This window comes from Ostrea edulis, chromosome 9 (assembly GCF_947568905.1).
Source record: "Ostrea edulis chromosome 9, xbOstEdul1.1, whole genome shotgun sequence".
In the NCBI taxonomy this organism is placed as follows: Eukaryota; Metazoa; Mollusca; class Bivalvia; order Ostreida; family Ostreidae; genus Ostrea; species Ostrea edulis.
In genome coordinates, this window is record NC_079172.1 from 47,961,185 (window position 1) to 48,027,160 (window position 65,976).

General features: G+C 35.9%; 2 protein-coding genes across 7 annotated transcripts; one reads left to right on the forward strand and one right to left on the reverse strand.

Annotated features, from left to right (window-relative positions):
• Positions 1-2,510: 2,510 nt before the first annotated feature.
• Positions 2,511-20,761, reverse strand: LOC125659590 (von Willebrand factor A domain-containing protein 8-like). The gene is made up of 5 exons (XM_048891311.2): positions 20,577-20,761; positions 10,306-10,558; positions 4,195-8,456; positions 3,982-4,108; positions 2,511-3,883 (listed from the first exon to the last, which is right to left on the reverse strand). The coding sequence occupies exons 1-5, from the start codon at positions 20,625-20,627 to the stop codon at positions 2,904-2,906; spliced, it is 5,673 nt and encodes a 1,890-aa protein (XP_048747268.2). The 5' UTR covers positions 20,628-20,761; the 3' UTR covers positions 2,511-2,903.
• Positions 20,762-31,570: 10,809 nt separating this feature from the next.
• LOC125659593 (monocarboxylate transporter 12-B-like) lies at positions 31,571-60,593 on the forward strand. 6 transcript variants are annotated; one of them, XM_048891320.2, is made up of 6 exons: positions 31,571-32,886; positions 55,134-55,322; positions 55,627-55,770; positions 56,278-56,424; positions 56,510-57,571; positions 60,410-60,593. In XM_048891320.2, the coding sequence occupies exons 2-6, from the start codon at positions 55,172-55,174 to the stop codon at positions 60,517-60,519; spliced, it is 1,614 nt and encodes a 537-aa protein (XP_048747277.2). In that variant the 5' UTR covers positions 31,571-32,886; positions 55,134-55,171; the 3' UTR covers positions 60,520-60,593. The 6 variants fall into 6 exon arrangements, with proteins under 6 accessions (XP_048747277.2, XP_056005416.1, XP_056005415.1 ...); XM_048891318.2 differs by lacking the exon at positions 31,571-32,886 and adding an exon at positions 41,375-41,497; XM_048891319.2 differs by lacking the exon at positions 31,571-32,886 and adding an exon at positions 50,202-50,337.
• Positions 60,594-65,976: the final 5,383 nt, after the last annotated feature.

A 65,976-nucleotide genomic window follows, 5' to 3' on the forward strand; every position in this document is an offset into this window, starting at 1 on the left:
ATTCGTTATTTCAAATCAAAATATATTTTTGATAGGTCCTAAATGGGCTTCCATATGAGATTGATCACTGTTCGTTATTCTCACCTTTTCATCAGTAACTAAATATGTAATCCTGGATAAATAAAGGCTTTATTATCATTATTATTATATATGTATACAGAGGACTATGTACGAATTTCAGAAGTAAAATTTAAGAATTTTTTTTTTTTATATCCAAAACACTCCTTTTTGAATAACTTTTGAAAATGGAACAATAATGTAAAATTTCATTATACATTGTTATATGCGTATCTCCCATAAAACAGTCCATAGTTTACTAAATCTAACAAAAGTTTCTAAATTTATTTTTCTCTCCGATACATGTATGTATCTGGATAAGGAATGTATTTGTTGTTTTACGTTCCACTGCAAAGTAATTAAGACGTCACCAGTTTAGGTTGAGGCGCTCAAGGCTGTAGCAGGTAGGATCTTTATAGTGCCAACGCTCATCGTGACCTGACCCGTAATAACACCCATCGTGACCTGATCCGTAATAACACCCACCGTGACCTGACCCATAATTCTGACCTTTATTTCCGTCCTACAGTCACTTAATTAATTAATGTGGAACTTGGCGCCGGGACAGAAAACCAAACCAGGACGTCCCGACTCCAGAGTGAACGCTCCAACCATGGTACAATTATCAGTGTTTGTATGAATTATGTTATATGTATATACAACAAAGGTTGTCAGAATGCACCAGAGCTCGCTACGCAGGCAACATTAATGGGAATCTCGCAGAGTCGACTTTTACAAGGTTTGATTAAATCAGAATGGAACCAGACGTAGTATTTTATTTATAAGTTATAATCGTGATTGAATGAGAATCATTCATACATTAGGACTTATTGAATTTGTCACGAGAATCATCGACATATATCCATGTTATTCTCCACTACATTCTGAGGAATGGACCTCCTATGTTATAAGATGGTCATTCATCCAGAAAATATAGGTCATAATCTGATGTAGCATCTCGAGTGGAACAATGAGTGGATGAAAATATCAATAGATGCATCCTACAAATTTTGAAAGTTTGTTATAGAAATGGAACTGTTACACTTATTATTACAGGCACGTATAATCGTTTTCAAAGTTTTTTGCCAGACATTCAAAGTTCTCATTCTTGGGTGGTTCCAATTTGATTAAAATCAGACCCTATACTCATCATTATATCGTTGGGGACACCAACGATATGATAATGAGTATGGGGTCTGATTTTAATCAGACTGGGGTGGTTCGAGTTTTCCAATTAAAAAAAGAATTCGTCAGACTTCATTTTCTTAATTCAAGGGGGAGGGGGAGTCTTTTACAATTATATCATTACATTCAAGCTTACATTCTACCTATTTGATTTGCATTACAAAATAACAATGATCTTTGCCCCCCCCCCCCCCCCCCCCCCCATAATAGAAAAGTAGGAGTGAGGTATCCCCCCCCCTCCCTTTTTTTTCAACATGCCTGTATTACAAACTTTTCATTGCCAATAAATATAAGATATTGACATTCCCAAGTGGATGTTAATCGCTGCGAGATGATTTCATTTAACTTTTTAGGTGGTTTAAACCATGAACTGTTAATAGCTTTGTGGGAAAAGAAATGCAACAACCTTTATCCTTTGTCTGTGTCGGGGACAGTAGCAGATGCACAGGGGGAACTTTTGTCATCTGCAACCCCCCCCCCCCTCCCACCTTTGGAGGGAAAAAGGTACCATTTTTGGTCACAAACCACTACCCCAAAATTTTTCTGGCTTCCAAGGGCTGACAATGACACAGAGTAGTCCAAAACAGAGCATGTTGTGTATGCAACAGGCGGGGAGAAAATGCAATGGTCAAGACCGGGATTCAAACCCAGGCCCCAAGAATCTCTAGTCAGGTGCTCTACCAACTGAACTATCTGACCATCAATGATCAAATCTGGCTGACTGTTACATTCCTCTCTCCTTGAGTGTCTTCATACTTGAAGACATCAACCCAGGATCTCGAATCCCAGTTTGGTCCGTTGCATTTTCTCCCTTCTGGTTACATTGGTGCTGTTGACTACACCTGGACTCGCAGGTGAAAATCCTGCCAGGGGCATAAAAATCTGGGTTGTGCATCTCCGAGGGCGAAGACATTTAAGAAGAGAGGAATGTAGAGATCGGCCGGGTTCGATCGCTGGTGGCCAGATAGTTAAGTTGGTAGAGCATCTGACTAGAGATTCAAGGTCCCCAAGTTCAAATCCCGGTCTGGACCACTGCTTTTTTTCCCTTCCTGTTGCATGTACATAACGTATAGCTTTTATTAGACACATCATTACCATGTTATTTTTAATTCACCCCTCTGCATTTTATCTTTCAAATCCTTTTTACCAATACTAAATCTGTATTTGCATTGCATAAGTAATTGCTATGAATTGTTTCCCATTCTACTAATCATTTACATCAAACAGTATATCTACTAAATCATGTCATCAATATAATAAAAAAAATGTTTTAGTTTGTAAAATTTATCACCATCAATACATACATCACTCAGCAAAGAGATACAATTAATACTTTCATATTTCTATGAGAAAGATATGTGGATAGGTCTATAATCTATATAGTGTATAAAATTTTACATATACATATATGTATATATACTGTAAAAATTATCAACCATTTTCTGGAAAACATATTCATTATCAACAATAAGGTTATTTACCTATTAATTTGACTCAACTTAATATTGATAATGTATTCAAATTATGGATGGAAATCTATTTCTGATTATCATCATATTGAACAATTCAACATAATTTTATACCCGAGCTCCTAGAATTATATATATATGTGTGTGTTAGTGTTATATTATATATATATATACACACTATGTACGGTCTTGTTATCTGCCAGACAGCATGGTAGATGTGAATATCTGTTGTAAAATCTGTGGTAAATTCTTGGTGTCCAGACAAATAAAGGCGTGGCCTGTCGGAAGTTGCTTGATCAGCTGACTGGCCTGATCTTCCAAGGAACCGATAAATACCACGTATGCATTCACTTTTTCGTTTTTCTTTAATATCTCCCCAAACTTTTTGGGAGAAATCCCATATCTGTCAAAATTGGCGTCACTTAGAACGAGAAGGAAATGTTCATCTGCTTCTTCTTGTGCCAGGTCATCTGAAGCGTGTTGTGTCGCCATTAAAGTTGTATCACCGCTGAGGCAGAACTGGGAGTGTGCATGCATGGTTTTAAGGACAACAAGACGTTCCTTATTATTAGCGGGGATTTTGTCCTTGCTTACCATGACCAACTTGTGATCCTCACCCGAATGTCCATAAATATCATACTTAAACTTTTCTTCATATTTTTCCAAAGCTTCCATCATCATTAATGTGGCCTCCATTTCTCGGTTCAGACGTCCGTCATACCCGTTAAATCGGTACATACTTCCTGAGACATCTACCAGTAAGCGGATCCTTTTTGGTTTCTCCTGGGGCGTACCCATTTCGGGTTCTTTCTCTCCTCGTCTTTTGTATATAGACTTTTCACCTGTAATTCCCTCAATCAATTTCGAATCATCCAAGTCACCGTATGCTTGGTTTTTGAGCCACTGCCTTTCCTTTCCTTTGGCTTGAAGACTGTCCAAAATCACCCTTAGTGAGGAGACTTGTCTTCTAACGTTCTTCGAGAAATCTTCATACACATCAGCATCATATTCACTCATTTCAATTTCTCGGAGTCTCTCTTTGAAAGCTTTTCTTGCCATATCCTGAGCAGCTTCCCTGACATGATCTGGAACAGAATCCTTTTCATGCTGGGGGACTTGATATACCTTATGTCCAGCGTCAAGTCGATATGGTCCACCAAAACCACCTAAACCTGTTTATCCGAGAAAAAATGCTATTATAAAAATAGTTTTTGCATAATATTACTATCAAACATTCAAATTACTAGTACAATGTAACCCCCGTTCTTACCTGCCGTATTGCTACCTCCAGTACCTCCTGCCCATGTGTTTCCGCCACGATGAGGAGCATTCTTCGGGTCAATTTTCCCGTGTTTTGGACCATCTGCTTTTCGACCACTCTCTCGATCTTTGGTAATCTAACAATTATACAGAAAAATGAGAATAATAATGAGGTAAAACACAAGACATTTTCAATGACTGTAAACAATTAGAAGATGTATACCTGAAGAGGTCTTCCATCATCCAACCCCATCATGTTTTTCCATTCCCCTAGTGACCGCTGTAGATTTACTACTGCTGTCTCCCACGTTCGGATGCAGCCTCCAACATCCACTGTAACCAATCCATCTTCGCTCATAGGAGCAACAAAGAGACTGGTGTCTGCAATGGACGACATCCAAGACAAGTATGGTGACTGTCGAGAAGCAGGAGGGACCGGGATATAACGTAGGGTATGGTTCACTGGGTCTATCACTTCCAGATATCCACTCACTTCTCGAGCTCGCTCTGAACTTGTCAAAGCGGATTCAGGGACCTTCCATGTTGGAAGTCCTTCCACTATTTGGCCTGATTCTGGAAGAGAGACTATATGAGAGCGTTTCGTGGGATTAACCTCTGGCTTGGCTATTGACGATCCGAACAAACCAAAGGCAGGAGTGCTGGTAGTTTCCTGAGGCTTTGATTTAGACTCGGGTAATGGTTCTCTCGGAGAGCTGTACACCTCCACATCTGTTGATTCTGGAAACCCGAGCATGACCGACATGTATGAATCACGAAACACAGATGTTCTGTTTGGTCCTACATTATCGGTAGACAGGGACGTCTTCAAGTGATTATCACTAAGCGGTACAGAGGAGAGCTCTCGTATAACTGCACTGTCACCATTCTCACTGACTGGATACAGAGAAAATGAATTGTCTTCTGCCATACGGACTAAGAACTTTTCATCTTTATCACTGCTTAGTAACCATTGATCTGCTCCAGTTTGATGTGCCTTGCTAATTACCAGAGGGACATCCACTGAGTGAGCATGTTTTCCTGTTACAGCCACAATATTATCACTACCTTCTTTGTAAAACAGAATAGTTCCTTTTGCGTCTGGGAGGGTACTGGGGCACATCCGATAAGGGTTAGGAGATGTGGAAGCAGCAGCAGGGAATCGTCTTTTCTCTATTGGCATCTCTGGGAGTGCATGTGAGGACAGTCTGCAAACTTCACCTGTATTAAAATTGACAACAAGGATAGAGTTCGTAACTTCTTCATGAAGGAATACGTTTGAGTCGAGAGGTTCCGCCAGCGGAGCGATTCGGACACGCGGACGATATGATCCTGTTGTTGATGGAAACATATCATAGAGATCAATGACCGAGCATGTCGACAGCTTTGGGATCATGGAAAATAATCCAATGGGGTTAGCCGTAACAATATGAACGATGTCAAACTTCCCTGCCGCCTGATTTGAGGCCTTTGTAACAGCTACATCACTGATTATGTTTGTCTCATGCATGGGAATCGTCCAGTATGATTCCTGTTCAGTAAAGAGTGATGCTCGAGCAGTGTTTTTGTCTAAGGCAAGCCTTTGAGGGAACACCTCTAATGGACCTTTGATGGTTATTGCACTTGTCTCCACAGGCAAACTCATCATCGAAGTTCTTCGTTTTGCTTCAGGCCTCTGAATTGACCAGTTACTGACCTTAGTGAATGAAGGAAGGGGAAATGCTTTGGCTAGATTGACCTCTGCACGGGATACACCATATGGTATACCGTGTTTATGCATGGTTTTAATTATAGTTTCTTGCAATTCCTTACTGTAGGCATCAAAATCGAACACATTCTTTACGACTGTTCTCAGACCATCACTTGGGTACATCTCCATGTGTCTGACGATGTTGACTACTTCTCTGGTTGAATAGGGATAGGATATCAAACCCTGGTCTGCCATGTTACGGAGTTCTCCAAAAGCACTCACCAATTTCTCCAACACAGCCTTTGGTACATTAGGACCATATTGTTGCAGCATGGACATCTCCGATTCCACATCAGGGTTTAGTATAGCATGGCAACTAAATATATCTCCCATGGCTCCGAAGAAGTCATTTCCAAGGAAAGGGAATCCAGGTCTGTTTGCCAGAACAATCATTCTAAAATCTGGATGGCCTACAATTGTGTTATCCAATGAGACATGTCCAGATTTATGTGATACAATTCTTCTCCCGTCTGCTAAATGCATTTCACCGGATTCGATTAGCGTCTTTAGGATGCATGTGACGTGAGTAGGCGCTTTATCTGCCTCATCGACTACTAACACATGACCCATTTTGACAGCCCGCACGAGAGGTGAATCCTCAAACACAATAACGCCATCCTTGACAGTTGGTTGCAAGGTCAAAGTTTGAACTGTTGTGTCTCTGTGGAGTTGGATATACTCACGAGGTCTATTCATTAAATGAAGGAAACGATCCACTATCTTATTCTTGCCAACACCTTGATTTCCAACCAGTAATAGGTGCTCGCCGAGTACAAAATCCCTCAGCATGTCTTCCATTACTGCTAAATGTTGAGGATTCTCATAAAACAGCACATCAGGAACTTTAGTTTTGTTTTCAGGATTAAACACTGGTACTGATGTATCTCCTATTGTTAACGTCCCATCCTTTACAGAACACACAATAAGATGGTCTGGATTGTTGTTGGTGTCCATTTCTGATTTTGGCATTTCTTTTATGTCAGCTGCATTCATCGTCTGCTCTAAACTATCTCGAGGCAATTTAGGAAGAAAACTTGACATACAAGCTTTCTGAATTATTCCGTGGAGATCTTTTGATGGAAAATTAGACAAACGTCTAGCAATTCGTATTAACTGGCGCGTGGATAATGACGCAGCGATAGACGCCATAGCTGGATCTGTAGACTTGCGGAGTTCATGAACAAAAGTCAACAGTTTGCCCATTTCTGGGCATTTTGGTACGACTCTTGTTATAACTTCCTTTTCTTCCCCCAAAGACAATGGCCTCAGATGATGAAAGAGGAACATTGTCAGCATTTCCGGTGTCATCCATTGTTGAGAAGCACTCCCAGGGACCGGTGGTTCAGATAGACCAACAATGCGGAAGGCGGGGTGAATCGGGAAAACCTTCCGTTCTTTCATATCCTGGTCAGACAGTTCATTATCTGTTTTTATTTGTTCATAGCGGTCGTGTTGCAAGAGACGTGTACCGTCAAATAGCTGGAGCTCTCGGTCATGGATAAGGCGATGAAGGACTGCAAATGAACCTTGGTTTATGCGATGAAGACCATCAAGAACTGCAAGGCGTCCGTTTAGAGCTGCCTCAACCAGTGGAGATATTATCCATGTAGTGTCACCATTCGATTCAGTGATTCTCTTCTGCAGAAGATCCCGTGATGTCATATCCTGATATAACATGATTGGTTCCAATTCATATCCTAAAAGCTGAGCAAACCTCTCTATTAAAATACTTTTGCCACAGCCACGAGCTCCAATAATGCAGAAATCCTGAGCAGCATGTGATTGCACAAGTTCAACCAGGATTGAGTTATGATACTGTGTTTGTATAAATGATTCACTACTGCTGTTTGTTTCCAGGCATCCTTTGATAACATCAAATTTTTCTGTTTCATTTGTCCCTATTGTTACAAGATTTTCATTCTTGTTTTCAACAGATGTAATTTGACCTTTCGTAACATATTCATCTTTATGTTTTAAACCGAATTTGTTGAGGAGATTTTTGACAGATGTAATACCCTCCTTGTTCAGAATGACTCTAAATGGATAGAGTTTGTCGATCACTTCTGTCACCTCCATTTTTCTATTTGTTTGTAACATTTTCACTGCACCTGATATATTTGACAGAGGAAAATCGGGTAGTCCAAGTGTTGAGGACTCCTGAGTATTGACTGCAGCACCAAAGGACAGAATTTGAGAGATTTTCTCTATTTGGATTCCTGAAAACCCCTCTTGCAGACACTCTAGTTGCTCTTTAAAAGGCAAAGCATTGATGTCACGAGACTGAAACCGAGATCTCAATGGTGGATCAAGTGCATTTCCACGGTAACGGGGAACAGGATGACCAAGGGCAATAACTCTGAAATTTTCATCCACTCTGATTAGTTTTAATGCATCTAAATCCTCTTTAGAATGATCTGCTAACAATTTGTCATATCTTTCTGCAGACATTAAAAACCTTCCATCATCCAGTTGCATCTCTCGATTCTCCAAAAGATTATTTAATATAGGCAACACGTTTCTCTCTGCCTTCTCAATGCCTTCTAGTACTAACACCCTTCCTTCAATGGCAGCTTTCACAGCTGGCTGATCATGGTAGTAAGCAGTGCCCGAGACAATCTCTCGCCGCTGTTTGATATCTGTTTCCGTGGTATCGCGTGACAGAGACACATATTCCACTTCTCGCCTGGTCAATTCCAGATACATCATGGCCACTTGTCTTCTCAACGGACCAGGCCCACCTGTTAAATAAACAACAAATGTAAAGAATCTATTATTGATTCAGCAATAATTTCTGTTGGTACATAAGAAATTATGAATGCTGCCACTGATTTGAATCATGATTCACAACTGTACAAGTCAAATTTTGTTTGATCATTTTATTTTAATCTGATTTCCCACTTCAGTGATAAGGATTTGAAAATATAATTTCATGCTGAATGAAATGAAAAATGAAAGGAACCATCATGACACATGATATGCCTATCAGGTGTTTTTTAAAAAATGGATAAAACAGCAGATGCTAAGTTTTCAATAATTTGGCCTCGTATTCATGCGATGAGTTGGAGAAGGCTTTTCTATATTGGATCACTGTGATCTAGATGTAGTCATGACAAACTTTATACCTAACATAAGGTATGATGACTCTAGTCCTTATAGTATCCAAATTATACACTAAATATATTTGGTCATATCATTTTTAATCAGGGTAAATGCAACTCTAACTTTAGGTCATGACCAACTGACACCTTCCCCATAACAAGCATCAACTGACAAGGCCTGATTTTTTATTACAGTACTCTAGACCTCTTAGTAGTATCCAAATTATGAGCAGGACGGGGTTTTCATTACACTCTATTTAGCTACAGTATTCTTAATTAAGGTCATTACAATCTATTTAGCTACAGTATTCTTAATCAAGGTCATTACAATCTATTTAGCTACAGTATTCTTAATCAAGGTCATTACAATCTATTTAGTTACAGTATTCTTAATCAAGGTCATTACAATCTATTTAGCTACAGTATTCTTAATCAAGGTCATTACAATCTATTTAGCTACAGTATTCTTAATCAAGTTCATTACACTCTATTAAGCTACATTATTCTTAATCAAGGTCATTACATCTACATGTAGTTTTAAACACACCTTCTCTTACATTATTCTTAATCAAAGTCATTACATCTACATGTAGTTTTAGGTTTAAACACCTCTTCTTCATTATTCTTAATCAAGATCATTACATCTATATGTAGTTTTAAACACACCTTCTCTTACATTATTCTTAATCAAAGTCATTACATCTACATGTAGTTTTAGGTTTAAACACACCTTCTCTTACATTATTCTTAATCAAGGTCATTACAATCTACATGTAGTTTTAGGTTTAAACACACCTTCTCCTAAGATGCATCTGACAACTGAAAGGTTTGATGATTCTAGTAGACCTGATAGTATTCAAGTCATAAACTGCACACGATTTTACCATATTTTGTCATACCATTTGTAATCAAGGTCTTTGTTACCCATTTTAAGTCCAATGTGACCTAGTTTAAGGTCACGACACACCATTCCCATAAGAATCATCAATTAACACAGGCTGATGATTCTAGTTTTGTAATAGTATCTCTGTTATGAGTTGGACAGTGTTTTACTATATTTGGTCATAAAACTCTTAACTGTTGCCATGGTAACCTAATACTGTGACCTAGCTTTAGGTCATAACACATATTCCCTCTAGGAAACATCATTATATTATATGGCAAGTCATTGCTGGGTGGTTAAAAAGATAAGAGAATCAATGCATCAATTTGAGAATAATGTGAATTGTTGCAGCTCTCTTTAACAAATATAAAATGGCACAATTTTACTCTACCTAGAAAAATCAAAGATATTTCCACTTAAACAAATACAGTTACATTGTTAATTAAGCTTATAAATATTTTTTGTATCTCTCCAGTTCAATTTTTAGACTGGAATCACAGGAGAATTTAATGTGTGTCTAGCTGCCATCAAATACTGAAAGCTTGACAAGTTGAACCAAGCATTTATATATTTTTAATGTCACAAACTTCAAATAAACTCACACACCAATCAGAAAAACATCTTGTCTGAGGCCATCCTTCTGCATGATCCATTTCAGATGATGCAAGACTGACTGTGGTGGTTTCTCGTGTAGGTAACGGACTGGCACCACCTCCACATTGGATGGCTGTCTGATGGCGATGGATATGTCCCCTATGGATATTCTGTCTATGCCACCTTCAGTCTGACTGGAACACCGTCGGATGGAGAGAAGACGGTCATTTTTTTGTATGCCATCTCGCAAGATCTTTTTAAGGACCTATGGAAAAAGAAACAGACATAGTGAAAGACTTGAAATGTTGAGAACCTTTTATTTTCCTCTTTCAAAATTTAATTACAGGAGGCCCATAATTCTATGTTTAAGGCTAAGTATCCTGACAAAAGAAAACAGAATGTAAGTGAATCTAACATACAAGTAATTCAACAACTAGATGTGTCATGACACGAATGCCCCCGCCTATTTGTAAAGTCAAACATGGGTACTCCATTGAAGTATAACATTAAATGTGGTATTCAGATTGTATGTTACACACATTTAGTACAATGAAAAACTAAACAACAATTCCTTATAGCCATAAAATAAATACATTAATTTTTCTATGTTAAATTAAAGGGGCACAACTCCATAAAAAAATAACGAACTGACACAAAACTCAAACTCAATCTGTAACTCATCAACATACATCTGTATACAAAAAATCAGTTAACTATCTTGAGGCATTTAAAAAAAGTGTCCGGAAAACTGGTCATAACAGTAATTTTTCTAAGTTAAAGGGGCACACCTCCATAAAAAATCAAACAGGGACAAATGTAACTCATCAATATACACCTGCATACAAAAAAGCAAATCAATATCTCAAAGGCATTTAGAAAAGAATTTCGGAAAACTGGGTGTTGAGGAATGACAGACAAAGGTAAAACTAATGCCCAACTACTTGCCAAATTACCACTATGACACCAATCAGATACATTTATAATTATTTCGTTAAAAATTCTGTGAGCCATAAGGGTGCTACCATGTTGTTAAACTATCGGTGTCCTTGGCTGTCTCCATTTTACTTCATAATGAAGCATGATACAAGGAATCCTGAGTAATCGATTCAATAGTTGCTTCAACGGTTATTTGAGTAATTTACATCTGATAGCCAAACATATAAGACTGATGTGCAATTTGTAATCTATACACTGAATTTGTTCAAAATAGATGGTATAATTATCATCATAATAGTTTTTAGCAAATCGTTATATAGAAAACAGTAGGCCTACTATGACTAAATAGATGAGCGAGCTCACGAAATTCTATAAATAAAAATATAAGACTGGTACTTCATCGAAAACCCACAGATAAAATACCCCAGTAAATTGTTTAGAAAGTAATACATTTTTGATAGACAGACAAGTTTTTTCTGTTTATGTCATCTGCGTTATCACAGGAACCGGTAATTTTGCCTACAATAATGATATCAAGGGTCTAGCTATACCATACCACCCTCTAATATTTTCATTAGGGGATGGTATGGTATAGACCCCTACAGGCCCTACTATTATCATTACAGATAAAATTATCAGTTCCTACAGTGTCATTTATATTTCCTGCGTTAAATGTATATGCATGCGGATCAAATACCTAAAGTCGTATTGCAAGATGTAAAATGCAGATTGATCATGTACCACAACATCAGTCTTCATGAAAACTCAGTGGTCCGAAGACCGAGGCCAGTGAATTTTATGGTCGGGTCAGTGAAAATTAAAAATCAGGAAGTCCGACGGGCTTGTAGATTTTTTGTAAGTCATATTAGATATATAATGTTGGATTTAAATATTCTAAACGTCTTCTTTGCTTAAATTTACCATCAAAATAAAAATAAATAAAAAAAAAATAGCACATAAAGTAACCATAGTTTCAGTAAATTAATTGTATAATTTTACAATGCATTCCATAATGTATGTGATAAACATATGAAAATTTAGGGGGCCAGTAAATTTCACTGTGGGCCAGTAAATTTAGACAGTTCACTGGTCCGACTGGCCAGCAAGTTTTAAATGTTTTCGTGAAGACTGCAACATCTTCACAAGCAATCTCAAACTGTAACATCACATACTCCAGCTTCCCCCCAAGCCTCAGTGGACCCTTAAAAGTCAACACAAAGAAAATCTTTCGGCTAGTATTTTGATGTTAGCACTAGGGCAGAAACGATTCACCGAAATATCGATACTGTTCAATATAAACATTCGATTCAATGTTTGATTCATTGCCTCAATTTTTCAGCTTGATGCGTTTATTACAAACGTGTTCAGTAAAAAACATTATTTAGGCTCAGCCTGTACTTATTATTTTTGCCTGCATGAGGGACAAAATAGCCTCGAATAACGTTCAGGCTGTTGTTGTCTTGAGTCTGACGAAAATAATAATCGGTTTGAACTAAAGAGTCAACGGGCATCTTACCGTTTGGCAGTTTGGAAACATATTGCTTTTAAAATTTTAATTGTGAATCTTGGTACATGTAATTAAATTTTTCTTCAATGTTATTATTGGTTTCTTCTGTAAATTGTATCATACTGAAAGTATTGAATTGTGGCATACTAAGTATTGCAATATGCATCGTATCGTGAAGGAGGCATATAGTTTCAGCCCTAGTTTGCACCAGAGAAATTTCATAAATATCATAGGTAAAAGTGGGAGAATGTTTCTAAAATGTAATTTACTAAACTTTTACTGAATATGATTATCACTAGGACACACAACAAACAAGTAAGAAAATTAAGTGGAAATACTCGCTAAATGCAAGTTGATATTAATTGAAATTGTAAGTGAAAAATCAAAAGTCACTATTTTTTGTGAGGGAAATTTTTTCCCCCTGGATTTCCTCAGTTTATTGGCTGTCCTTTGAAGTCTACAATAATTTTGTGTTGTGAATTGAAACGCTTTACAGAATGATTATAAACTAAATATAAAGTTCACGTACTGAAAAAGTAAACATAGATAGAATAAATAATAAAAGGCCAAGGTCATTTCAGTCAGTGATGTCAAAAAGTACTTCAAGCATACTTTGGGTGTCTCAGAGACGTCTGATTTAAATAACAATCATGATGATCTCGTCAATGTTTACTCAACACACTAACTTGTTAGTATTACTGCTTCAGGCCGTGTCCTGTTGTCTGGTATCTATATAGTTATTTGTAGCGTATTTTTGAACTAGATTTTTTTTTTTAAAAATTAAATCCTCAAATGTTTTGAATATATATTTTGACGATAACAATCTTCAAGTTTTCAAATCATTTGATATTGTGAATATGTAGTAGATCTCTGGACAGCCAGTACACCATGTATCAATAATACTGAGCAAAGCTAGGACAGGCCAAAGACCCGTCCACAAAGAGGTTCTAAAGGCAACAAGTATGTAAAAGAAAAAATGAGGAAATCAGCAAATGAATAGAGATAATATCTACATACGTTAACTGAAAATTTTGTGATCCAATATGGATGCCACCATTTTGTTTTGTTCATTAGTTGCTTTTACAGTTATTCTTGTTTTAATTTTGAATGTCAAAAATACAAGAGTGCAATTTGTAATTCAAACACCGAGTTTGTTAAAAATGAATGGTATAATTTTAAGGGCTGAAACGATACGCCCCCTTAAAGATACAGATACGATACATATTGCAATACTTGTGCCACGATTCAATACGATACAATTCACAGAAGAAACCAATATTATATAGCACTGAAGAAAAATTTAATTGCCAAGATTCACTATCATAATTTAAACACCAAAATGTTTCCAAATTGCCAACACCTGTTAGCTCTGCAGTTTAAACTGATAAAATTCATTGTTATTTTCGTAAGACTCAAGACAAACAAGTCTAAACATTATTTGAAGCTATTTTGTCCCTCATGAAGATAGAAATGGTAAGTACAGGCCGAGCCTGATGTGTTTTACCATCTTTACTGAACCAGATTGTAATAAACGTATTGAACCAAAAATCGAGACAATGAATCGAACATTGAATCGAGCATTTTTATTGAACAGTATCGATCTTTCGGTGAATCATTTCAACCCTAATATGTATTATTGTTACAGTTTTTAACCAATCATCAAATAGAAAAACAGTAATACGACTATACAGACAAATGAGCTCATGAGTTTCTTTACATAAAAATATATACTGTCATAATTTTGGAGTTTCACTAATTCTGTTCACTTGTTTATCTTGTATGCATGCATGCTCAGCATTTATTGCTCTATACTGTTATCACAATGGGTAACGGGATATGTCTGTCAGCATCCTACACTAGTGGTCGCTGATGTTCTCATGGGAATATAAGGGTTAATTGTTTATATTCCTGATTAAGGTTAGCCATTATCGGTGCTTTATGATTTTGGCTGGGAACCTTGAAGTTTGATCAGAGGGGCATGCCCAAGTTTGAGTGAGTTCTGTATTGGAGTTTAATACAGATGGATGTCAGTTCTGCTCCGTAAGCAGATGGACTGATGTGTATATTGAACTTCAACTATTTGAAGTTGTTCAACATAAATGTTGTGTGTAAATATGTGTATATTTGTAAATAAACTGTAAATATAACATCTGCCTTATTCTTGGACATTAGCACGTTACAATTTTGGTGGCAGCGGTGGGATTATTATTACAAGTGATATGGCAGAAAATTTAGATACCCCAACTGTGCTATTAGGAATAAGACGTAATAGGTCAGATACAGGAATAGGGACGATGACATCCACCCCTCATGAGATCCAGCGTATAGAAAGAGAATGTGCAGCGCTTGATCGAGAAATACGCAATACTACAGCGGCACTCAGAAACAATAGTTACAATGATGATCATCAAAGTAACAGGGATTTCATGAAACCTTTCGTACGTCCAGCTGCATATGATGGGTCTGAGCCGTGGGATGATTATAAAGTCCAGTTTGAACTCGTGGCGGAGATAAATGGATGGGACGACATAAGGAAGTCCATGTTCTTAGCGTCCTCGTTAAGGGGTGCTGCACAAGGAGTGTTAGCTGATCTGGAGCCAGGAAAACGACGTTCCTATGTTGAATTGTCAACTGCACTCAGTCGCCGTTTTGGATCCGAGAACAGAACTGAACTGTTCCGAGTTCAGCTAAAAAACTTTGTCCGGAAAAGAGACCAATCACTTCCGGAGTTAGCTCAATATATAAAACGATTGAGCTGAAAAGCTTACCCTAATGCTCCGCGAGATCTACTGGAAACATTGTGTCGGGATCATTTCATAGACGCCCTTACTGACTCCGACATGAGACTGAGGATTCAGCAAGCGCATCCAAAAACCATTGATGATGCTACAAAACTGTCCGTGGAACTGGATGCATTTAATATGGCAGAAAGACAACGAGAAAAACGAGCTACTACAGCGGTGCGGAATGTAACTGTTAGTGACTATGCAAATGAAAAATCATTCAGTGCTGATGACATTAAAGCATGTATGGGAGAAATTTCAAAGGAACTTGTTGAAATGCGCAAGGAAATAGCAACAATGAAAAAAATCGAAAGATACATGTGCTGCTAATTCAAAACCATCAACAAAAGAAATCCGTTGTTGGAACTGTGGTGGGAATCATTTTAGAAGGAACTGCCCGAAAGCCAAAAAATCATCAAGTTCTGGTATGGGAAATTCAAACTTTGCCCCGCGATCTTCTCGAATATCGAAGGACGGGTCTGGTATGTATGTGGATGGATGTATACATGATGCCGAATCTGTACGATTTCTTGTAGATACAGGTGCCAATGTCTCTATCATTAATACCAGTGTCTACAGGAAAATGAATCCACTCCCCGAATTACAATCTTCTAAAATGAATATGAAGATGGCTGATGGCAAATGTATTCATGCAAAAGGGATCGCGACAATGAACGTGACTCTCGCAGGCATTTCTGTACAGCACGAATTCTGGATTGTTGACATTGATGAGGACATCGAGGGATTGCTCGGATTTGATTTCTTGAAGGCACATAAATGTGTTCTTGATGTAGGAAATAGTCAGTTTAAATTGAATGGGCATATTGTAAAATGTTCAACATTCTCGTGCAACTACATGCGTTGTTGTAGGGTTGTTCTGGAAGATACCAGTGTTGTTCCAGCTGGAAGTGAGATGTTGCTTCAAGGAAAAGTTTTGGATACCGATTCAGTACCTAAGACAGGCCTTGTTATTCCTACGGAGAAATTCACTGAAAAGTACAAACTGATTGTAGGGAAAGCTGTAGTAGATTTGTCGAAAGAAAAAGTTCCTATACGTGTGCTCAATGTGTCAGACAAATCAATCAAACTTTATCCGAGAACAGTAGTTGGTCACTGCGAAGCTGTAACAATAGACCGAAGTGAGGAAACTTGTTCTTATCCAGATGGCAAAATTCCGGATTACCTTTCGACTTTACTATCTGAATCATGTGTCAATTTGGATGGAAAAAAATCGGAAATCCTAAAACAGTTTTTGATCAACAACAAAGATGTGTTTGCACCCGACAAACTAGCACTTGGTCGCACAGGAGTAATCAAACACAAGATTGACACTCAGGGCGCTACACCCATCAAACAACAACCCTGTCGAATGCCATTTGCTAAGAGATCTGAGGTGTCATCACAGATCGAAATGATGTTATCTCAGGACGTGATTGAAAAATCAAACAGTCCTTGGGCTTCACCAATTGTATTGGTGAGGAAGAAGGATGGTTCCCTTCTGTTTTGTGTAGACTATAGAAAGGTGAATTATGTTACTAAGAAGGATTCATTTCCGGTTCCCAGAGTTGACGACAAACTGGACGCTCTAGTTGGTTCTCAGTGGTTTTGCACCCTTGATTTACAAAGCGGCTATTGGCAAGTTGAAGTGGAAGATCAGGATCGTGAGAAAACTGCCTTTGTGACCGAAAATGGACTGTACCAGTTCAAGGTCATGCCCTTTGGACTGTGTAATGCACCCGCCACCTTTGAAAGGTTAATGAGTAAAGTCTTATCGGGATTATCTTGGAAAACCTGTTTGGTTTATCTTGATGACGTGATTGTTTTCGGTCAAGACTTTGAGACAACGTTAAATCGTTTAGAGGAAGTGGTTTTGCGACTACGTACTGCGGGACTGAAATTAAGTCCAAAGAAATGTTTCTTATTTCAAAAGCGAGTGACATACTTGGGGCATATTGTAACCCCGGACGGAATTCAAGTGGATCAATCAAAAATTGATGCCATAAAATATTGGCCTGTGCCCGTCAACATTAAGCAGCTTCGTAGTTTTCTTGGATTATGCTCTTATTATCGCAAGTTTATTTTGAACTTTGCAAAAGTTGCTCGTCCATTAAATTCCATGACAGAAATTAAACCATTTTTGTGGACGGATGAGTGCAACACGGCTTTCCAGCAGCTAAAATCTAAACTAATGCACAGTCCGGTACTGGCATACCCGGACCCTCAAGGCTCAGAGTTCATCCTAGATACAGACGCTAGCAACAAAGCCATTGGATCTGTGCTTTCTCAAATTCAAGATGGTAAGGAGAAAGTAATAGGCTATTTTAGTCATGCATTAGGGAAATCCGACACAAACTACTGTGTAACCCGCAAGGAATTACTCACGATTGTAGAGTCCATAAAACACTTCCACTGCTACTTGTATGGCAGGAAGTTTCGCCTACGCACAGACCATGGGTCACTTCGGTGGCTTATGAATTTCAAAAATATTGAAGGACAGTTAGTTCGATGGCTGGAAGTTCTTGGCACTTATGACTTTGAAATAGAACATCGAGCTGGAGCAAAACATATTAATGCTGACTCGATGTCGCGCCGACCCTGCCAAGACTGCTCATATTGTGAGCGAACTGAACAAACTTTTCGTCCAGAAGGAAAATGCAATGTTGTCCGTAAAAAGACTCAACCTTCCTGGATAAATGGAATATCACAAGCTCAAATGGCCAAAGCCCAAAGAGACGATACGACAATAGGTGTTATTTTCTCAAAATTGCAGCAAAGCCATACCAAGCCTAAATGGGAGGAAATCTGTTTGGAAAGTGTGACAGTGAAAACTTTGTGGTCTGAGTGGCAAAGACTGGAATTCAAGAATGGTGTCCTGCATCGGAGATGGGAAGATGATACAGGGAAGCGAATTTCGTGGCAAGTGATTGTGCCAGAAATATATCGCGCAGATATATTAAAATCGCTTCATGATGACGTTACAGCTGGTCATCTTGGAGTCAACAAAACTTTGTCTCGGATACGAGAACGATTTTATTGGCCGGATGTTGGATCTAGTGTAAAGGACTGGTGTCGTAAATGTGAACAGTGTTCGGCAAGGAAAAGTCCGTCTAAATCCTACAAGGCCCCTATGAAGATCTACAATGTGGGAGCTCCAATGGAGAGGGTAGCCCTGGATATCATGGGTCCCTTACCTGTAACAGAACGCGGAAACAAATACATTCTTGTTGTGGGAGATTATTTTACTAAATGGACTGAGGCATACGCGATCCCAGATCAAGAGGCTGAGACTGTAGCCAGGAAGCTCGTTGATGAGTTCATTTGTCGTTTTGGGGTCCCTTTACTTATTCATTCCGACCAGGGAAGAAATTTTGAATCTGGACTATTCATCTCGATGTCAAAACTACTAGGAATGGAGAAGACTCGAACTACAGCTTTACACCCCCAATCTGACGGAATGATTGAGCGTTTCAATAAAACGGTTGGAAATATGCTTGCAACATTAGTGTCTAAAGATCAAAGAGACTGGGACGAAATTCTCCCGATGACAATGATGGCATATAGGAGTGCTGAACAGGAATCAACGTCATATTCCCCGAATTTGATGATGTTAGGTCGGGAAGTACGTTTACCTGTGGATTTAATGTACGGAAGTATTCCTAAAGAAGAAACAAACAGTGTGCCTGATTATGTTGCAGACTTGAAGGACAAAATGTGCAAAGTGCATGAATCGGCTAGACAACATATTAAAAGTGCAAGTGATAAACAGAAGTCCGGATACGATTATTCTGTGAAATTTAACCCATATAAAAGTAGTGACCTCGTGTGGCTTTTTGATCCTAAACGCAAAATCGGCGTGAGCCCAAAATTACAATCTAATTGGGACGGACCTTATCGCGTAGTTACGTCAATTAGTGATCTTGTGTACCGAATCCAAAAGACACCAAATTCCAGACCGCGTGTTGTGCATTACAACCGATTAAAACCATTTTATGGCGAAAGTGACGCGTGGCAGCCGTCAAGTGATCAGCAGTCTGGTGATGATGACGAGGTACGTTCTATTGACAATGCGAGTTATAATGACGATTGCGAAGCAGGGATTGATGCAGAATACGGTCGCGGTAAACGAATCCGCCGTCCTGTGGAACGATTGGATTTATAAAGTGACAGTGTAATTAACTGAGAATGTACATTGAGAAAACTGTCAATTTTAATTTGTAAATAACATGTGTGGGCACATGTCTTTGAAGGAGGGAGCAATTCATAATTTTGGAGTTTCACTAATTCTGTTCACTTGTTTATCTTGTATGCATGCTCAGCATTTATTGCTCTATACTGTTATCACAATGGGTAACGGGATATGTCTGTCAGCGTCCTACACTAGTGGTCGCTGATGTTCTCATGGGAATATAAGGGTTAATTGTTTATATTCCTGATTAAGGTTAGCCATTATCGGTGCTTTATGATTTTGGCTGGGAACCTTGAAGTTTGAGGGGCATGCCCAAGTTTGAGTGAGTTCTGTATTGGAGTTTAATACAGATGGATGTCAGTTCTGCTCCGTAAGCAGATGGACTGATGTGTATATTGAACTTCAACTATTTGAAGTTGTTCAACATAAATGTTGTGTGTAAATATGTGTATATTTGTAAATAAACTGTAAATATAACATCTGCCTTATTCTTGGACATTAGCACGTTACAATACGATGACTGTTGATTATTTTATGATTTATTAAATGGTAGGCCTAAATGAAAGAGCTCTCAATCTTATTTTGATATAGAGGCATCCTTGTTTTCTTTTCTGTGAAAAAGCAATCGATTGAAAAATGCTAACAAATGCTAGTTGGAAAATAATTTGCTGAAAGTTAATTTCGATCCCAGAACAAATGATCATTTCATGCTTCGCTCGGTCCAACGGTCAAACCGGTATACATATTAATAATGACAAGCAGGGAAAAAAAGAAGCATATGAAGATATAAATATGTTACACAATCATGTATCTTAGCTCGAAATGCCTCCGTGTGAGATGAACTTGACAACTAGGCTACAAAACTTTTTACCTGCAAACGAGAATTTGAGCGATTGACGCTCATCCGTATGATCCAGGACATAGACTTTGTTGGTCCTATGTTATCACATACTGAAGTCACAAACTAGGACGGTGTACCGAGACTAGTTATTGAGGTTCAAAGTCTGCTTTTCCTGGACGCAGACATCTTGGATGTTTCACGCAAGTATTGATATTAGGATTCCCGAGCCCGGTGTTATTATATCGATGCACGTTGTTTCGGTGTATTTACAGTTCGGCCATATATATATATATATATATATATATATATATATATATATATATATAAGCAATATTCCAAGAAACGAAAGAAAATGTAAATTATGTTAAGATAGTATTGAAGATGAATATCATTTTATATAATAGTATGTCCTTTTTATAATGATTCTAGAAAACAGTATTTAAAGAAATATTATTATAAACACCCCTCCACTTTCAAGCTTATCCAACTATTATCAACTGGAAATATTACGGAATTATGTAAACTTGGTAAATACCTATATAAATGTTCATCTATTAGATCTCAGTTATTATAAGATTATCCTCGGTATCTATCCTGTCTATGTAAATCAGTATGATATAATATTATGTTCTGTTACTATTTCATTGTATAAGTTGTATATACGTTATACCTATGAACTGTATGGTTCTTGGTCAATAAACAATACAATACAATACAATTTATATATTTTAGATTTGAATCAAACAAGAATAATATTGATAGAAATTACAATAATCATTTAGTCACTACCGGGTAATTGTATGCACTTTTCATTAAGTTCCTCTATAATTTCAATTGTAAACCCTTAATTTACAACTAGAGATTTAAAAGGTGGACCTAGAGCAACGCTGACACCGTAACATAGATACTGTGTAGTTATACACTGTAACACTGATACCGTAACATAGATACTGTGTAGTTATACACTGTAACACTGATACCGTAACATAGATACTGTGTAGTTATACACTGTAACACTGATACCGTAACATAGATACTGTGTAGTTATACACTGTAACACTGATACCGTAACATAGATACTGTGTAGTTACACACTGTAACACTGATACCGTAACATAGATACTGTGTGTAGTTACATACTGTAACACTTATACCGTAACATAGATACTGTGTAGTTACATACTGTAACACTGATACCGTAACATAGATACTGTGTAGTTACACACTGTAACACTGATACCGTAACATAGATACTGTGTAGTTACACACTGTAACACTGATACCGTAACATAGATACTGTGTGTAGTTACATACTGTAACACTTATACCGTAACATAGATACTGTGTAGTTATACACTGTAACACTGATACCGTAACATAGATACTGTGTAGTTACACACTGTAACACTGATACCGTAACATAGATACTGTGTGTAGTTACACACTGTAACACTGATACCGTAACATAGATACTGTGTGTAGTTATACACTGTAACACTGATATCGTAACATAGATACTGTGTAGTTACACACTGTAATACTGATACCGTAACATAGATACTGTGTAGTTATACACTGTAACACTGATACCGTAACATAGATACTGTGTAGTTACACACTGTAATACTGATACCGTAACATAGATACTGTGTAGTTACACACTGTAACACTGATACCGTAACATAGATACTGTGTGTAGTTACACACTGTAACACTGATACCGTAACATAGATACTGTGTAGTTACACACTGTAACACTAATACCGTAACATAGATACTGTGTAGTTATACACTGTAACACTGATACCGTAACATAGATACTGTGTGTAGTTACATACTGTAACACTTATACCGTAACATAGATACTGTGTAGTTACATACTGTAACACTGATACCGTAACATAGATACTGTGTGTAGTTACACACTGTAACACTGATACCGTAACATAGATACTGTGTAGTTATACACTGTAACACTGATACCGTAACATAGATACTGTGTAGTTATACACTGTAACACTGATACCGTAACATAGATACTGTGTGTAGTTACATACTGTAACACTTATAACGTAACATAGATACTGTGTGTAATTACACTGATACCGTGACATAGATACTGTGTGTAGTTACACACTGTAACACTGATACCGTAACATAGATACTGTGTGTAGTTACACACTGTAACACTGATACTGTAACATAGATACTGTGTAATTACATACCGTAACACTGATACCGTAACATAGATACTGTGTAGTTACACACTGTAACACTGATACCGTAACATAGATACTGTGTAGTTACACATTGTAACACTGATACCGTAACATAGATACTGTGTAGTTACACATTGTAACACTGATACCGTAACATAGATACTGTGTAGTTATACACTGTAACACTGATACCGTAACATAGATACTGTGTAGTTACACACTGTAACACTGATACCGTAACATACACTCTGTGTGTAGTTACACATTGTAACACTGATACCGCAACATAGATACTGTATAGTTACACACTGTAACACTGATACCGTAACATAGATACTGTATAGTTACACACTGTAACACTGATACTGTAACATAGATACTGTGTAGTTATACACTGTAACACTGATACTGTAACATAGATACTGTGTAGTTACACACTGTAACACTGATATCGTAACATAGATACTGTGTGTATTTACACACTGTAACACTGATATCGTAACATAGATACTGTGTGTAGTTATACACTGTAACACTGATACCGTAACATAGATACTGTGTGTAGTTACACACTGTAACACTGATACCGTAACATAGATACTGTGTAGTTACACACTGTAACACTGATACCGTAACATAGATACTGTGTGTAGTTACACACTGTAATACTGATACCGTAACATAAATACTGTGTGTAGTTACACACTGTAACACTGATACCGTAACATAGACACTGTCTGTAGTTACATATTGTAACACTGATACCGTAACATAAATACTGTGTGTAGTTACACACTGTAACACTGATACCGTAACATAGACACTGTCTGTATTTATACACTGTAATACTGATACCGTAACATAGATACTGTGTAGTTACACACTGTAACACTGATACCGTAACATAGATACTGTGTAGTTACACACTGTAATACTGATACCGTAACATAGATAATGTGTGTAGTTACACACTGTAATACTGATACCGTAACAGAGATACTGTGTAGTTATACACTGTAACACTGATACCGTAACATAGATACTGTGTAGTTACACACTGTAATACTGATACCGTAACATAAATACTGTGTAGTTACATACTGTAATACTGATACTGTAACATAGATACTGTGTAGTTATACACTGTAACACTGATACCGTAACATAGATACTGTGTGTAGTTACACTGACACCGTAACATAGATACTGTGTGTAGTTACACAATGTAAACATTGATACCGTAACATAGATACTGTGTGTAGTTACACACTGTAACACTGATACCGTGACATAGATATTGTGTATAGTTACACACTGTAACACTGATACCGTAACATAGATACTGTGTGTAGTTACACACTGTAACACTGATACCGTAACATAGATACTGTGTAGTTACATACTGTAACACTGATACCGTAACATAAATACTGTGTGTAGTTACACACTGTAACACTGATACCGTAACATAGATACTGTGTGTAGTTACACACTGTAACACTGATACCGTAACATAGACACTGTCTGTAGTTACATATTGTAACACTGATACCGTAACATAGATACTGTGTAGTTACACACTGTAACATTGATACCGTAACATAGATACTGTGTAGTTACACACTGTAACACTGATAGCGTAACATAGATACTGTGTGTAGTTATATACTGTAACACTGATACTGTAACATAGATATTGTGTGTAGTTACATATTGTAACACTGATACTGTAACATAGATAGTGTGTGTAGTTACACACTGTAACACTGATACCGTAACATAGATACTGTGTAGTTATACACTGTAACACTGATACCGTAACATAGATATTGTGTAGTTACACACTGTAACACTGATACCGTAACATAGATACTGTGTAGTTACACACTGTAACACTGATACCGTAACATAGATACTGTGTGTAGTTACACACTGTAACACTGATACCGTAACATAGATACTGTGTGTAGTTACACATTGTAACGCTGATACCGTAACATAGATACTGTGTAGTTACACACTGTAACACTGACACCGTAACATAGATACTGTGTAGTTACACACTGTAACACTTATACCGTAACATAGATACTGTATAGTTACACACTGTAACACTGATACCGTAACATAGATATTGTGTGTAGTTACACACTGTAACACTGATACCGTAACATAGATACTGTGTGTAGTTACACACTGTAACACTGATACCGTAACATAGATACTGTGTGTAGTTACACACTGTAACACTGATACCGTAACATAGATACTGTGTAGTTACATACTGTAACACTGATACCGTAACATAGATACTGTGTGTAGTTACACACTGTAACACTGATACCGTAACATAGATACTGTGTAGTTACACACTGTAACACTGATACCGTAACATAGATACTGTGTAGTTACACAATGTAACACTGATACCGTAACATAGATACTGTGTAGTTACACAATGTAACACTGACACCTTAATATAGATACTGTGTGTAGTTACACATTGTAACACTGATACCATAACATAGATACTGTGTAGTTACACAATGTAACACTGATACCATAACATAGATACTGTGTAGTTACACAATGTAACACTGACACCTTAATATAGATACTGTGTGTAGTTACACACTGTAACACTGATACCGTAACATAGATACTGTGTGTAGTTACATACTGTAACACTGATACCGTAACATAGATACTGTGTGTAGTTATATACTGTAACACTGATACCGTAACATAGATACTGTGTAGTTACACACTGTAACACTGATACTGTAACATAGATAGTGTGTGTAGTTACACATTGTAACACTGATACCGTAACATAGATACTGTGTAGTTACACACTGTAACACTGATACTGTAACATAGATACTGTGTAGTTACACACTGTAACACTGATACCGTAACATAGATACTGTGTAGTTACACATTGTAACACTGATACCGTAACATAGATACTGTGTAGTTACACACTGTAACACTGATACCGTAACATAGATACTGTGTAGTTACACACTGTAACACTGATACCGTAACATAGATACTGTGTGTAGTTACACACTGTAACACTGATACCGTAACATAGATACTGTGTAGTTACACACTGTAATACTGATACCGTAACATAGATACTGTGTAGTTACACACTGTAACACTGATACCGTAACATAGATACTGTGTATTTACACACTGTAACACTGATACCGTAACATAGATACTGTGTAGTTACACACTGTAACACTGATACCGTAACATAGATACTGTGTGTAGTTACATACTGTAACACTTATACCGTAACATAGACACTGTGTGTAATTACACTGATACCGTAACATATATACTGTGTAGTTACACACTGTAACACTGATACCGTAACATAGATACTGTGTAGTTACACACTGTAACACTGATACCGTAACATAGATACTGTGTAGTTATACACTGTAACACTGATAACGTAACATAGATACTGTGTATAGTTACACACTGTAACACTGATATCGTAAATTAGATATTTTGTGTAGTTTCAATGTCTTATAGTCCAGGTCTTGACGCATCAGTCGGCCTTTTCTGTCAAGTTGAGGAAGATTCAGATTAGCACAATGAACGAAGACTGACGTTTATGAATTTATATGTAACCTTAAAGTACAGAACATGTATAAACATAAGCTAACACGCCTATATTTTACATACGCATAATTCAGAATGTTTGGACAATATCTTATTAAAGTTAAATTGAATGCAAAGTAGAATTCATATTTATAATTGATTAATACCAGTGTTGATTAGTTAACAAAAGCTTTTAATACGGGTGGTGGGGGTGGTTATAAAATTTCGTCCATTGAAATGATGACTTAAAATATCACAGAATTTCAAAGAACTATTGGATTATCAACCACTAAAACTCTGAATTTATGTTATGTTATTGAGTAAACAATGCTTAATCTACATTTTCTTTTTATTCATTTGATAACCTGGAAAAAACTCTCAGAATGTCTCTGGAAAGCTTTAGTGACCAAAGTCATTTTCTTCCAATAATAGATGATCGAATCCACACTTTTTAAAGGTTATGTCCTTTGGCTGTCATTCTTTTGGAAAAACCCATAGAATTCCCACAGCAACCTTAACTCATAGAATTCCCACAGCAACCTTAACTCATAGAATTCCCACAGCAACCTTAACTCATAGAATTCCCATAGCAACCTTAACTCATAGAATTCCCACAGCAACCTTAACCCATAGAATTCCCACAGCAACCTTAACTCATAGAATTCCCACAGCAACCTTAACTCATAGAATTCCCACAGCAACCTTAACTCATAGAATTCCCACAGCAACCTTAACTTATTGTTTTATAACTTTGTCATTTGATGTATTTTGGTTTGAACATATTTTATTGTATGTCCAGATATAGCTGCAGAACTGTAGCTCTCTGAAAAAATATTGTGACGGAACAGAGAGCTACAGATCCACCCCTTATAAAAACCTTCGATTTACGGAGCATAAAAAGCTGCGCACGGTTAAGGCCTGATATCCTTGTATTCTTGTGTTGCTGTCTCACAAATTTAATATCAAAAAGTTCCGTCACAATACTTTTTCAGAGAGTTACAGTCCTGCAGCTAGTCCAGAAAGATTTCTCGTACGTGACAATTGACTCTAATTTGACTCTAACAAAGAAGAATTGTTTTAGCACACTAAACTGATGTAACCTCTTCCATTTTCCATAGTTTTTAAAAAACATTTTTAGGGATCATCTTTAAAGAGGAAAATTAAGACTTACGGTACATAACATTCGCTTCTCTCTCTCTCTCTCTCTCTCTCTCTCTCTCTCTCTCTCTCTCTCTCTCTATATATATATATATATATATATATGAGCTTCAAACAAGGAACAGTGTTGTGAATATATGATAGTAAATTAAACTTCCCAACATACCAAATATCAAAGGCCTATATGGCAAGCCCTTTTACTATTTATTCATAAAATAAGATATCTCTTTAAATAAGAGAGATATCTCTATTAATAAAAGAGATATCTCTGTAAGTTAGAGAGATATTTTTTTACGCTAGACAGATATCTCTTTAATCAAAAGAGATATCTCTTTAAACAAATGAGATATCTCTTTACGCTGGGGAGACATCTCTTTCTCTTTGAGAGATATCTCTCAAAGCTAGAGAAAGAGATATCTCTCTAGCGTAAAGAGATATCTCTCTATCGATGTAAAAAGAGATATCTCTTTAAGTTAGAGAGATATCTCTTTAAATTTTCAAAAAGAGATATCTCTTTAACCCAAAGAGATATCTCTTTAGATTTTTCCCCCGGTGATCATAATGACTTCTCCCTGTTGCATTGTCATTGAAATGATGTAACTATTTTTTAACCAAGCAAAATAATTCTAGTGTATAAATGGCGGGAAAGGTTGAAGAGGTTGTTGGGGGTAACATTGTCAAGTTGCCGAGAGGCGAAATCTAGTCTAGCTTGCATATTTCATCAATTTATTGTCTTTGTTTTTTGTTACCTGTATACATTTCACATGCGGTAAAAGCAAAATCTTCCCACGGGATTGCAGCCATCAGGGTATTGCTAAAACGCGGAACGGAATTTAAGAATATGAATGATTAATGTAGATAAGATAACGGTAAAATTCGGGGGGGGGGGGGGATTCATTTTGATTGAAATCAACAATTTGGGAATTGTTTACAAGCGATAAAACAACTTTATCTTAAAATTTTGCATCATAAATTGAGTAAGCGAATTTAGTAAAACGTTAGTATAAGAATTTACAAGGCATTTTACAAGAATTTTGAAATTTCGGCATTGACAAAGGTGTTAGCGAGCAGTGACACCTATGGGTAGAGGATAAAAAGAACACACAGGGTTTATAACCCCCCCCCCCCCCTCCGGAGGGGGGGGGGGGCAAAACGTCATTAACGCACATGTACATGTATTTACACATAATACCGTGTATGTGTGTACTTACAACAGGGAGTGTGATATGTATAAAACAATAAATAATAATTCATGATCTTCTTTAGTCAACAAGTTAAACACCTTGTGTTCGATTTATTATTTTTTAACTAACAGAAGACTTAGTAACCGCAGCACTCCAATCCTAAATAGGGAGAACTTCTACCAGTTAATTTTAAAACTAAATTCTTGTATAGAATTCCGTGTTAGCTTTTTATTATGAAATAAATCTTTTAATACTTCTTACTGTTGGTCGTAAACTTCACCCTAGTTAACATTGGTTTTGTTTCAATCTTTCTTTCCCGCTGTATCTCTTCAGTTTCAACACTAATCCGCAGGATATCAGTAAATGTACGAACTTTCACATAGATTCATCCCAAATGAGGCAAAACTTTTTTCTTCACTGGACTCATTCGCTTTAAAATTTTATGTGATACATAAATATATATTGTACCAGGTGTAGAACTCAATTCAAATTCAAATTCAGTTATCTTAAACATATGTAGTTCGATTAAAAGCACGTTCGATTTAAAAAGGCTATGATTTGGGAAAATTGTTCAAAAAATTATTTTATCTTTTACAATGTTGTTTTCGGGGGTGGGGTGGGGTTGTGGGTACCTTTTATTCATTGGATGGGCTCATAAAATCTTATCTTACGATACCAGCCAGAATAAAGTAATAGAATTTGAAAGGGGTTCAATTATAATTCAAGTCTTTTTCAGTATGTTATCTTATTCATTTGTGAAACAACATACTGTCAAAATCTGGGGGGAGGAATGACAAAGCCGGGGGGAAAAATATGGTGCCAACAGGGGCTTGCTTGATATTTTTATTAAAACTTACTATGCAAATTATTAAGCAAGCGCCTGTTGGTACATTCATCCACAAAATACACCATGTAAAAATACATAATAAAGCAATAGTATGCTCCATAAGTATGAGGTATCAATATAAAATGGTGGATTCTGAGGATGACTTTCTGTTCTTTCTGTAATTTCTGTACCTTGTTCATAATAAGCCTTTTGATTTTGCAAAATGTTGACCTCCTCATAATATTACTGCATAATATATTTTCCGTTTTCCGTTCCGTTCCGTCTTCCGTTCCATTTTCCGTTCCGCGATTTAGCAACACTCCAGCCATCATGGTAAGATTTGTTTTGGCGGGCTTCTGTTTTAGGGAGAATTCCTTAAGTATTCAAACTAATAAAAATATTGGAAATAGATATCTCTTTCTCTCTGAAAGATATCTCTTTTTCAACGATTACAGAGATATCTCTTATACTTTGAGAGATATCTCTCTAGGAATTCTTAGAGAGAGATCTCTTTAAGTGAAAGAGATATCTCTTTAAGTGAAAGAGATATCTCTTAAAGTATAAGAGATATTTCTCTAAGTGAAAGAGATATCTCTTAAAGTGAAAGAGATATCTCTGTAAGTGTAAGAGATATCTCTTACAGTAAAAGATATCTCTTTAAGTGTAAGAGATATCTCTAAAAGTAAAGAGATATCTCTCTAAGTGATCTCTTTGAAATAAGAGATATCTCTTTGATTTAAAGAGATATCTTATTTTTAAAATAGATAGTAAAATGGCTTGCCATAGGCCTATGTCAAAAGACAGTCCGTACAAAAAATTGCTCAGAAAATTCTATTATTTAACCTTTACATAAAAGTTCAAGGTCAAAGGTTAGCAAAATTGGCACTGACACACTGCATTATCATGGTATACCCACATACCAAAGTCCTATGTCAAAAGTGTGGACCCGGGTTAGAATATGTCCTCAGTAATCCTTACTTGTAAGAGGCGACTAAATGGGACGGTCTTTCGGATGAGACCGTAAAAAGCAGGTGTGACACGATAAAGATCCCTCCCTGCTCAAAGGCCGTAAGCGCCGATCATAGGCCTAATTTTGCAGCCCTTCACCGGCAGGGGCGTAGCTTCGTTAGGCTCAAGTAGGTACGTGTCTACACATTTTTGTCACCCCACCGCAACGCGGAAGGGGGCATAGAAATACTGGTGTCCGTGCGTCCGTCCCACTTCACTTTGCGGACGCAACTCCTCAGAAACCGCTCAACGGATTTTGTTCATATTTTGTAGGATTGTTAGTCACCATGTGTAGTTGATCATAGTTTGCTGCCATTTTGATTCGACAATTTTTACAGGCGCTATGGGACTTTGTTGAATTTGTACACATGTCGTATACAATAGGAACACTTTGTGGACGCAACTCCTCCGAAACCGCTCACCAGATTTCATTCAAATTTTGTAGGATTGTTAGTCACCATATGTAGTTGATCATATTGCGCTGTCATTTTGATTCAACAAATTTTACAGGAGTTTACATTATAGAAACACTTTGTGGACGCAACTCCTCCGAAACCGCTCAACGGATTTTGTTCAAATTTTGAATCATATTGTGCCATCATTTTGATTCGACAAATTTTACAGGAGCTATGGGACTTTTGTGCTTCATTTTTTTTTTGCGGCGGTGGGGGACATGGCTACGTGTAGCAATCTTGTTTTCCTTTATTTTCAAAACACATTTTTGTCCATAAATGTTTGCAAAATAAACATATATTTCTAGTCTTTAAAAATCGGATATAAAATTATTATGTCAGACCTTTTCTTTTTATAATGTATTCTACATAATGTTTATATATATTTTTTCTGAACTTTGGTGATCACAATGACTCGCTCTCGAACATAACAGTTTAGATTTTCCAAAAGTTGTGCAATATTTAATGTCTATTGCAATTATTTTGATGCAAACAAGTCCTAATATTTCAAAAAATTTCTCGGGGTATCCGGGTTAGAATAGGTCCTCAATATTATACCCCTTGCTTGTCGTAAGACACGACTAAATGGGGCGGTCCTTCGGATGAGATCGCAAAAACCGAGGTCCCGTGTCACAGTAGGTGTGGCACGATAAAGATCCCTCCCTGCTCAATGGCCATAAGCGCCGAACATAGGCGTAAATTTTGCAGCCCTTCACCGGCAGTGGTGACGTCTCCATAAGAGTGAAATATTCTCGAGAGGGACGTTAAACAATATTTAATCAATCGGGGGTGACCCGCGACACCCACCCCCAGCAAGAGGGGGCCACTCCTCCTGTACCTACCCCCTCAGCGCTTCGCGCCTCGGTGAAACCTTCAGTTTCATCGCATGTGCCTACACATTGAAACAGTCCTAGCTACGCCCCTGACCGGCATTGGTGACGTCTCCATATGAGTGAAATATTCTCGAGCGTTAAACAATATTCAATCAATCAATCAACCCATGTCAAAAGACAAAAACATTATGGTCCGGACAACAAAAATGCCCCCAAAACTTCTATTATTTGACCTTTACATAAAAGTTCAAGGTCAAAGGTAATCAAAAATGGTACACGACACTCTGTCTTATCATGGTATACCAAATACCAAAGGCCTAGCCCAAAAATTATATTATTTGACCTTTACATAGAATGTCAAGGTCAAACGTAATCACAAATGACACGTGACACACCGTCTTATTATGGTATACCCACATACCAAATATCAAAGGCCTATGTCTAAAGACAAAGAAGTTATGGTCTGGACAACAAAAATGCCCCAAAAATTCTATTATTTGACCATTACATAAAAGGTCAAAGGCCATAAAAAATGGCATGTGACAAAATGTCTAAAAACAAAAAAGTTATATGGTCCGGACCAAAAAAAATGTCTAAAAATGTAAAGGTCAAGGTCAAAGGTCATCAAAAATGGTATGCGATACGCCATACCTAATATCAAAGGCCTATTTCAAAATACAAAAAAGTTATGGCCCGGACAAACTTTGTATTAGAAGCGGAAGAAGAAGAAAAAGAAGAAGAAGAATTCACACTAAAACAATATGCCCCCCCCCCCCCTCTGGGAAGGGTTGACATACTAAATTGAAATAAATTAACTTTTTATACTTTTATCAGATAATAATACGAGTATGGAGTTACCTTAAAGTTAAAATTTATACGAAAATCGCGTCGGGTTTGGTATTATAGTTTTATTGTCATGTGACCACCATAGCTCATTATTATTCATGAAGTAAGATGGATGTCTGCAGTGTAAACAGTATGCAGAGAAAAAGGCTGATACAGGTTCCCTTCAAAATTTACATCATGACGGCAGTTAATTGTAAGTTTTTGACTCTTGTAGATCCAGTCCGTTATACTCTTACAGCACGAAAAAATACACGCATAAATTCATTTCAATATTAAATTTTCTCTGGGGGAAGGTGCCCGGCAGCACTGTATAAATATCAAATATGAAATTCATGGGTGTTTGCCAGCTGCGTAGAAATAGTTGGGAACTAGAAATAATTATGCACAACAGTTTCTTCTTCTTTTTCATTCCCTCCTATATTAACAAAACTACGCTAGCGTGTAGAATCTAATTTATGCGTTATTTATTTATTTATTTTAGAACCAATTTGTACTAAATTTAGTGCAAAATGTAATTTAAAACACAATAAAAACACATGATATGACTGTACAGAGAACATCTTCAGTAAGATGTTCCTTGGAATCATCCACTGTATTTGTTATTGATATATTGAATTTATAAATTAACGAACAACAACATGATAAGTTTAGAGAAAAAAATTATGAACGCGAAAGTTGTGATTTGGCGGAAATATCGTTATTTTTTTCTCCACATAGTTTCAAATGTAGACTTTCATGATAAGAACATGATGTGCCTTATGTAAAAATTATCCACAGAGATTTTACAAAAATCAAATATTTATTTTATAAAGCTGACATATTTGTTATTAAATCTCAACAAAATATATATCGTAATTGATATGTACATGTATTTGTGTACACCACGATGTACAATACGTGTATACCATACATGGCTCGTCAATTGCAAATTTTATTTTAAACGTTACATTAAGATCTCCTAGAAGGAAATGTACTGTTTACAAAATGTCAGGAAGCAAAATTCCCAACAGTACTCTAACGTACATGTAAATGAATAACTGGAGGGGAGGGGGTGTTCCTAGTTAACATGTGATAAAAATGATCTCCCATGGTTTGTGGTTTTATTTGATTTATATTCAACACTTTGTGTGTTTTATATCCCCTTGCCAAGACTCAGAGATGGAAAACACAAACTCGTTGAATTTATATCATATCAAACCACAAACCACGGAAGGTCCTATATCATACAAATACTGGATGTCTCCCATATTTTTGAGAATATGCTAAATACATACCATGGATTACATAAGTTGGTTCAGAACATCATTTAATATTAATATTATAGAGATTTCATTTATCAAATTAATGAATTCAAGGAGATATAAGTGAAAATTGATTTTACAGGTATTTGGTACTACCTTAACGCAAGTTACGTCCCTTGTCCGCCATCTCCCAGTGAAAAAAAAAATCGTATTTCCCTTCGTTGGCCTTTGTAATTTTCTGATATGTAACTTTGATATTTGTTATTTTTCCATCAATCTCAGTCGATTACAATAATGTCCCAGGGTGGGATAACCCATAACTTGTATGAAAACTTTTAAAAATGATTAGCTATAATTCACAGTAGTAAAGTCTTACATTTGGTAGGGTAAAGAAGAAGGCTCTTTTGGCTGACCCCGCATACTAAGGGACGTAATTCGCGGTGAAGTGTTGATACGTGTATTCTGTCTCCATTTTCGGTATTTAGACCAAACTGAAAAGTATATAGAATTTCAAAATAATAAACGCATGAAATGTTTATCACTTCATTCAAAATATTATGCAAAGGGACATGCAGGATAATACAACTTCATGTTTTGCTATTAAAGCCAGGACAGTGCTGATGGAATGGACTGTCAATGATATCCGCCGACAGGTCATATGTGTGTATATATATATATATATATATATATATATATATATATATACATGTATATATATATATATATATATATATATATATATATATATATATGGAGACGTCACCATTGCCGGTGAAGGGCTGCAAAATTTACGCCTATGCTCGGCGCTTTTGGTCATTGAGCAGGGAGGGATCTTTATCGTCCCACACCCGCTGTAATACGGGACCTCGGTTTTTTGCGGTCTGAACCGAAGGACCGCCCCATTTACTCGCCTCTTACGACAAGCAAGGAGGTACTGAGGACCTATACTAACTCGAATCCCCACGGGATTGTGTGTATATATATATATATATATATATATATATATATATATATATGTATATTACATAAAGCACTAAAATCCAACAACACTCAACATCCAAAGTGTCGTATCTAATAGTAGATACGAGGTCAAATAAAAAAGGATATAAAAAGCACTAAAAATGACCAACGACACGAACAACAGTGAATTGTCAAATTTTCGAGACACCCTCTCCCCTCCTCAGGACGATAGAATATTTACATAGAAAAGAAAACTAAATAAAAAAGGAAACTAAAACTACAGCTAAACTACAAAAGCTGATAACAAACAAAACGTCTACACATTAAGATTATAGAGTGTAATATGTGGCAAAAGAAAAGCCTATTCCCATCGAGCGTCAAGACTGATCTCTCTTGGCATATGTACATGTAGTCGCACAGTAAGTTCGAAGTTTATCCTTCACAGCTGTTAATATTTTCATGAGGAGCAAAGATAGAGGCTTGGTAGAGAACTTACTGGATCCAGCGATGCATTTTTGTTTGTAAGGTTTTTATGTAGTTTAGGAATCCAGTATAGGTACGATAACTCATATTTATTCGACCCACCGACTGGGATACCAAATGTGCCCAACTGAAGCATGGTTTTGAAGAATTTCATCTTTTGAAAGGGCAGTTGGAGTATAAGGACAATTACCAAAAGTGGAGTTAATGCCAAGTTCGTTTAAAATACAGTTGTAATAATGAGCCTTACAAAGACAATGTTGTTACAAGCTTTGTCAGCTGAAACCAAAATATATTCCTCATGTAACCTATCTAATTCTTTTATCACTTCTGGTTTACTAAACACAGAAGGGTAGATGGTACGTACTTTTGTTTTAATATGTCTAATGCGGAATTTTAATATTCCTCTTATACTCTTAATCCATTCTGATAATGTATCAAGTTTTTCTTTTTCATATTTAGCTCATCGTCTGGCATTATCTTCGACAAAATTCATAATAGAGATGAAGTTCTGTCGCCAATTGAAAGACCGAGGTTCTCTGTATTTAGGACCTTTAAGAATAAGTGATTTGAGGTCCACATTTTTAGCTATATCAACATCACCAGTAATGACATGTCCAGCTGGACTATAGTTGAACGAAGACGAAGAACACGTAGGTGGATTAAGTATAAGATGGTCTACATGTATATCTAGGCACTGCAAAGTTTGTTCATAATTAAAAAGTTTAGATGCAATAGTAGAAGTATGCTTGTAGGAAATACTGGGTGTGGACTTGAACTTGAAATAAGTTGGTATACACGACTGAACTTTTTTATGACAAAGAATGTTGCTTATGTTGACGACATCTATTCCTTTGTTTGTAAATTTGAGCTTAAAGCTGTATGGTCCGAATTACAATATTTTTTTCCATCTCGTAAAAACGCTATTAAATCATCGCACGTATGTAGTTATGAGACTGTACGACATATCATAAATTATTTCACCTGTTTTAACCCAAATAATTTGATTTTAAATCGATGTTTACAAATAACCGCGTCACTCTGCCATTTCAAGTGAGTCACGTGACCAGTTCAAACTTTCAGATCATCGCTGGTTTTATCTGTGTAAAACTGTGTATTTTGTTATAAAAGTGCCGTACCATAAGTTTAATAAAAATAAAAATATCAAATACCTCTTAGTAATTCGTTGTTTTACGCCCTTTCAGCCTTAAAACTAGACAGTTGCGTATGAGTTAATACATCATGTTGGGATTCCCCTGACGCGCGTGGGTCTATTTATAGACGTCTATTATGGGATGATTTATATATGTAGCCACTATATTTACTTTCTAAATAATATTCGCACTGTTTTCTTTTACATGCAGATGTTTTCAAGCATATAATTAAGGGAAAGTTAATAACTTTATAAAGTAATTAATCTGCTTTAAAGTAATTATGTACAAAAATAATACATGAACATCGGGTCATACAGCTTTAAGGAACTTGCGGCATGATTTAGAAGGAATATCATCCATGGCCTGTGGTAGTTTAAAGAACCTGTGATTGGCAACATCCATAATTATAGAGTTCAATCTATATTCAGGTGTTTAAAAATCACATTAAGGAGGACAAGCTCACAGCTTTTGTTAGGGTTGTAAAAGTAATCAAATACACTTCGAAGGATACTTTCAAGTACATTGAGACATGCAACGTTGACACTCCAGCCTTCGTATTGTTTCACTCATTCGCAAATTACACATTAGAACATTATCACCATGGAATGCCTTGAGAAAATGTATAATATCATCCAACGCATTAGATGTTAAAGGACTAAAAGCCGTATTATAACCCTGGTAATATCTAGAATGGATGATATAAGTCACCCCACCAGTGGTCAAATTTTTATACGTCTTGGTAAAGCGGCATCTGTGTGTGATCCAGGAATTCTGATCCTTGACCATTCCTACATGTTTCAGGAAGGTGACCCACCGACTCGTTTTCTTGCCGATGGTGGTGTACACCTGAGTGGCATCTAACATGAAAAGATTTATTTACAAATCACTTGGTATTGAAACTTTGGCAGCAGACCGATAAAATGAAGATCAAGATGATCTTAGATGGTGCAGAGGCTCTAGCAGGAATTAAGAGTACATTTTATGAAAGTGAAACAAAAATCTGGTTCCCACGGTAATTTGGTTTGAGTAATGCATTCTTTAATTTGTATTATTCTGTTTAGTAAACTGAAAGGTGAAGATAATGAACAGTAATCAATCTCATAACTCCTATAAGCAATACAAAATAGAGAGTTGGGCAAACACGGACCCCTGGATATACCAGAGGTGGGATCAGGTGTCTAGGAGGAGTAAGCATCCCCTGTCGACCGGTCACACCAGCCGTGAGCCTTATGTCCTGATCAGGTAAACGGAGTTATCCGTAGTCAAAATCAGTGTGCCAAGAACGGCATAACAATCGGTATGAAACACGTCAGACAGCATTTGGCCCAATGATAGGTTGTATTGACGAACTAGATCGTTATAACGACCAAAGAATTTGCGAAATGCTGATTTCAATCGAGACTGTTGATAACCCTGTACCATCAACTTGTTTGTCAGTAGCTTGCCTTGATTTAAAAACTGACCATACGCAAAACAAGCTCTTGCGTATTGATAAACCTGCTAGTAAGTATAACAACAGGCATCATGGTGGGCTTGTATTATTTTTTGCAAACAAGATATAAAACAAAAATTAAAAATTCGTAAGAACACGTCTCACTATTATCAGTGGATTCTGTTAGATAAACGTGATTTTGGACTGGAGGAATATAGGTACATTTGTGTTGTATATAATCCACCTGTTACACCATCATGCATTTTAGGTCTTGATAACAGTATTCTTGAATGTATAGAGAAAGAAATAGTTCAGTATAGAAATTGGATAAAATTTGACTTTGTGGAGAACATCTGATTATATTGATTTTATTCACATGATGGCAACACATTTGTTCTTCTGCTTGATTTATTTATGTATGTTTGTCATGGTTTTGACCTTCGACCTGTCCATATTCATTATACATTTCTTATAGCATTTTACATGTAGCTCATCTGATTATCTTTTGTCTGTCGTCTGTCCTTCCGTCCATAAACTTTTCATAATTTCATCTTCTTCTCCAGAACCGTTGGGTCAGTATCAACCAAACTTAGCACAAATCATCCATGGGTAAAAGGGATCCACGTGTATTCAAATGACGGACCATGCCACTTTCAAAGGGGAGATAATCACAAAAACACAAAATAGGGTGGGGTCATTTTAAAATCTTAAGAACCACTAGGACAGGGAACTTCAAATTCAAATGAAAGCTTCTTGACATAGAGCAAACTCAATTTTTTTTTAAATCATGGACCACAGGGATAAGATGGGGCACAACAGGGGATGATAAGATGGGGCACAACAGGGGATCAAAGTTTTACATACAAATTTAAAGGGAAAATGTTTTTAAAAAATTCTTATCAAGAACCACTTGGCTAGGAAGGCTCAATTTTACATGCCAGCTTTCTGACATAGTAGAGACTCAAGTTTGTTAAAATCATGCCCCCGGGGGTTAGGGTGAGGCCACAATAGGAGATCAAAGTTTTATATGGGAATATATAGTGAAAATCTTTAAAGATCTTCTCAAGAACCACTGGGCCAGAAAAATAAAAATTTACGTGAAAACTTTCTGATAAAGTGCAAATTCAAGTTTGTAAAAGTCAGGACCCTCGAGGGTAGGGTGAGGCTACAATAGGGGAGCAAATTTTTATATTCGAGTATATTGGGAAAATCATTAAAAATGTTCTTTTAAAGAATCACAGGGCCAGAAAAGGTGATATTTACATGAAGCTTCCTGACATAGAGTAGATCCAAGTTTTTGCAATTCATAGTCTCCGGGGGTATGGTGGGTTAATAATCCTTCCCACGCTATCCCTCCACGGAATTTCATCGCGAGGCAGAGTTACACCCTCGCGGTGTGAAGTACCGTTGTTTACCTGTTTGGGCTATTTACCTGTACAATAGCCATTTTATTCGTCGACAGAAAATGAGTACGGCTTGCTTATCGTCAGCTTCCTGGCATTACATACCGGTAATCATAATTGAAAAAATAAAATAATAAAATCAGAAACCTATGTTGGTTCCAACTAAAACCATGGTCTTATACATACATGTTAACTTGTTTATTATTTTTGTAAACATGTATGCCATAAGACGTATGTCTTCAGCAATAAAGAATAATAAAAATAATGTACATGCACCCTTGTTTTAATCGAGCAATAATTATTGTAAAATATGTTTTGTACCTCGTGTACCAATAAATGTGGTCTGAGCGAATAATAAACTTGTTGGTAGGGGGGAAAAAAGACAAACTTAATATTCAGGGATGAAAAATATTTTTAATGCTTGTTTATCCTGTGGACTTCTTCAACAGATATTATTTACTGCTGCGGTGGCCGATAGGTTAGAGCGTTCGCCCCGCATGCGGAAGGCCGGGGTTCGAATCCCGGCCGCGACAGACCTAAGTCGTTAAAACAGGTAATGCCAAACGCTCGGCATCAGGTGTGAATGTCGCGGATGACCCGTGTCACAGTAGATGTGACACGCTAAAGAACCCTCAATGACCGTAAGCGCCGAGATAGGCCTAAGTTTAAAGCCCTTCACCGGTCTTGGTGACGTCTCCATATGAGTGAAAAGTTCTCGAGCGAGACGTTAAGCAAGATACAATCAATCAATCAACAGATATTACTCTTAAACATAAATCTAGTGACCCACAAACACTAACAGTTAGAAAGGAATAACTATCAAAAATGCCAGTGGCATGTTTTTGATAAAGAATAATTATATCATTAACGATCAGATAGGATTTTCGAGAGAAAAAAATTGATTACGTGTTTAATTGGAACCTTATTTGAATCTGCATGCTATCATAAGGAGGAACCGCGGTTACTGTGCTTGATTTGGCGATTTTAGGCTTTTGATACTGTTGTACATGTAAGGAATTAAGATGAAATTATTACAAGATGGTATAAGTTCTAAGTTTTTCAATGTTACAAAAAAGTATTTTTAATGTAAGTAGGTCACGTGTTAAGATAAAGGAAGGAGTCGCAGATTCATGTCCTATATCATCAGGGGTCAAATAAGGGGGACAATAAACAAGTGAAGATAACAACAGTGATTACTCTCATAAATTTCTATAAAGAATATAAAATTAAGAGATGGACAAACACGGACATACCAGAGGTGGGATCAAATGCCTGGTACATGTAGAAGTGAGCCTCCTCTGTTGACCAGTTACACTCGCCGTGAACCCAATACCTTGATCAGGTAAACGGTGAAATCCGTGTATTAATTCAAAACCAACAAATGAAAAACGGCCTAGCAATATTTGACGGATGGCTAAATATATTTCTAATACATGTATGTTAACGCGTAGCAGAAACTTGCACACATGTGCAAAATATTGGAATTGCCTTAAAAACATTGCATCATTTTCTTGAAAATTACATCATAGATTAAGTCTTATGGAAAACCAGTAACCTTCAGCTATGACAGCATCTTCAACTATTATTTTAAGTGGCATTTGAACAAGAAATGGGAAACTTATGTTTCCAAAAATGCATCCATATTGCTTTAAAAAGCCAACTACACGTGAATACCGAATTACACTTAGTCTGCTAGTGCATGTAAACGCATATAGCAAAAATTACATTTACACACCAGAAGTAACATTTGCATACTTTATATATGTATATAGTTTACACCTATCAATATTGGTATGAAATGGTCACATGTGAAAGGGACTTTAAGTCGCCTTTTATGACCGTGACAAACATAAGGTGTTTTTTTAAAAATTTATTTTTTAATCTATTTAAACAGTATTTATTTGTGCATAATTATTTGGACTTTACCTTGTACCTTAAAGGAGAAGGCTTATATAGGCGGTGCCTGCTGCCTAATCATTATTATGGTATTCATATCAAAATACTGTTTAAATCTTCCCAAGTGGTTCGGACTCCAGTTCTGTCTTATCAATGAAGGACACGTTTCGACCTTCCGCATGGCAATGATTTATTTTGTCTGTCGTGCATGTTCAACAAACGATCTCATCGTGAGCAAGTAAGAGTTTTCTTTTCTTTATATGTACAAATATATGTATTCAGTTAATTAGAATCACTGCATTATCGTCGATTTAACAAGATTTATTGATGTATAAGAACATTCGAGAAGTTTCAAGTTTTTTTGTTTGTTTTTTTTGTCATGGATGACTTTTACAAGCCGAACACGTGGTCTTTGTGCTGCATTGAACAAATTGCATGGCTTTCGATTTTGATTGACCTCTTAGTTTCTATCTACATGTTCTGCACAATTCAATTTTAGATATCGGTAGGGTTCGGTGGAAGGGTGAATGTGGACAGGGTTTCTGCTATATTATGTGAGAATGGTAATTTTAGAGGATCGGCTAATTACAATTAAAATTAGAGGTACAATAAAAAAAATATATCAATGACGATTAGAATTAAAGTAAACGGAAAACAGTGCAACATTTAACTCCGGATGCGTCAAAATCCAAACATATATATGTGGAACGCCAGAAGTATAGACTTAAATAATTGAAGATATCTTTAATTATTTTAAAAAAATCATTTGATGCAATTCAATTAAAGATCTCTTCAGATATTTAATGATATTTTCAATTCTGAATTACTGTGCGCATTGATTGAACTGTTAATAGCATTGGTTGTTCTGTTGAATTGATGAGTGCTTTAAATGAATTGTTGCTCTCTTCAACTGAATTGTTGATATCAACGATTGAATTGAAGTCCGCTACAATTCAATTGAAGAGAGCAATAATTCAATTAATGCGCGCATCAATTCATTTAATGCTTGCAATAATTGAATTATTGCTCTCTTCAATTGAATTGTAGCGAATTTCATTTCAATTAATGCTTGCAATAATTGAATTTTTACTCTCTTCAATTGAATTATAATGATATCATTTAATCAACTGATTCGCTCAATAATTCTTTTAAATAGAGCAACTATTTAATTAGAAATATCTTCAACATATCCACAATTGAATTCATTGTTGCTGTCTTTAAAAGAATCGATGCTCGCATTAATTTTTTATATAAAGTCGTTGTAAATGATTCAAGATATCTTCAATTGATGTAAAGAGATCAAATCATTTATATCGAGCTTAAAATATAAGTTTGCGAGCAATAATTTCACTACGTTGATGCACTCATTAATTGAATTAATGAGAGCAATAATTGAGTTGATGCACACATCAAATCGATTATTGCTCTTATGAAATGAATTAATGCGCGCATCAAATCAACTATTGCTCCGCCTATCAATTGAATTAATGCGCGCATTAAATCAATTCTTGTTTCCATAAATTTAATGAATGCACGCATCAAATCAATTATTGCTCTTATAAATTTATATTAATGCTCTCATCATTTGACTTGATGAGAGCAATAATTGATTTCATGCATGTTTCATTCCAATTATTGCTCGCGAATAATTGAATTGAGGATATATTAAAATATTTAAAGATATGTTTTCAATTAGTTGAGTTTGTGTTAATCAGGCGTTCCGTAGACGTCCTTTACAATAGTGACTTTGAGAAAAAGGAAAACGCATATATCACGAATCTTTGTCGACCTTTGGATATGACTTTAAACACGGAGGTCCAGTGTCACGAGGCGTTGATACGATGCTACGGCCAGGAGAATCATGCTTAGGTAAAGCAATTGTGGCACTTCACCCAATACTGACGCCATGACGTCTCTATATGAGTGAAAAACGTAAAAACAACATAAAAACAAAGGTCAAGGTTGAATTCCTACTTGCTTATATGGAATGAGAAATACCAGCCTCCAACTCTACAAGCAAAATATGTTTTTGGTCAAAGGTGTATTTGTACTTACAGTGTATAGGGCGTGTTCATTTTAATTATGTCCGTGAACAGTTGACCCCGCAGGGGCCAGTTTCACAAAGCTAACTTACGACTAATATCTACATGTACCATACGAAAGAACTTTTCACCAAGTTCTGGAACCATCTGTTTCACTACAAGTGTCGTATCTTAGGACTTTCACAAGTTCTCTCGTAACTTTACGACAGGTAAACAGGTGTCTGAAGATCAAATCAAACTAAATATGGTTTGTTCCCGTTTCACACACATTTCCAAATTAAGTATAAAAACCGTGTGCGAAACGGAAATCTGTCCAGGTAAGATTATGTCTGAATTGCTATATTGCCTGTGCCATACACGGTCGAAATGTAGAGATTTAAAACCATTAATAAACTATCCTATGCAGTTTATTTTTTTATTAACATGTATTTTATATATAACGTAAAATCAATGTAAAACTGTTTTAAAACATAAAACTTATCATAAATCGTAATTACTAACCAGGAATTACCAGCACTAAGTCTTTTCTTTCTTTTAAATCAATGCCATACATAGTAGCTATTGTGCACAAAATACTCAGAGAAATGGTATATTTAACATGTATATTTACAGTATAGTACATCACATATCCATCCGCCATAAATATATAATATTCACTTGATATGTCACTTATCCAAACTGAAAAAAAAGAAAGATGTGATGCAGCGTCCACGTAGCTGCAATAATGTAGCCCTATCCAAATTTTTTTTTAATTCTGACGTTTTCGGGATAGGGCTACAATTCCATAGGATCTCCGTAATGGTGCAAAATAATTTTATGAATAACCGATAATAAACTCTGTGTATTAGTCCCAAATGTTGTTTACACCAAAAGGAGTACCAACTTTGTGCTCGGGCATGTCTAATAAAGGTGTTTTTCATTAAATACAATGTACAGCATGCAAAATTCTTCGTCTGCTCCGCCATGCTTGTTATCGCGAGATCTCGTAGGTGGATCTAATGAAAAACCTAAGCATTGACAATCAGCGCGAAAATGTAGTTACTCGAGCCACTTCGACAAAGAAAGGAAAATCATATTGTTGCAGAAAGAATTTACACTCTGCTGTTCGGTTTTTAACTTGATATTAAATTCAAACCTTTTCAATACCGACGAAATAGCTTTCGCCTCCATACTTTTCCATTGATGTAAATACTACCTTATATGGCATATGCAAATGACTTGACAATCGGAAGTTTATACTTCAGTACATCAAACATGGCGCACAAATATGAATCGAGAAATTGGAATTTATCGAAATTGTTGAAAACGGTAGAATAGAGCCTCACAAATCTTAAGTTGCAGGTTGTAAATTTATATATTGACTAAGAAACATAGAATATCATTTTATTTACGTAAAGAAAGTCAGGAAATGTTTAGAATGAGCGCAAATGTTGCGGGAGTGAATCACTCCCGCATTTGCACCATTACGGAGATCCTAAGGAGTTGTAGCCCTCTCCTAAAAAAAAAAAAAAAAAAAAAAAAAAAAAAATCAGAGAGGGCTACATTATTGCAGCTACGTCCACGTGATACGTGACGTTGACTTCTCTAGCGATGGCTGTTCTTCTGCTGCGCGAGTCGTGTCGATACCGGACTCCTCGTGATCTTTGTCTGGATGACGCCTCGTTGCTTGCCTTATATGTTCTGAGGAGTAACCAGTATGTAAATGTTAGTATGTGGTACGTTAACTTACTCGTTGATCTTTATGGGAGTTATGAGATTGTTCACTGTTCGCTATCTTCACCTTTTTATTTTGGAGTGTCATCCTCCGAAGATGGTGCTGGTCCATTGTTGTCCAAATATTCCAAAAACCTTCAATCTACTGCTCGGTCACATAGTCGGCGCATATGAATATAAGTGTTGATTACCAAATACTAGTATATGGAACCAACTGTGATATTTCATGTAAAATACGTATGTCACAGGTGTCGTATATGGGTGTCTAATTTATCAATTTATACAAAATGTGGTTCAGTGAAATGTTGAATTTATCAAAGGGAAAATACATAGATTTTTAAAAGCAACTTTTGTTGTGAAAAATACTTGAATCTGACTTCGAAATCATGAATTTCAATGAATACCTTTAAATCATGATCATGACTGGTATTATTAAATTATTGGGCGCTGTAATTGAAACTAACTATATTCAAATACAAGACCTGTTATCAATCGATATAAGAATATCTTCGAAGACGATTATAATTCAATTTATGATATCATTAGTTCCTTTTCAATATAATGACATCACGAATTAAATTATTTACTATATATATCAACTGAATGAGCAGTTACTAAATTAATGTGCACAATAATAAGAAATTATTTCAACCAGAGAGCAATAATTAAATCAAATTAATTAATTACCTGAATGACCGTTGATGTAATAACAGGGGGAGGGGGACTGAATATGATTAAAGAAAGCAATAACCCCTTTTTATATGGTATATGATGAGACTGGGCGCTTCCAATTATATATACAAGGATGATTTCTTCCTGGATAAGATTACTTGTTCGGAAAACAAAATTGTTCGCATATTGTATAAATATATTCCCAAGGAGGTTTGAAAAATTCATGGGCAGATTTTATATACAAAATTTTAACATCTTGCGGTTTTTCAAGTATTTGGTTTGAGCAAAATTTCATTGATAGGAAGTGGGCTGTTGCAGCTCTGAAAACAAAGATTAAGTGATCAATTCATCCAAAAATGGTATATTGATATAAACAGAAAAGGTCAAATTTATTAACATTTTAAGTCAAATTTTGGATGTGAAAAATATGTGAGCAATTTACCGAATAAATTTAGAAAAATACTGGTAAAATTTAGAACTACAAACCACCAACTTCCTGTTGAGATTGGTCGATGGTCAAATTTTCCACTTAACGAAAGACTTTGTACATTATGAAACTCAAGTAAAGTAGCAGACGAGTTCCATTTTATTCTAGAATGCACATCATTAGCTAGTATCAGGGAAAAGTTTTTACATCCCAGATTTTGTAATAAACCAAATGTACTTAAGTTTAGTGAGATAATGCCAAACTCAAGTTTTGAATTGTTGAAAAGTTTCTGTTTCTTCATAACTAAAATTTATGATGCAGTCTGTCCTCCATAACTTATATCTCTTACTTTTTCTTTTTCATTGTTTGTAGCTATAGTATGTACATCTCTTGTATTTTCTTTTTCATAATTCGTATTTCTTTGTTTCTATTCACGATTCATTAAGACGACTTACCATTATCTTTTATTATTTATTGTACCTCATGTACCAGTGATGGATAGTGTTAGTGAATAATTGAACTTGAAATTATGTTGAACAACTTGATATATAATTAAAGGGTTACATACGTTGACAAAATTCTTGTTTGCAAATGTCAAGGACATCTACATGTATATCGGATCTGAAGTGGGTTTTTTTTTTTAAAGTTTTCGTCTATCATTTTTATTACTCATGTTTTTGCTCCAAAACTTGTAAACGCCCCTACGTAGAAATGATTTATAATCAAGGGACTATGTACTTTCAAATAATACTTGTTTGCAAAAATCCCTAGTGGGGTCCCCCATTACCTTTACTAGCCCATGGTCTAAATAGTTGAATTGTAAAATATGTACAGTATTATTATTCTAGACCAAATATTTTAAATTGATTCAATTATCAACTACTAGTAATGTCAACGATTCGTTGAAATTGGGAATTTTTTTAGTGTTGCTACATGTATACTATTAAGAAAACATCACATTGCTTTTTAATTTTTTACCTGTTTACTTTGTACGTTCACTCTCTTTCACTCTCTGAATTACCTCTAATCATTACTCTGATGATTCAGATGGCTCAAATAAATAAAGAATTGAATTGGAAACATTCGGGGAATGTATGGGAGTTCTCGTCATGTTCTGCTGAAATGTGCAATACTATTAGAGTACAGTTGTTCATGAATAAGCTTCAATTTCTCTGTTCTTTGAGATGGATGCTGATGAAAAATAAGATCGATTATTTTTTCAAAATATCAAAGTACAATATTGTTTGTAAGGAGCTTGGTTGCTAAAGTAGGTAAAATTAAGATATTGCGTTCAGTAATTCATCTTTAAAAATGACAGTAATTCCGGAGTTATTAGATTACTTCAAAAACTTAAGGAGCTTAGGAGGAGTAAGCATCCTCTGTCGACCGCCGTTAGGCCTATATCTTGATCAGATAAATGGAGCAATCCGTAGTTTAAGTCAGTGCGTAAAGATCGGTCTAACAATTAATATGAAACACGTCAGACGTCATATAATCGTCACCAGCTGTATAGGTGAGATATTGCAGGCCTACGTGTATACATGGTACTCAAAGCTTTAGCATTGGGGATTCTTTAACGCACTACCAATGACGCGATCAACACGGGACCTGACCTCGTTTGCATGTGCCCGACTTTTGACGGGCCGTGTTGGGTATGTTTCCCCCTGTTGTTCGTATGTTTATCTGTCCCTCTGTTACGGTAGCTTTTTCGTGTCCGGGTTATAAGCCTTAGTACTGGATCGTGTCTTGATTCGCAGACATATATAAATATGCATCATGTACAAGTAATTACAGACAGGTGTATACTGTGTAACCTAGGTAACAGCGCACTTTATTTAAGGCCTCATCCAAAGATCCGAGACTCTCACTTCAAAGATACAGAGCGTTTGGGAAGCGAGAAGCAGCCTTTCTCTATTTTGATATCATGTTTAACGTGCTCGAACGTGCGACCTCCCGGTCACAAAAGGAACGTTTTAACCATTCTCTCGCACTATTTAGGTCACCTGAGTTTACTATTGCAATCGGTTGTCGCCCGTCGTGCGTTAACAATTGAAGATTTTTTACTTCTTCTTGATAACTACCAGTCCAATTCTTTTCAAATTTGGTATGAAGCATCTTTCGGACAAGGGAGACACAAATTGTAAATTTCAGGTCTCCAGCACCCCTGGGGACTTAGGGGCGGGGCAAAAACTGCCTAACATTGACAAATTTTCAAAAATCTTCTTCTCAAGAACCGCCCATGTGTAAGAAAAACTAAATGCATGGTGATAAAGAGCAGGAAGACCTCTACCAAAATTGTAAATTTCATGATCCCCGGGGTAGGAGTTCTGACCCCAGGGCGGGGCCAAGCTTGGTATATAGTGTTTACGTGTAAAACACTTAAATAACATCTTCTTTAGTGCTTTTGATATTATATTGAAACTAAATAAATATTTAGAAAGAGCAGGTAGTCCTTTACCAATATTGTAAATTTGATGATCCCAGGGGTAGGGGTTTTGGTATCAGGTTGGGGCCAATATGGTCAGTTATTAAATGTGTGAACAATAGACATTTTTAACTTCTTGATAACTATCATTTCAATTCTTTTCATATTTGGTATGAATGATCTTTGTAACAAGGGGGCATAAATTGTAAATTTCAGGATTCCTGCACCTCTGGGGCCTTAAGGGCGGGACAAAAACTGCCCAAAATTGACCAATTTTCAAAAATCTTCTTCTCAAGAATCACACAAGTATATGAAAAACTAAATGCATGGTGATGGAGAGCAGGAAGACCTCTACTAAAATTGTAAATTTCATGATCTCCGGGGTAGGGGTTCTGACCCCAGGGCAGGGCCAAACTTGGTATATAGTGTTTATGTGTAAAACACTTAAATAACATCTTCTAGATCTTTAGTGCTGTTTATACTAAATTGAAACTAAATGGATAGAGAAGGTAGTCTTTTACCAAAATTGTAAATTTGATGATCCCCAGAGTTCTGACCCCAGGGTGGGACCAAACTTGGTATATAGTATTTATGTGTAAGTTTGCTGATACTGTATAAAATCTAAATGTATACTTAGAAATAGCAGTAAAGGATGTACAAAAAATGGTGAATTTCAATCAAAACCTAGGGTTATGACTTTAGGATGAGTCCAAATTAGTCATATCTTTTGATGTTTTAATGTTAATAAACGTATTATTTAAAGTCTTTCATCAGTGTATGCACTTTTGAAGGCAGTGAAGTTTTAAGAACACATCTTGTTTTATACTGTTGCTGAACATTAGAATTTAGCTTAGATATGAACATTAGAATTTAGCTTAGATATTCAGAACAGGAAATTTTGTCTAGATTTCATAGTCCATGGAAGTAGTGATACTTTCATGTTTAGTGTGCCACACCATCTTACAGTCTCGACTGGTAGTCCGCGATTTGCAGTTTGGAATTTGATAAATATTGTTCTAGCTTTTTTTAGGTAGTACATGTAGATTAAGATATTTGTCAAATCCAAATTCATTTTAGAAAATACCGTGTATCTGACCCTTAGACCACTCACGGATATCACTTTGCCATTTCTGTACATACTTGTACTGATGTTCAACAATAGTTTTTAACCAATTGATATTTATAAAGGCTTGTTCATTTTGTAAGTTAGAGTACCCACAAAGATCAAAAATAATTTTGATACATGAGAGCCAAGAGTTCAAATGACATCTCTAACGAAATTGATCTTATAAATACTTGTATATAGAATACAAATATCATACTTTTTGGACTTAGGTATGTATACACAGTTACATACATGTATAGAGGAATATGACCCATTTCTCCATAGACCATATAACTTGAGGTACTGCTTTTTTGTATTAAAAATGTATTTAAAAAATTTAAGTGGATACGCTCAGTAATGTCAAGACTTTCAAAACCCAAAATCTCACAATCATATAAAAGTACAGGTGTAACAACCGTATCGAACAAATCAAGCTGATTTTCGACTGATAAAGAAAATTGTCTAATTTATCGTATCGAAAACATCATTACAAATACAAATTGTGCCCAGTGACTGTTAAATTAATTAAAATGGAACAGTTGTCGGTCTTTGATTACCACCTTCTTTGGATAGAGGATGGTAACGGTCACGTGATCCCAGTAGTGCGTTATCGGTTATTTGACCTTTAGTTCAGTGTTCTCAGTTTATTTGGCAGTCGTGTATTACAACAAACACGTGGTATCATCGTAAGCAGGTAAGGGATGTTCTGATTGATTGAACAATAAGATATATATATAGATATATAGATATATATATATATATATATATATATATATGTGTGTGTGTGTGTGTGTGTGTGTGTTATATATATATATATATTATATATATATATATATATATATATATATATATATATATATGTGTGTGTGTGTGTGTGTGTGTGTGTGTGTGTGTGTGTATCCAAATAAAGTGAAATTTTCTGTGCTTTATGTTAAATATTTCTTCACTTAGGACAGTTATGTTCATTTAAGAGTTCATTGCTATTTATGTGCTTTATATATAAATATTTCGAATGCAATGTGTATCATGTATGATCCTCTTAAAATGTACGTTAAATAACTATCCCATTTCCATTCTCAATGACCGTGTAGCGTGTGACAGCGTGGCGAGAATTCCATCGTCATCGAAAGCAAGTTTTAAGACTTGCCTAGATGGTTGAGCGGTCTAGCGCGCTTGTTACATGATGTTAGGAGATTTGGTTCCGTAGGTCGTGAGCTCAACCCCGGGTAGGGGCGGAAGTGGGTATCCAAATAAAGTGAAATTTTCTGTGCTTTATATTAAATATTTCTCCACTTAGGGCAGTTATGTTCATTCAAGAGTTCATTGCTATTTATGTGCTATATATTTATATATATATATATACATAACACATATTTTTACGTAGAAGCCTTGGGTACATTGTACTGTGCTATGAAAACTGAATACAACAAACAGGGCACTATAGGTTTACGCATTCCGTAAACCCTTGTAAACTAGAAGTTTCCAAACTGAAACCTTGCGTAAACCATTTGTTTCCGCATAGTTTCCGCACCATGGAAACCATAGTTTTCATGCAGTGTTAAATTGTCACAGGGCAATGTGATTATCACTCCGGCAATTTTTTAGAATATATATTACCATGTAAGGGAAATCATTGAAAATCAATTTGTTGGGTTGATGGAAAATAACGGTATGTCACCCGAGACTGCCGATACCGGTAAACAGCGCCTTCCATTTTCTCGTTATGTATATTTTTTTCACCTGTAAAGAAAACTGCTCTCAAATCCTCATGTTTTCCATTTGTATGTAGACAAATATGCACCTCGCGAAGTAGAATCAGCTACCAAAATCAAATACATGTAATTCCTTTGTAAACACATAATTATTTCTACAAGTTATGCAGAGTTTCCTAATCAGGGGTACCAAACAAATCGTACTACAATTGATTGAGTAACTGACGATGCACTTATGCAGTGTGTCGGTAAGTGGTCTAAGAATAATTCGGGTTAGTCTGGTTCCTGAACTTTTGTGTACGCTAATGATGACCATCAGTAGCCGTGAGCTACTACAATAAACCAAGGTTAAAAACGGGTACACTATATACATACATGCATCTTTCTTAAAATTACATTTACATAAGTAGTAGCATACAAAATCATTTTCAGATGCTTTCATATATACACAGCTAAGTAGTGACCACTCATCGTTTAAGCCGTGCTTTCCGGAGATATTTTAGTTGATTTTCAGTATATTAATTCACTCACTGTTTTTAATGTGCGATGGATGCATCAAAATAGAGAGTGCACATGTACATGTATATGCTAAACTTCACTTTTCTTTGTGATTAATTATAGTGATAATTTTACGTACATTGCAGCACACCGTGTAGGTAGAAGCTAGATTTATTTGCAAGTATAAAACTGCACACAAAGCAACATTAACCATAAGGTATCCGCCGCCCAGGAAAACCCAGTCTGACAAAAGTGCAACCCTATATCATGAATATCCCGTAGGGATCCGGGTTGGAATAGGTCCTCAGTACCCCTTGCTTGTCGTAAGAGGCGACTAAATGGGGCGGTCCTTCGGATGAGACGGCAAAAACTGAAGTCCCGTGTCACATCAGGTGTGGCACGATAAAGATCCCTCCCTGCTCAAAGGCCATAAGCGCCGAGCATAGGCCTAAATTTTGCAGCCCTTCACCGGCATTGGTGACGTCTCCATATGAGGGAAGTATTCTTGAGAGGGACGTTAAACAATATTCAATCAATATGTTTATGATATAGGTCTGTACTTTAGTCAGATTGAGGAAAACATAAAAGAAAAAATCGTAAACTTTTGAAAATCGTATGGAAACCTGTGTATCCGTAGCCAGAAAGTGCAGAGTAAGAAAGATAAGTTCTAGTATAAATATGAAAATTCTCTCTCTCTCTCTCTCTCGATCGATCGATCGATCGACACTTTAATTGACTGAGCTACCCAGCTAGGCAAACAAATTTAATAGGAATATATATGAATATTCCTGATTTTGATATTTTCATGTTTTAATGGGAAATCAGTCGTTGTGATGATGTACAGTTAAAGCTCGTTGTCTGTAAACAAAATAGCAATCAAAATCATGTAACGGGACACTTCCGTAACATCGTTTACATGTCGTTAGAATTGTTTTTCGCTATACTACGTGACGCCAAAAAGTTCTGATATCTCTACAATTTATTTTGACTTCGGATCAAGATAGAGGGCTCACGACATGTGACCGATCGCCAGGGAATGTTTGCTCCTCCTAGGCACCTGTTTCACCTTTAGAGTTCCCAGGGGCCATTGCTTGCCCTGTTCTTGATTTTTATTCTTTATAGTATTTATGAGATTGATCACTGTTCCTTATCTTCACCTTTTTCATGATAATTTTGATGTCGATTAGACTCGAGTTACGTAGCCATTGCATATACAACGTCTTTTATGTCTATAATACTGCATGTATCTATTTATTTTGGAAGATATCTAAGATTGTATAAAGTCAATATTTCAATGTTTCACGTATTTAACTTTCACTATGTTTTTTTTTTTGGGGGGGTGGTTTTGGTTTTTTTCTTCTTCTTCAATTTTATTGGCTAAGAAGCTTAATGCTGGCTTGTCAGATTGAGCGTTTATTGTAGTATCTTATTCATGTTATTGATTTGTCAGTCCTTTATAAAGCGTGACATGAGGGAGATTCGCTCTCTCTGCTAGGATCGAAAACTAGGTTCGTGCTTTTCAAAAGAACTGCGTGTTCAATTCTTTTCTGTACGTAGAGTAAGGTTTTTCAACATGCAGTAAGTAAAAGTAACGTAGAGTTAGGGAACAGTCTTTAGGAGTTAGATTTGTGTGGACAAAATGTAGATACCCTACATGTTATTGTAGTATAGTCGGAGTTTACCTTGTTTCAAGGTAGAATTAGATATCCCTTAACTAATTATCTTTCAGAGTTAGTAGTTATGTATTTAGGCTACCTCGGCGTTTATATTTAGCCTTAAACTGTATTACTTTGAGGTGTGTGGGGCACGCTCGTGTAGGAACACTGCATGTTTTTTTTACCAGTGTATGGAAGCTCGTTAGTGTCCTACCTTTAGATTTTTCTTATTATTTCGGTACATATTTTCATAATTCTGGTCATTTATTTTGGGTGAATTTTACAATCCTTTCTGGTTATATTCGTTCATTTTCATTGGAAAACTTATCATTTGTTATCAACTATTCTTAAACCATGTTTACTTATGCTATAATAAATTTGTGAACTGTACTGGACCTAGTTGCACGAAGGTTAGTTAACTTTAACTAACAGTTAACTTGTCATCAACTCTTTATACATTTATACAGTGATAACTAGATGTTAACTTTCAGTTAAAGTTAACTAATATTTTAGCAACTGGGTCCAGGTCTTTTCAATATTGAACATAATCTAAGAATCACAACCGAACCTGGGTACAACTCGGAAACTGTGTGTTTCATATTAATTAATGCATGTAGTATGATTTATAGTCTTACTGATCCCAAATAGTATTGACAGTGAGAAGCTAGCCTTATTTCAGTCCCAGCATACACACAGCTAGATACCCGCTACACATGGAACCAATTAAAGATGCTTGAATTTAGTATCCGCTTACTGCGAAGGCAATGCAAGTTAACTGGCAAAGTATATATGTACCATTATGATTGCTCATGCATGCAGCAGAATGTGGCATGCTGGTGCACGTATTTCCTTTGAAGTTTCTAAAGTGTATTTACTAGAAAACTCGCAGTTTTAAAGTCACACCCTTTCTCGGCTGTGAACCAATAGACGCCATATTGATAGCACTGTTAGTCACACCCGCTACAGCATGCATGGTGAAAGACTGAATCCTTATCTGGGGTTTTGTCTTATCAAAATTAGCAACGACTTTTGTTCCAAGGACTAGAACAAAGTACTGCAGGACACATATAACTTTTTTGTATATACGGTTTTATATTATATAAATATTGCATGTAGTTGAGGGTAACATTGAAAATTTTCACCCCGAGAAAACCATTGTCAACCGAGTCGTAGCAATATTTGTTTGATTATACTGAATGTTATGTAAACTGGAAAGCAGAAAAACTTACGTCTGTTGACATTTGATCAATCACTGTCATGCGATATTTCGTATTTCGATGCGGGTACTTGCGTTTATTACAAACGCTCAAACGACGTCGTCTAGCAATCTACGGCGAACCGTACGCGCATAAATTTGACGCATGTGATATTTTTTTTTATAATATCACCCGTTGTCAAGTACTGTTACCCGTTGCTAGATACTATCACCCTGGGGCGCGTGTTTTTTGTTCTCAGAGGTTTTAAAATACTTCTCGACCAATCAGGTTCGAGTATTTTACATGAAAGTATAATAACAAGTAATAACACATTTAACACAGACTGTCACAAAATCAGCAGCTATTCCCCAGACCAATTATTCATCGGAACATTCAGGATGGTAACCTTTTTTATCTTTAATTTTGTAGTACCACCAGACTAGTGCTGATGGGACATTAAGCTCAAAATGTCGGAATGTGACTCCCGGGATAACGGACAATCCCCGAATGGGCATGTTCCCGATATTGGTCAAACTGATGATACATCCCCATCGGTTGATGGCGCCGACGTTAGACAACACCCGACAGATCACGGTTATGCGTGGGTTATATTGGCAGGTATATTCCAATAAGGTTTGCTTCACAATTATAGACGTTTTCATAACAGTGCTCCAAGAAACACAACGATCCATTCTAAGGCAAATTTTCAAAATGTCACATGCTTCTTGAGTCTTCATAGCCGAGGGCTTCCCATTTCCAAGTGGTTTTGAATTCGTGAATATTTCCGTACCGTGAAAACAGCGAAATATAGAATATCGAAAAAGTTAGTGATTTTATAGTATGTGAAAATACCCTCACCCTTTTCATACCCAACTTTGTAGATGCAAATTAATACAATACTGAAGAATGAAGTATTTTTCAGCATGTATGGTTGCAGTCTTCCTTATTACCGGGGCATTTAGATCATTTGGTGTTCTATATGTCGAACTGATCAGGAAATTCAGTAGTAACGCAACAATGGCGTCCTTAGTGCAGGGAATTCTGATATTTGTCTGCAGCTCAGGATGTAAGTACATTTAAACTGCATGTACATAGAAGCAAACAATCTTTGATAATTACATTACAGTGTACATGAATTAATGAATTCGATTACGTATTTCAAACTCATACTAAACCTTGAAGAACGTAAAGTGATTGATCGTATGCATTGTAAATTGAGGTGATTTTGTTCACATGTGCAATTTTATTAGAATGTTTTTGGGGGTTTTTTGTTTTGTTTTTTTGTTGTTGTTTTTTTTTTACAAATATTAGACTAAGTATTTTTATGTCAATTTTTAACCAATGAAATTGGCCATATCGATTCCTTTTCTATTTTTTCTAAATAAGTTCTAGGGCTGTTGTGTTTGACTCTATAGCTGCATATGTGTGCTAATCTTCACATTTTAGGGCTGTTGTGTTTAACTTTATAGCTGTCTATGTGCTAATCTTCACATTCTAGGGCTGTTGTGTTTAACTTTATAGCTGTCTATGTGTTGATCTTCACATTCTAGGACTGTTGTGTTTCACTTTATAGCTGTATGCGTGCTGATCTTCGGTCTGAGACGATTTTCCTGTCGTTTGTGGGTTATAACCGGTGGTTTCCTGTACTTCTTTGGATTTCTGTTGAGCAGCTTTGCAGGGTCAATAGAGTTTCTTTTCTTCAGCTATAGTTTTCTGATTGGTAAGATATAATCAATTCTGTATACTTCTACAACAAGTATTTATTCGTTTAGAATAACATATTTTAAAGCATTTTCCTGCTGCAGGACTGGGAATGGCACTCTCATTTTCCGCTATTGTTGTCACTGTGGGAACATACTTCGATAAAAGACGAGGACTTGCTTATGGGTTATTGATGGCTGCTGGAAGTCTCGGAGGTTTAGTGTGTGCTCCTATTCTACGTATGTTACTGAATGAATATTCTGTACATGGTGCTCTTATGATAATGGCGGCCATATCCAGCCATATCATAGCTTGTGGGGCCTTACTTTGTCCACCATCATTTTATATCAAAAAGAGGGACAAGTCCAGTCCTTTTAAGTCCCTACAGTCATCTAAGGAAGAGAAAGATTTTTTAGTACCCCGAATGAAAACATATTGTACTATTGACCATCGACTTTTTCAATCAGATCCGAACATAATTCTTCAGAATTGGAATCGCAACAATGTGGACTTCCCAACAAAAAGCAGAAGCACTGACATGATTAACATTGCCAAGTTTCAGCATCATGATGCTCCAACAACAAATATATATAAAGGATCCACAGCAAACGGATTTTGTTTAAGCATATCAGCTATAGACCTGCATTTTGAAAACAAAGGAATGGTAACCACAAATACAGAAAACAAAAATGAGCAAATATTTGACCTAAAGATCTTTAAAAACACCTCATTCTTACGACTTCTGTTCGCTTACGCTGTGGGCTCCATCGCTGTAAGTCTTCCACAAGGTTATCTACCAGCGTTTGCAATGGAACAGGGAACAGAGGCTACCGAAGCTGCCCTTTTGATAACCACAAGTAGCCTCTCTGACCTGATCGGACGTTTGATGATTGGATATATTTCAGACAAAAGACTAGTTAAACGTTCCTATTTAATAGCTCTCGGTATGGCAATCAACGGGATAACATTATGCTTATCTCCCCTCTATAAAAGCTACTGGAGCATGGTTTTATTCAGTGTGTTTTATGGCTTCTTCTCCAACTTTATATCGGCCTTGTATACCTCCACGTTGCTGGACATTCTGGGGCTGGAATACTATCGGAGCGCTCTTAGTGTGATGTTCACCGGATACGGCATTGTATCGGGAGGAACGGCCCCGTTCATTGGTGAGTATATTCATTTAAGGGTTTCTCTTTTCTGCATGGGGACACAGGCATTGTCTATTTACCAGCGATCGGTCACATTATGTGAAAGGCACTACATCCATTATGATAGTAATTCTAATTATGTGTTTGCGCGGGATTGTTATTTTGATATATTGAAAAACAATTGAACCACATCTTTTATAAGTATTCTCAATATCATTAATGATTCGTAACAACAAGTATTTTGATTATTTTTGACAACAGAAACAAAATTTAAAGCATTTTTCATTAATTCCTAATCAAACAGAGTCAAAACCTGTGAGGAAGACATGTGTAAATGTTCTAATGTTTTAAAAAAGGAAATATTTATAAAAATTGTAATGGTTTATTGTTAATATTTGTAAACCTACAACTAAAATCTTCAAGTAATATGTCATTTGAAAAAAAGATAATATATTAGACAATGATATTTTTAAAAGAAATTGAAGTGAAATGACCAAAGTTAAGAAATATAAGAACCAAACCAGACAAAAAAGTAACAAGATATCAAGTTTTAAAACAGTCATGTTATTGTTAATTTTATGCACTTTTCATTTTTTTAAAAACAGTTCACTTTTATTGTAAACCAGTTTACACCACTGGAATGGTTTTCTTATTACGGTGTTCTCTATGACTACTTTAAAAAAAAAAAAAATTTCAATCGGCTTTGGTTCAAATTTGAAAACTCCTAATATGTATTTCTAAAATTTGGCTATTTCATTTCAGTTTCTTTTTAAAATCAAATTTTTTTTTCTTATTGGATTTTAGCCGCTCATTTAAAACATATTAACAGAAACTTTTTTTTTTATTTTCATAATTCTATATTTCTTTATTTAAAACATTAGAACATCTTTATGAGTCTTGTTAGATATTCATATAATATCATATTCCAACATATTTCAAGTTCAAGTCTACACCCTGTATTCCCTACAAATATACTTATACTCTTGCATCCAAACTTTTTTAATTATAACCAAACTTAGCAGTGCCTAGGTATAGACCATCTTATACTTGATCAACCCAAGTGTTCTTGTTCATGGTCTTCTTTCAACTATAATCCAGCTGGACATGTCATTACTGGTGATGTTGATATACATGTAGTTGAAAATGAGGACCTCAAATCACTTATTTTAAAAGGTCCAAAATACAGAGAACATCGGTCTTTTAATTGGCGACAGAACTTTATCTCTATTATGAATTCTGTCGAAGATTATGCCAGACGATAGGTTAATATGAAAAAGAAGAACTTGATACATTGTCAGAATGGATTAAAAGGATAAAAGGAATATTAAAATCCCGCATTAGACACATCAAAACAAAAGTACGTACCTTCTATTCTTCTGTGCTTAGTAAACCAGAAGTGATAAAAAGAATCAGATAGGTTACATGAGGAATATGTTTTGGTTCCAGCTGACAAAACTTGTAACAACATTATCTTTGTTTGTAAGGCTCATTATAACAACTGTTCTTTAAACGAATTTTTGGTAACCGTACTTATACTCCAACTATCCTTTCAAAAGATGAAATTCTTCATGCTTCAGTTTACGACACATTTAATATCCCAATCAACGTGTCGGATGAATATGAGTTACCGAACCTACACTGGATTCCTAAACTTCATAAAAAACCATTACAAAGATACATTGCTGGATCCAGTAAATGTTCTACCAAGGCCTATATTTGCTCCTCACAAAAATATTAGCAGCTGTGAAGGAGGAACTTCAAACGTACTCTGCCACTACATATGCCAGAAGTGGTGTAAATCAAATGTGGATTCTAAAAAAATTCTAAAGAACTTTTAGTAAACTTGAAATCGCAAAACTTTTCTCAAATCAACATCAAAACGTATGACTTTGCAACACTTTACACGACCATTCATCACGATAGATTAAAGACTAGACTTTTTGACATCATAGACAGTTGCTTCTTCAACAAAAATTGAAAACGGATATATTCATATCTAGAGATCAATCATTCAAATATTACTTTGTGAAAGTTGACATTAAAAATTATGCTGAAGTTCCTCTTTGACAATATCTTCGTAGTCTTTGGTTATCTGGTCTTCCAACAGTCTTTTGAAATTCCCGTGGGCACGACTTGTGCTCCTTTGTTAACTGACCTGTTTATATCTTTTTATGAAGCAGAATTTATTAAAAAATTTCTACGTGAGAAACCCTCAATACGACATTTAGATATATCAACGAGGTTTTTAGGGAGAGGGCTTAAATAGGCTATGCCCGATCCCGTTCACTTTGTGAATAAGATATTTTTTAAACATTAAACGTTTTATCTATCAACAAGAATAATGTTCATTCATATGTCGATTCGATATATCCATGTGAACTCGAAATAAGAGACACCCCATAGTCGTCCACTTCTGTTTTATGCTTAAGATATTTCATAAGTACGTTACATGTTCAATAAATTGTTATAACATATGTTAGACTTAAGAAGAATTAAATTTTCCTCCACCAGTTCAACTAGAAACAGTGTCTCCTCAGGTGAGAAGTTTTCACTTCGTTTCTTGTTTACATTAGCCATTATTGTTTACATATTATAAGACTACAGATGTTGCATTGTGGGATACTAACCACTGGTTAAATGTGCTTAACCCTTGGTTAGTAAACCTCACTTTGAGCAACAGAAATTTGACCAGTGGTTGGTTACCCAGTGTATAATAAATTTAACCAAGGTTTTGAGCAACCCAACCCTACAGTACTCTCAGTTGAAGAGAATTTGCTAACAATGTATGCGAATGCCAAAATGAAACAATGCGATAAATTTCAAACAAATGATGGGTTTTTTTGTTTTGTTTTGTAGGTGATTTAAGGGACAAGACAGGGACATACGTCTCGTGCTTTTATCTGTTTGGAGGCGCTCATATCCTCTCTTCTCTTGTGTTATTTACTGAATGTTTGTCGTTTGCATGATAGAACGCTATGTAAAGTATTTATTAGAATTGTATAACTTTTTCTAGTCCAGAAATAAAAAAAATTGTTGAAAACAGTTTTTATTCTTAAGGAAGCGACTGTTTGTTCGAGGAAGTACAGGGTATATGGGAGAAGTGTTCATCATTGTCTCGTACTGTAAAATCATTAATTTTAGTAGAGATTTAAGTTTTGTTATTTTCATTGTATAGACAAAATGATGAATTTAAACCCTTCGCGATCTTAAGAAGATTCATGTGTCGATTCGATATATACCATGAATGAATTCGAAATAAAAGACACCACAGAGTCTTCCATATCTGCTTTATATTTAAATATTTTGTTGAACATATATGTTAACGGCAAACTAGCAAGTAAACTTTTTGACAAATGGGATGACTGCAGCAATGTTGTCATTCCTTTTATTTCGATTTAAGTGTATGCTAGTCTCATGATTCTATGCTAAGCTAGGATATTATAAACGAAGAAAACTACACTCAAATAAACAAGATGTGTTTGTGAAACACAAATGCCCCCGATAATGGCCAATTCCAAAGATGACCAAGGCCACAAGGACAAAGATCGTGGTAGCAGTAGAAAGATCTTGTCACAAGAAATGTTCATAGGCAATATGAAAGCTCTAATATTTGATATTTATTCAACATTTAGAAGTTATGACCAATGTCAAATACTTTAAAAGTAGGTCAAATGCCATGGTCAAAATATTTAGTACCCACGGAAAAGTCTTGTCACATGGAATACTCATGTGAAATATCAAAGCTCTAGCACTTACTCTTCAAACGTTATTAGAAAGGTTAAAATTTTCAAAAAGTAGGTCAAACTCTCAAACTCCATAGTCAAGGGTCAAAAATGTTGTGTTGGTACCCACAGAAAGGTCTTGTCACAATGAATACTCATGTGAAATATTAAAGCTCTAGCACTTACTGTTTAAAAGTTATCAGCAAGGTGAAGATAACGAACAGTGATCAATCTCACAACTCCTACAAGCAATACAAAATAGATAGTTGGGCAAACACGGACCCCTGGACACACCAGAGGTGGGATCGGGTGCCTAGGAGGAGTAAGCATCCCCTGTTGACCGGTCACACCCGCCGTGAGCCCCATATCCTGATCAGGTAAACGGAGTTATTCGCAGTCAAATCAGTGTGCCAAGAACGGCTTAACAATCGGTATGAAACACGTCAGACAGCATTTGACCCAATGCGAGGTTGTATTGACGAACTAGATCGTTATAACGACCACAGAATTTGCGAAATACTGACTTCAGTCGAGACTGTTGAAATCCCTGTACCATCAACTTGTTTGTCAGTAGCTTACCTCGATTTAAAAACTGACTATACCCAGAACAGCAAAGATACTACCAGAAAAGATCTCAGAATTGTGAGTTAATTTTCTCGAAAATGCTAGAAGATTTCGAAATTTCTAATTTATTTCTGTTATCATGAGAAAATATCTCAAAATTACAACAACAACAAATGCCTGGATATACCGATCGGCTGTCGTATATATACATGAATATGTATGAAATACCCCACAAAATGAACCGGAATAACAGAACATCTTATTAAGAAATGAAGCTAATTTTGACCTATGTTATACGATATAATGTAACTTGGTGCAGTTTATGCTTTATACTCCGCGAAGCCTTGCAACAACATATAAATAATATACAATCACAATCTTTGCCGGTCTCTATTGGTATAAATCACAATCTTTACCGGTCTCTAATACTCTCTATTGATTTAAATCACAGTCTTTACCGGTCTCTATTGGTATAAATCACAATCTTTACCGGTCTCTATTGATTTAAATCACGATCTTTACCGGTATCTATTGGTATAAATCACAATCTTTGCCGGTCTCTATTGGTATACATCACAGTCTTTACCAGTCTCTATTGGTATAAATCACAATCTTTACCGGTCTAGAGCTATTGGTATAAATCACAATCTTTACCGGTCTCTATTGGTATAAATCACAATCTTTACCAGTCTCTATTGGTATAAATCATAATCTTTACCGGTCTTTATTGGTATAAATCACTATCTTTACCGGTCTCTATTGATATAAATCACAATCTTTACCAGTCTCTATTGATATCAATCACAATCTTTACCGGTCTCTATTGATATAAATCACAATCTTTACCAGTCTCTATTGGTATAAATCACAATCTTTACCGGTCTGTATTGGTATAAATCACAATCTTTACCGGTCCCTATTGGTATAAATCACAGTATTTACCGGTCTCTATTGGTATAAATCACAATCTTTACCGGTCTAGAGCTATTGGTATAAATCACAATCTTTACCGGTCTCTATTGGTATAAATCACAATCTTTACCAGTCTTTATTGGTATATAAATCATAATCTTTACCGGTCTTTATTGGTATAAATCACAATCTTTACCGGTCTCTATTGATATAAATCACAATCTTTACCAGTCTCTATTGATATAAATCACAATCTTTACCGGTCTCTATTGATATAAATCACAATCTTTACCAGTCTCTATTGGTATAAATCACAATCTTTACCGGTCTGTATTGGTATAAATCACAATCTTTACCGGCCTCTATTGGTATAAATCACAATCTTTACCGGTCTCTATTGGTATAAATCACAATCTTTACCAGTCTCTATTGGTATATAAATCATAATCTTTACCGGTCTTTATTGGTATAAATCACAATCTTTACCGGCCTCTATTGATATAAATCACAATCTTTACCGGTCTCTATTGGTATAAATCACAATCTTTACCGGTCTCTATTGATATAAATCACAATCTTTACCAGTCTCTATTGGTATAAATCACAATCTTTACCGGTCTGTATTGGTATAAATCACAATCTTTACCGGCCTCTATTGGTATAAATCACAATCTTTACCGGTCTCTATTGGTATAAATCACAATCTTTACCGGTCTCTATTGGTATAAATCACAATCTTTACTGGGCTCTGTTGATATAAATCACAATCTTTACCGGTCTCTATTGGTATAAATCACAATCTTTACCAGTCTCTATTGGTATATAAATCATAATCTTTACCGGTCTTTATTGGTATAAATCACAATCTTTACCGGCCTCTATTGATATAAATCACAATCTTTACCGGTCTCTATTGGTATAAATCACAATCTTTACCAGTCTCTATTGGTATATAAATCATTATCTTTACCGGTCTTTATTGGTATAAATCACAATCTTTACCGGTCTCTATTGGTATAAATCACAATCTTTACCGGTCTCTATTGATATCAATCACAATCTTTACCAGTCTCTATTGATATCAATCACAATCTTTACCGGTCTCTATTGATATCAATCACAATCTTTACCGGTTTTTATTGATATAAATCACAATCTTTACCGGTCTCTATTGATATAAATCACAATCTTTACCAGTCTCTATTGATATCAATCACAATCTTTACCGGTCTCTATTGATATAAATCACAATCTTTACCAGTCTCTATTGGTATAAATCACAATCTTTACCGGTCTGTATTGGTATAAATCACAATCTTTACCGGTCTCTATTGGTATAAATCACAGTATTTACCGGTCTCTATTGGTATAAATCACAATCTTTACCGGTCTAGAGCTATTGGTATAAATCACAATCTTTACCGGTCTCTATTGGTATAAATCACAATCTTTACCAGTCTTTATTGGTATATAAATCATAATCTTTACCGGTCTTTATTGGTATAAATCACAATCTTTACCGGTCTCTATTGATATAAATCACAATCTTTACCAGTCTCTATTGATATAAATCACAATCTTTACCGGTCTCTATTGATATAAATCACAATCTTTACCAGTCTCTATTGGTATAAATCACAATCTTTACCGGTCTGTATTGGTATAAATCACAATCTTTACCGGCCTCTATTGGTATAAATCACAATCTTTACCGGTCTCTATTGGTATAAATCACAATCTTTACCAGTCTCTATTGGTATATAAATCATAATCTTTACCGGTCTTTATTGGTATAAATCACAATCTTTACCGGCCTCTATTGATATAAATCACAATCTTTACCGGTCTCTATTGGTATAAATCACAATCTTTACCGGTCTCTATTGATATAAATCACAATCTTTACCAGTCTCTATTGGTATAAATCACAATCTTTACCGGTCTGTATTGGTATAAATCACAATCTTTACCGGCCTCTATTGGTATAAATCACAATCTTTACCGGTCTCTATTGGTATAAATCACAATCTTTACCAGTCTCTATTGGTATAAATCACAATCTTTACTGGGCTCTGTTGATATAAATCACAATCTTTACCGGTCTCTATTGGTATAAATCACAATCTTTACCAGTCTCTATTGGTATATAAATCATAATCTTTACCGGTCTTTATTGGTATAAATCACAATCTTTACCGGCCTCTATTGATATAAATCACAATCTTTACCGGTCTCTATTGGTATAAATCACAATCTTTACCAGTCTCTATTGGTATATAAATCATTATCTTTACCGGTCTTTATTGGTATAAATCACAATCTTTACCGGTCTCTATTGGTATAAATCACAATCTTTACCGGTCTCTATTGATATCAATCACAATCTTTACCAGTCTCTATTGATATCAATCACAATCTTTACCGGTCTCTATTGATATCAATCACAATCTTTACCGGTTTTTATTGATATAAATCACAATCTTTACCGGTCTCTATTGATATAAATCACAATCTTTACCAGTCTCAATTGGTATAAATCACAATCTTTACCGGTCTCTATTGGTATAAATCACAATCTTTACCGGTCTCTATTGGTATAAATCACAATTTTTACCGGTCTCTATTAGTAATTTTGTTTAAACTTTCAAAAAGAGTTTCGAATCTTTTTTAAGGAAAAATAAGGACTGTAAAAATTACATATGAATTTCTTTTCAGTATGTAGGTTGACACCTCGGGATAATCTGCTTCTAAATGTGACATGTGTGAGATCGTCACTGTATTACAGAAATGTATATGTAGAAGACTGGCAAGTACTAGTATATAGCGTGATGTGCTCATTGGTCCACCTTCTCCAAATATACTCATATCATCATTATTATATGCATTATATACGATTTCATACATATTTTAGGTCAATACGATTCTTTAATAGCTTCCTGAGAAATACATTGATCACCAGGCCCGAAGTGTGGGGGTAAATATTTCACTTCGAGGGTAGCTAGAGCATCGTAATGACCTCAGAAATATCAATAATTGTATTGTCATCTGATTGAATTATTTTAAACATCCAAATTGGCTACTACAATCTTAGATATTTTTATAAGTCGAAATCTGCTATTAGAGCCTGATCCTTTAATCGAGTTCGAAGTTTAATACTATAGTTCAAATTTGATAAGTTGTAGTTTGTGACAGAAGTTACCATTTCTCTATAATCATGATTATAGA

Coding starts and splice junctions, on each gene's coding strand:
- LOC125659590 (XM_048891311.2), bottom strand. CDS start 20,627: ATGTCCTGGATCATACGGATGAGCGTCAATCGCTCAAATTCTCGTTTG. Junction 8,457..10,305: donor ACAAGATGTTTTTCTGATTG/GTGTGTGAGTTT, acceptor TTTATTTAACAG/GTGGGCCTGGTCCGTTGAGA. Junction 3,884..3,981: donor TGGAGGTAGCAATACGGCAG/GTAAGAACGGGG, acceptor TCGGATAAACAG/GTTTAGGTGGTTTTGGTGGA.
- LOC125659593 (XM_056149441.1), top strand. CDS start 55,172: ATGTCGGAATGTGACTCCCGGGATAACGGACAATCCCCGAATGGGCAT. Junction 55,771..56,277: donor ATTTGTCTGCAGCTCAGGAT/GTAAGTACATTT, acceptor TTCACTTTATAG/CTGTATGCGTGCTGATCTTC. Junction 56,425..56,509: donor CAGCTATAGTTTTCTGATTG/GTAAGATATAAT, acceptor TTCCTGCTGCAG/GACTGGGAATGGCACTCTCA.